This window comes from Dama dama, chromosome 23, assembly GCF_033118175.1.
Source record: "Dama dama isolate Ldn47 chromosome 23, ASM3311817v1, whole genome shotgun sequence".
In the NCBI taxonomy this organism is placed as follows: Eukaryota; Metazoa; Chordata; class Mammalia; order Artiodactyla; family Cervidae; genus Dama; species Dama dama.
Window position 1 is genome coordinate 25,546,894 of NC_083703.1, and position 72,089 is coordinate 25,618,982.

General features: G+C 39.1%; 1 long non-coding RNA gene across 1 annotated transcript; it reads left to right on the forward strand.

Moving 5' to 3' along the window:
* The first annotated feature begins 37,121 nt into the window (after positions 1–37,121).
* On the forward strand, positions 37,122–45,130 carry LOC133045278 (uncharacterized). Its single transcript, XR_009690164.1, has 3 exons — positions 37,122–37,134; positions 40,568–40,663; positions 44,968–45,130. It is a non-coding gene; the product is annotated as an uncharacterized LOC133045278 (long non-coding RNA).
* Positions 45,131–72,089: the final 26,959 nt, after the last annotated feature.

Consider the following 72,089-nt stretch of genomic DNA (forward strand, 5'->3'; position numbering starts at 1 on the left):
ACATTAATTTATCTGGTTAACCACAGCAAATAGTAGAAAATAGTAGAGTCTGAGGTCATTTGCATTGGAGAAAAGTAAGTCAGGATAGGAGACTCAGACTCTTGGGAAGACATGGGTCATCTACAGGGGCTGAGCAACAACTGGTGGGGGGTATTTATTACCCCGACCTATTGGAACTCTGCTTACATTTCAATTTGTACTTGGGTCAATTATGCCTTGTTTGGCATTCCTGTCTTTGGATTCCTGTCCTTCCCACTAGGTTATATCTTCAAGGGAAGAGAGCGTCCCTTTCATATTTGTGGCTTTTCCTTAGAGAGCCTTCCTTGTGTGTAGCAGGCATTCAGTAAATGCCTGCTGAATGACTAAGTCAGTCAGTGGAAGTAAAGGGGATATGCAAAGTGGAATGAAAAGACATTGAAGGAAATTTGTGGTTTTTTTTTTTTTTTTTTTTTTTTACTAAGATTGAACTTCATAACTCTATTTCCATTTGATGCTTCATGTAAACTACCCTTCTTGAGAAGGCTTCTCTATTTTCTGCCCAGTTTTGGGTCTGTCTACCCTTTCTGTGATCTTTATAGCCATTACCTCCAGTACATCTGGGCAGGCTCACCTCCTGTGTGAGACTTGTGATTGTCTCTGCTCTTTCCATCTCACTGAACACCTGGTGTCCCTCTGACGATGCTCGAGTGACCGGGAAGATATCTTCCACTTCACTGTAATGTCTAAGAATTCTGCCTTAGATCCCAAAGAATTTCTCCTATTTTTTTCTAAAAGTTTTATAACTTTACATTTAAGTTTGTGATATATTTTGAGTTAATTTATGTAAATTATAAGACAGATTGAAGTTTATCTTTTATTTATTTTTTTGCCTGTGGATATTCCGTTGATCTAGTACCATTTGTTGAAAAAAGCTCTTTTTCCATTGAATTGTTTTTGTACCTTTGTCAAAGATCCGCTGGGTGTTATTTGTGAGAGTCTATTTCTGGGTTCTCTATTCTGTTCTGTTGATCTATGTGTTGATTCCTTCACCAATATAATAGTTTTGATTACTATACCTGTATAGTACATCCTGAAGTAGGTAGGATGAACACATAGATACCTAAATGAAAAATACAATACCATTCACAATCACTCAAAAAAACCCCCAAAACTTAGGTGTGTAAAACTAATAAAACATGTATGGGACTATATGAAAAAGACTACGTAACACTGATGAAAGAAATCAAAGATGTAAATAAGGAGAGAGAGATACTGTGTTCATGGATTAGAAGACTCAACAAAGTAAAGATGTCAGTTCTTCCCAAATTGATATCAGATTTAATATATATCCTATCAAAATTCCAGTGAGTTTTTGCAAACATACATAAGACTATGCCAAAATTTATATGAAAAGGCAAAGGAGTTCATAGTGAGGCAGGAGGCTGTAAATTCCTCAACTGGAGCCCACCTATTTCTTATCTCAAGAAGTACAAGTAGAAGGGTGACTGTAAATTTCCAACCTGGAGTCCATCTATCTCCTACCTCAGGATTTGATGACATAAATATTAAATATTTTTCTTAGAGTTCTACAGATCCCTAAGTCTCTCTTCATTTTCTCTGTTGTTCAGATTGAATAATCTCTACTGTTCTATCTTCCAATTCACTAATTCTTTCCTCTCTCCTCTCCATTCTGAAATTGAATCCATCCACTGGGCTTTTAATTTCAGTTCTGTGTTTTTCAGTTATAAAATTTCCATTTGGCTTTTCCTTATTATCTTCTAATTCTTCCCAGAGACAATTTTTCTCACTGAACAATTTTTCTGCTTTTAATTTGTTTGAAGTGTGTTCATAATTGGTCTTGGAAGCATTTTCATCATGGCTGCTTTGAAATATTTGTTAGATAGTCCTGAAATTTCTGTCACTTGAGATTAGTGTCCATTGATTTTTTTTAATGAAAATTTGGACATTTTCATATTATATTAGGATAATCTAAGTCTTATGTAAATCTTCTGTTTTAGCTGGCAGTTTCTGACAGTGCTCTGCCAGGGAAAAAAGACCCTATTACTGCCACGGGAATCTGGGTGGTCCAGGGGAGTCTGGGTTGTCCATATTTCCCACTTGATCTCTGTTGACACCAGAGCAGGGACCATCCCTTAGTCTTACCTGAGCAAGGACTGGAGTTCCAGCTCTCTAGAGATACTGCAGTGCAGCTGGCCTCCTTCCCACTGGGCCATAGAGAATTTTTTGACTGTTCACTAAGCCTTCTCTGACATTACCTCAATGGGGTTTTCACATGTTTAAAAAAAATCTTATATTTACATTTAAAAAAAATCTTCCTTATATCTAAGAAATGAATGTGACTAAATTTCTTTAACAAACTATTTAGTTTTCCATTTCTATCAATTCTTTGTTGATTAATTCCTTTATTTTCAGTAAATATCTTCTCCTTGTCTGAGCCTGGCAACTGCAGACATGTTTTTTCCTCATCCATGATATATTTTCTTATATGCAGCTACTATTTTCTCCCATCTTTATTTCTGCTTCTCCTACTGTTTATCACAAGTTACCTTATTCCTTTTGAAGGTATGTTTGCATTGTGTGTGCTTTTTTTGAGCATTTCACTTTTGAAATAAAAGAGTGAAGTTAAAGTGCTGAGAACGCTGGTTCATGCATCCTGAGCTGAGATTTCTCCTGGTGAGTGAGGGGGGTGCATCTCAAGTTGACTGAGGAAGGGTCAATAGGAGAGATGAGACAGGGATCTGATTTTGAAGACTAAAACCCATTTCCTCCGAGGAAAGGAAAGAGTGCAAAACTATTTTGGATCCTATTTCCTTGTCTCAAGCCACTTGGGTGGTATAATGACAATCAGAAACTATAAATAGATAAGCTTTGCTAGAAGCATCTTAAAGCACCAACAGGAAATGACTGACCTTAGTCATGATATTTTAAAAAGTAGCATGTTCCCAATTGATACGTTTATCTCCCATTTCACTTCTGCAAATATTATTCATGGATTTTGTCACCTCTTTGTCAATCTCTGGGATTCTCAGAGGTGTCCTTTTAATTAATGCCCCATCCTTCCAGGCTTCTGGATGGCCAAATAGGATTTGAGTGATTGATTAGCAAGTTCTGCTAATGATTTTGATTAGCTTTATTTGTTTTGCTTGTAATTATCTTTTCTTGGTAATTAGAGTTTGGTCACACTATTTATACTTGATGTAATTTTGGATAAAAAATAACCTAGCTAAACCCAGACATATTTATAATTTCCAAGCAATTATAGAACAATCCATCCAAATTTACAATAGTTGTATCTTCTGAGGGAAATAGTGTTCCCTTGTGTCTTAAAATGTAAAATAATTTTTGCTTATGAAAAATGACTGACAATATGAATTGGTTGTGTTTTTAAAAATGATGTTTCCTGGAACCTCCCTGGCAGAACAGTGGTTAAGATTCTGTACTTCTAATGCAAGGAGTGTGGGTTCAATCCCTGGTGAGGGAACTAAGATTCCACTTGCTGCATAGTAGGGCCAAGAGAAAAATACTTCCTGAAAACTATTTGCTAGATGAAATTAATATTAATCTAGGACATAGTAACCTTTTCTTCAGAGAGGCATTTGAGTGAGTTCGCCTTTTGGGTACATTTGTTAATCTTCTTTTCAGATCCCAATTATGCCGTATCTGGTATCTGGAAAAGAAACAGCACAATGTCCTGTCCACTTGTGTTCACAGACCCCAAGAAAACATTCTGTTTGTGGACTTAGCATTCAGCTAGTGTCTGAGCAGGTCTCCCTTTATCCCCTTAGGGAAAATGAAGTGGTTATCTGGATTTATCCAGGTCAACGGCAGAGCCGGACTGAGCAGGGCTTTAGTTGATTCTTCTCTTAGTCTGCGGGCAGCTGTGTGGCTCCCTAAGCCCTTGCTGAAAAGAGAAGTACCAGGGCACCCGATGGAGTGCACCAGCCCTGATTCCTTCCTGGACTATCAGTAAGGCCAATGGGAAGGGAACATTCCTGCCCTTCTGACAGTGTACATTCCTTCAACCACATTCTTCTGTGAATTTTCTTTTGGAGGCACTAATGATGAGTGTGAACCGCTTCCCATGGCTACTTTAAGGTCATCTTAATTGGCTACTTTTGATTATAAAGCTTTTTGAAGAGACTATATATACTTTGGCACAGACGCATATTAATGATATTTCTTTTGGAATTTGATGAAAGCAGCTTCAACTCCAATTTTTGAATGATTTGATAGTGGTTGCAGAGTAATCTAAAGTAAAGCTCCCAGCATGTCACAATTCCTGCGGTGATCCAAGGGAATGTCGGCATAGAATAACTCCCATGCCTATGCTTTGCTGGCCACCTGGCTGTCGTGAATGGCAGTTCACAAAGCCATGTCAGGGGACTCAAGAGCATTGTTGGCAATGACACTGCCGCCTAAACAATTCAACTCCCTTCCGCTTGGTTTTCCCACAGACACTGCTGACTGTGACTGCTGATAAGCCAAATAAGGCTGGAGGTCAACAATTCCCAGACTGCTCTTAATGATTAAAAGATCAACACATCTTAATGCTCAAGTCCTCTGAACCCAGGGCCAATCAACTGGGTTTCAAAGAGAGTTTTCCCTTCTCTCTCTTTGTTTTTTTTTTTTTTTAATTTTTATGTGGACCATTTTTTAAAGTCTTTATTGAATTTGTTACACTATCATTTCTGTTTTATGTTTTGATTTTTTGGCACAAGGCATGTAGGATCTCAGCTCCCCAACCAGGGATCAAACCGGCACCCCCCTGCGTTGGAAGCCAGAAGTCCTAACCACCTGATGGTCAAGGAATTCCCTCGTTCTCTTTAAATTAGCAAAAACAGACAAAGCAATTGTTAAGGGGAGACAAAGGATTTTCCCTGATACTCTGATTGTAAATTTGGCACTTAAAACATTGAACAGGGAGCAGCTATTAATTACTCTCCAAACTGAAGCTGCTGTCTCTTTGCCACCTTGATCTACACACTTGGTTAATGGAACCCTGACTTGGTCCCACACCATGGAGCAATGGGACTGAATAGCACACTGGAGCCTTGTGTGACATCTGTGAATTAGTAGCTTCTCTTATCCTAAATTAAACTCCTCGACATGTAATTATCCATCCCACACATTCAACCTATCTCCAAGGTAAATGTTTCTGCAAGGCTAGTGGCTGATTGTAGCACAAAACAAGTCCTACTCTCTCCACCAGCTCCCTGTCACCACTGCCAGGCAAATTGTATGTTCTCCTTCTGTTCTTCAGGCTGGGTTGCTGTAACATTTTTAAAAAATTGAAATATAGTTGATTTACAATATTATGTTAATTTCAGATGTGCTGTAACATTTAGGTGATTACAGAAAGAAAAAGTTAGCCTAAGGAATTGTTGTTGGTTCTTCCCCCAACCCCTGCTTTTTTCTTTCTTTTCAGAATTTGAGCAAAAGGTGTCAAATTTGTTAGAAACAATAAAGCTGGATTTCATTAAAAAACTTAGGAAACCACTCAAATCAAAACAGTTTACAGTGCTGCCAAAGGAGTTAACTGGGTGTGTTATTTCTAAAGCATATTACTTACAAGATGATGAGAACTATCCTAAATTTGGCTGCAGTGAGGGATCCGAAGTGTCTGTTCCAATTCTTAGTGAGATGAGGTTTCAGGGAGTCTGCCTGAGTATTCTGAGCATGTAGCAGCTTCAATATTTAGTGTCCTAGAGTTTACACAGCGATAGCAGAAAAGACAACAAAGATAGGCAGTTCACTCTGAAAAAAAAAAGGAATACAGCAAAATGGCCAAAACATAGAAAAAGGGAAGTTCAAAGTAATTAATAGACTTCCATGGTGGCTCAGATGGTAAAGAATCTGTCTGTAATGCAGGAAACCCAGGTTTGATCCCCACGTCCGGAAGATCGTCTGGAGAAGGGAATGACAACCCACTCCAGTTTTCTTGCCTGGAGAATCCCATGGACAGAGGAACTGGTAGGCTACAGTCTATGGAATCATAAAGAATTGGACATGACTGAGTAACTAAGCACGTACAAACTAATTAACAAGCCTACAAATGCAAGTTAAAAATCTATTTTTTTGCCCTATCAAAATTTGCAAAGATATAAGAAATCATAATACTCAGGATTGGTGAAGGATACAGGAATTTTCTCCAGTCAGATAGACTGGGTTTGCTCCCTAGCTCTTCCTCTTACTAATGAAGGGAACTTAGGCTATTTTTGTCATTTATAAAATGTAGATAATATTAGTAACCACCTCACAGAGTTTTTGAGAGAATTAGTGAAATAAAGTATTTAATATATTGTTTGGCATGTGGTAAATGCCCAATTAATATTAGAATAATAATAATTATTATTGGAAACTAAATTCCTGATACACTAAAAGGGGAATGTAAACTGGTAAAACCTTTAAGAATGAACATTTGACATATATGTTAAAACTTTAATGATATATAGTTTTGACTTAACTGTTCCACTTCTATAAATTTGTTCTTGGGAAACAAGGCACAATGATATGTTTATGAGGATATCTTTCATGGTGTTAAAGATGGAAACAATGAAAATAACTAAAAGCACGGAGTAGTTAAAAATTACGGTTTGTCCAAAAACAGCAAATTGAAAAGATACATGCACCCCAATATTCATAGCAGCATTATTTTTATTTTCAGTCTTTAAACTTTTTAGTTTGTGTTGGGATATAGCTGACTAACCATGTTGTGATGGTTTCAGGTGAATAGGGAAGGGACTCAGCCATACATATATGTGTATCCATTCCCACCCAAATACCCTTTCTATCCAGACTGGCACATAACATTGAGTAGAGTTCCATGTACTGTACAGTAGACCCTTGTTGGTTATCCATTTTGAATATAGCAGTGTGTACATGACCTTTCCAAACTCTCTAACTATCCATTCCCCCTGGCAACCATAAGTTCTTTTTCTGAGTCTGTGAGTCTCTTTCTGTTTTGTAAGTAAGTTCATTTGTACCATTTCTTTTTAGATTCTACATATAAGGAATGTCATATGATATTTCTCCTTCTCTGTCTTACTGCACTCAGTATGACCCTCTTTAGGTCCATCCATGTTGCTACAAATAGTTTATTTCATTCTTTTTAATGGCTGAGTAATATTCCATTGTATATAGGTACCACATCATCTTTATCCATTCCTCTGTCGATGGACATTTAAGTTGCTTCCATGTTTTGGCCACTGTAGGTAGTGCCTAACAGCAATATTTATAATTCCCAAGGTATGGAAGCAACCTAAGTGTCCATCAATAGATGAATGGGTACTTGGCATAACCAAGTACCATAAATTGAGTGGATTAAACAACGGAAATTTATTTTCTCTCTGTCCTGGAGGCTAGATGGCCAAGATCAAGGTTTCATTCAGGGCTGGTTTCACTCTGAGGTCTCTCTCTTTGGCATGCAGGTGACTTCTTCTCTTATGTTTTCACATGGTCTTCCCTTTGTAATTGTGTCCAAACTTCCTCTTCTTATAAGGATACCAAGTTGTACCATATTAGAACCCTCTCTAGTGAACTCATTTAATTTAATTATATTTTAAATATCCTGTCTCCAAACATAGCCACATTCTGAGGTACTAGAGAATAGGGTTATGAATAGGGGGGCATAATTCAGCCCAATAATAGAAATTATTTGACACTCACCTGAGATTGCTCTTCTGAGCCATATGATAAAAAAACTAGGTGTCCCTTCCCTTTCCCTTCAATGGAATATTTTCAGCCCCTTTAAAGAGCCCCTTGAGGAAGACTAAAAATGTGTATCTCTCTTTGAAAGTCTGCTCATGGCCGCAGCGTGGACAGTGGTGGAGATTTCATTTTGGGTAAAGGGGACCTTAGATTGGTAGTCCAAACTCACCTCTGGAAAGCAGTGATGTTCAAGGGTTTTCCCGGCACTTTGAGTCTGCTGCAGTGTTTAGTCCCCAGTCCCTATCTCAGCCCAGAACGAAGCGTTCCAGGTAGACCTTCCAGGGAGGACTTCCTGAGGGAGAAAGTGGTGTCCCAGCATCTCACCAGTTTCAGATGCACAGTCTGAAGATTAAATCTTTTTCTAGGTATGTCAGGGGCCACCCAAGGAGAACGAGTCACTGGTGAAGAGCAGTAGTAAAAATGATTCTATAATTCCATCAATCAGAAGCTCCCTTCAAATAAATGAAAAAAAAAAAGAAGCTCCCTTCATTATATAAATCCAACTTACTTTCATTAAAACAGGTTTTAAAGAAGAAAGGATATAGATGATTTTTCTCAACTAGAGAATTCCTACAGTTTAAGATTAAGTTAAGATTAAGCTAGACACATCAAATTCAACCCTGTGTGTGAAAGATTGGGAAACTGGTCCTCCAAGACTCTCAGGATTTGCTTCTGATCACACATCCAACGGGGCTTCCCTGATGGCTCAGATGATTAAGAATCTGCCTGCAATGAAGGAGACCTGGATTTGATCCCTGAATTGGGAAGATCCCCTGGAGAGGGAAATGGCAACTCACTCCAGTATTCTTGCCTGGAGAATCCCATGGACAGAGGAGCCTGGCAGGCTACAGGACATGGTTTTTTTTTTTTTTTTTTAAGAAGAAAGATCTTTTTTTTCCATTTATTTTTATTAGTTGGAGGCTAATTACTTTACAATATTGTAGTGGTTTTTGTCATACATTGACATGAATCAGCCATGGATTTACATGTATTCCCCATCCCGATGCCCCCTCCCACCTCCCTCTCCACCCGATTCCTCTGGGTCTTCCCAGTGCACCAGGTCCGAGCACTTGTCTCATGCATCCAGCCTGGGCTGGTGATCTGTTTCAGTATAGATAATATACATGTTTTTTTTTTCTTTTTTTTTTCCATTTATTTTTATTAGTTGGAGGCTAATTACTTCACAACATTGCAGTGGGTTTTGTCATACATTGATATGAATCAGCCATGGATTTACATGTATTCCCCATCCCGATCCCCCCTCCCACCTCCCTCCCCACCCGATCCCTCTGGGTCTTCCCAGTGCACCAGGCCCGAGCACTTGTCTCATGCCTCCCACCTGGGCTGGTGATCTGTTTCACCATAGATAATATACATGCTGTTCTCTTGAAACATCCCACCCTCGCCTTCTCCCAGAGTCCAAAAGTCTGTTCTGTACATCTGTGTCTCTTTTTCTGTTTTGCATATAGGGTTATCATTACCATCTTTCTAAATTCCATATATATGTGTTAGTATACTGTAATGTTCTTTATCTTTCTGGCTTACTTCACTCTGTATAATGGGCTCCAGTTTCATCCATCTCATTAGAACTGATTCAAATGAATTCTTTTTAATGGCTGAGTAATATTCCATGGTGTATATGTACCACAGCTTCTTTATCCATTCGTCTGCTGATGAGCATCTAGGTTGCTTCCATGTCCTGGCTATTATAAACAGTGCTGCGATGAACATTGGGGTGCACGTGTCTCTTTCAGATCTGGTTTCCTCAGTGTGTATGCCCAGAAGTGGGATTGCTGGGTCATATGGCAGTTCTATTTCCAGTTTTTAAAGAAATCTCCACACTGTTCTCCATAGGGGCTGTACTAGTTTGCATTCCCACCAACAGTGTAAGAGGGTTCCCTTTTCTCCACACCCTCTCCAGCATTTATTGCTTGTAGACTTTTGGATAGCAGCCATCCTGACTGGCATGTAATGGTACCTCGTTGTGGTTTTGATTTGCATTTCTCTGATAATGAGTGATGTTGAGCATCTTTCCATGTGTTTGTTAGACATCTGTATGTCTTCTTTGGAGAAATGTCTGTTTAGTTCTTTGGCCCATTTTTTGATTGGGTCATTTATTTTTCTGGAATTGAGCTGCAGGAGTTGCTTGTATATTTTTGAGATTAATCCTTTGTCTGTTGCTTCATTTGCTATTATTTTCTCCCAATCTGAGGGCTGTCTTTTCACCTTGCTTATAGTTTCCTTTGTAGTGCAAAAGCTTTTAAGTTTCATTAGGTCCCATTTGTTTATTTTTGCTTTTATTTCCAATACATGGTTTTTAAACGTACCCAAAACCTTGATTGCCCATGACCATTATATTGCCTGTGGTCACTTTCAAATAAATTGCTTTGAAATTTTTTCATTTTTGTGTGCTCTCAGTCACTGTAATTTAGAAGTTTCTCAGATTGGTGAGGAAATTTTTAAGATAACTCAGTCCATGTACCAGAGAACAAAACATTACAAAAACTGCCTGCTCGTGAGCTGTGGTTCCTTGGCAAAGAATCCTGGCTGAAAAGAACGGCATTTATAGGGTATGACCTCTGCCTCTTGTCCAGCTCCTTCCACTCTCTGTTGTGGGCTTCCTGGGACTTGGCCCTGCCACCGCGGCCACTGAACCTGAGAAGTGACGTAAGAGCCACTGAAATGTCCACAGAGCAAAGAGTAGATAGGACCCCATCCTGGTCAGCTCAGGATGTGTGCACGTCACAATCCACAGGCAATTCATTAATTTACAGTGAGAAATCACTGTGACAGAGACTTGAAATCCTCAGAATCTGCATGTCATTCTCCGTGTAAACAGACTTACATGAGAAGCCACATAATAATTATAAAATTTTACATGAGTATGGAATTAGAAAGTGGGGAGTTAATAGCATCTGGCTAAAAGAGCTGGAGGTATCCTTTTCCTAAAAGGGATGTTCTTACTAATGGGACTACATTATTTGAAGTCCATTAGCTAATACTCCTTCATCCCTAGATATGCTTGGATAGGCATTCTAGCATCTACCTCAGTGACTCACCTTGTTCTGTGTTTCCTAACTGACCATCTCCTTTTAATGATTGATGCATTCTTTATTTAGACATGTCAATACACTTAATCATATCATGGTGGAATTAGACCTGCTTAGGAGACATTCTGTCTCTTTAAAATGATGGCCATTCATCCATCAAATATTTATGGCGTGTTTCCTATGCACCAGGCTCTGTGACCTGCATTAGGCCTACAGCAGTAAGCGAAACAAACAAGTGATACAGTCTGGTGGGGGAAATAACAATTAAACAAGCAATCACGACCCCATGGACTGTATAGCCTACCAGGCTCCTCCGTCCATGGGATTTTCTAGGCAAGAGTCCTGGCATGTGACTTCTCCAAATGTGTGATAACAGAATGAAAATAGCAAGGAGCCATAAATCACATCACCCCTTGTCTAGGGGGCTTCTGGGAGAAAGTGATGCCAAATTTGAGAACTGAAGGATGGACTTAGAAAAGGCAGAGATATGAGAAAAGTATTATTTTTAAAAAAAACTAATTTTTCTTAGAGTATAGTTGCTTTACAATGTTGTGTTAGTTTCTACTGTATAGCAAAGTGAATCAGCTATATTTATACACACATCCCCTCTTTTTTCGGATTTCCTTCACATTTAGGTCACCACAGAGCACTGAGTAGAATGCCTTGAGCTATACAGTAGGTTCTCATTGGTTATCTATTTTAAACATATCTATAGTATATGTATGTCAACCCCAATTTCCCAATTCATCCCATCCCTTCCTTCCCCTTTGGTGTCCATATGTTTGTTCTCCACATCTGTGTCTCTATTTCTGTTTTGCAAATAAGAACATCTGTACCATTCTTCTAGATTCCACATACATGTGCTAATATATAATATTTGTTTTTCTCTTTCTGACTTATTCACTCTGTATGACAGTCCCTAAGGTCCATCCACATCTCTACAATTTCATTCCTTTTTATGAAAGAGTAATACTCCATTGTATCATGCACCATATCTTCTTTATCCATTCCTCTGTTGCTTCCATGTCCTGACTGTTATAAATAGTGCTGCAATGAACATTGGGGTGCACATGTCTTTTTGAATTATGGATTTCTCTGGGCATATGCCCAGTAGTGAGATTGCTGGGTCATATGGCAGTTCTACGTTTAATTTTTTAAGGAACTGTTCTCCATAGTGGCGGTAACAATTTACATTCCAACCAACAGTGCAAGAGAGTTCTCTGTTCTCCATATCCTCTTCAGCATTTATTGTTTGTAGATTTTTTAATGATGGCCTCTCTGACAGGTGTGAGGTGATACCTCATTGTAGTTTTGGTTTGCATTTCTCTAATAATTAGGGATGTTGAACAACTTTTCATGAGTTTGTTGGCCATCTGTATGTCTTTGGAGAAATGTCTATTTAGGTCTTCAGCCCATTTTTTGATTGAGTTGTTTGCTTTTTTTGATACTGAGCTGCCTGAGAAGAAAGGTATTTTGGTAAAGGGGACTTCCTATGTGAAGGCTTTGAGGAAAGAGAGTACAAGCTACCTGTAAGGCACTGAAATACTATCATTAGGGCTAAGATATAAGATGAAGATGATAATGGCTGGTGGTCTCAGTAGGGAACCTCATGAAGGATCTTAGCAGACCTCTTATGGAGACTGAACTGTATCCTGAAAACAATGGGGAAGAGTCTGGAGGGTTTTAGCAGGAGAATGATGATTAAGTTTGCAGTTCAGAGAGATCACTCTGGCTGTAGCATGGAGAAGGGATTTGCAGGGAGAAAGATTAGAAAGTGTGAAGCCAAAGAGAAGATCATGGCATGACTGCAGGCAAGAATGGGTGGGTTAATAGGTTGAATTATGGTAGTGACAGTGAGAGAATGGAGAAAATCGTGTTTTGAGATGTATTTATGGGGAAGATTGACTTCCCTGGTGTCTCAGTAAAGCATCTGCCTACAATGCGGGAGACCCAGGTTTGATCCCTGGGTCAGGAAGATCCCCTGGAGAAGGAAATAGCAACCCACTCCGGTACTCTTGCCTAGAAAATCCCATGGATGGAGGAGTCTGGTAGGCTGCAGTCCATGGGGTCACAAAGAGTCGGACATGACTGAGTGACTTCACTTTGTCACTTTTTTTGTCTTTTATGGGGAAGATTAGATAAAACTTGATGCCTGAATCAAGTGTGTGGATGATGAATTCAGGGCAGAACATATTGAATCTGAAGTGTTCATGAGTCTGTAAGGTGGTTAGATATGTAAATCTGTAGTCCAGGAGAAATGTCAGAGCTGGAGATAAGATTTTAGAATCATCACACCAGTATGGTCTTTGAAGCTATGAGAAGAGATAAGCTCATTTATGGAAAGTATGGAGAATACAGGAAGAGATGAGCATTAAATTACAGCTGGAAAAAAAATAATAAAGCAGCCTGAAAGTTAGAAGGAGGTAGTTTAGATGAATGGGCAATTTGAACCTTAAATCCTGTCCTGTGTGTCTGCTTTCCAGAACCATTTTTCTATTCTGATTCTCTTAACATGGGTTTCTCCGGAAAATCTTCTAAGGCAACGGTTAATGTTCATGGCTTCATATAGTATGTTCAAACCCAGGGTAGCAAGGATGAAGAAAAAGGAAGAGAAGAAAGAAAAATGAGAATCAAAGCAAAATGATGTCAGTGGGGACCAGGTCATGGAGATTATTAGACGTGTTAAAGAAACTGGACTCTATCCATGTGTGTTAGTTGCTCAGGTGTGTCCGACTCTTTGCGACCCCATGGACTGTAGCCTGCCAGGGTCCTCTGTCCACAGAATCCTCCAGGCCAGCATACTGGAGTATGTTGCCATGCTTTCTACCATTTCACAATAAACATACCTCCCAAATTGATGAGTTCCAGCAACATATCAGATGACCAGTCCAGCCAGGTCTCCAGCAGAGTGAACACAGTAACAGTGGGACTGTGGTGCACACTTGGGAAGGAGATGAAGGAAAAGAGCTGGCAAAGGAAGGAAAAGTGAAGAAATCAATAGATGGTTACTGGAGGTTTGGGGACGTGCCCTTTTGTGCTCATTGCATGACAATGTAGCTTGATAATACTAAACTCCCATTTGAGGAGAACAGATCAGGTTATAAAATTTATAACAGCTTTCTGCACCTTCTGCTATTTGGCCTTTGGGCTCATGTAAAATGTAGTGGTCACAACGCTCTTTGCGCCCATAGGTCAGCAGAAGAATTATCTTCCTGCCTCTGATTATAGCATATTATCATTTAAGAGAGGGCTCTTTTCATCTTTGCATGCTGCTCTCCCATCTGTCCCTTCAGTTTGGACTTTTGCCCGAATTCAAGCTAAAAGTCACAGCTAACCCTCTAATGTAAGATGTCTGCGGTGCTCAGTGTTAACTCGCTGAATTGAAAGGATCAAACAGACTAAACTTTTCTAAACAAGAAAAGCTTCTTAGGCTTCCTGAAAATTTGCATATGTTCATTTCACTGCTTTATAAATTATCATCAGGAAGTTGAATCTCTGTTGTCTATAAACAGTATGATGAAGTGCAATTTTTTACCTCTAACGGATTTGTTTTTAAAGAAAGGAAAGCTTGGATTCAAATATTTCAAAGATGTTTTCTATGGTCCCTTGTTATTTAAAACTTATTCGTTAAACATCTGATGAATAGGTCTATTACATTTTTTCAAGCTGATGAAATGCTCGTTTTGGAAGGATAGAATGAATGATCTCACAGTGACTTCACTGCAATACATCTTTGTCAATGTCCAGTGTTATATGGAATTGAGTCACAATTTGCTCTACAAATTGACAAGCTAGCAGTTAGTATTTTTCATGTATAAGCAGGGTCTGTCTTTGATCTTAATCATATTTTCAGTAGTAGAGGAGATGGAGGTGGTGCAGCATTATTATTTTCCCTGCATAGAAAATTATACCACAAAATAAATCATGTGCAAGGCTATCATAATGGCCACAGTGGTTATGACAGGAAAAAAGAATAGTTATAGCTACCCTTCAGTACACAGTAAAATAGTGAACAATTTGTTAAATATCCCTGGAGTCCATTAAACTGGCATATGATCAGTTTGGTGGCTACCCAGCCTCAGTAGGAACCAATTAGAATTCACCAAAAATGAAAATGGATGAATCTGGAAAATCAGTGTTAGATTTACAAGGGAAAGCAATCACATAACATCATTGAGCTAAGAATAATCTTGGTAGACGTTCTCTGAAGGCTTTTGGTCAGAGAGGATTGTGTAGTGACATGTTCATAGTTCTTTGACTGTTTCTTCTGCAATGTTTTAAGCCATCACTGCAAGGGAATTAAATTGGTCAGATTTAGCCTCCACAACATGAGAGAATCATTCTGCAAATTGCAGCCATTATTAATTTTGTTCCAGAAGCAGCCTTGAATGAAACATTCGTGTGATTTTTCTTTTCTTTTTGCATTTAAACTACAGATAAAGGCTACCGATTGCTCTACATAAATGCTATGAAAATGCTGAAGACTTTACAGCATTCCTTTTAAAGTCAGATATTCAATTGTGAAAGATGTTCGAACAATCTCATGATGGATGTTCATTAGTTCACTGCTCTCAAGACAAGTTACTACTCCACATCTCTGATACTGATCATGTTTTTGCAGTCATGATTGAGCTATTGAAGAAAAAGCACTCTGCAGAGCTCTCTCAACTGTGTCCAAACCAGCACCAACTTGAAATATCATTGGCTTACTCAGCAGCATCAAAACCCACAAAAGCAAATAGGCTAGATCCATCCCAGAGACTTTTCTGCAGCAGTAAATGGATTTGCCCTTTTTAGAGCAGGGAGCACGGTTCCGATACAATTATTCTTATTGGACTAGATGAAGGAATTTACTTCAAATGAGGTTGCTAGTTGTCCTGTGGAAGCTGTGTCAGAATAAATATCCAGCTACTCTTCAGAGGCATAATTTGTTCATTCTCCCATGAAACATGTACTCCTCATGAACTGTAGATAGCTGACTTAGTTTAGATGGCGGAAAAATTCTTTTATTCTATTAACACTTGCATTGCTCAGGTAAGGTACCATTTTAATGAAAACACCTTGACATCCAGTTTTTTTGCAAAGGGGCCATTTTCACATGCCAGATGTCCTGAAGCAATCTCTCTCTGTTACTTGTTCACAATCAATTTTATTAAGGGAAAAATTCCAAGTGACAGATGTCACCAGTGAATGTCCACTTCAGTTTAAGGAAGAAGTGCTTTGAAATGTATCATTGTCAGGTAACTATTTAAATGCAAAGCTTATACTGCTACAATTTGACAAGATGTAAAGCTTTTCAGTTGCAGGAAGACAGACACTGCCAGTTACTCCTGTGACAAAGCACATACTTCATCCTTCTCCGAAATCTGAACCTCCCTGAAAATAAGATAGTGCTGGACATAATGGGCACCTCTGTAATAGGAGATGCTTGACAATGAAAGAGATGATGACTGGGGCCCAGTGCTTTTTATGGGGGTGTTTGATTGACTGAAAGCAAAGATGAGAGTGACTGGTATATGCCATGACCAGTAGGAATAGGCTGGGATATGTTTTCAAGACCTAACAAAACTTCTTATGAAAGTGTGAAAATGTATTATTCTAAAAATATTGCATTCCTACTAGGTATAAAATGTTAGGTTGAAATTCTAAGAGATACAAAATCACTGTGGGGTAACTTGGATTTCTTGGTGTGGCTTGGACTGTGAATGGTGACACCTCAATTTTCTGTCTTTTTTAAAAAATATATTTATTTATATGACTGCACCGAATCCTTGTTGCAGCACACCAGATCTTTAGTTGCAGCATGTGAACTCTTAATTGTGGCATGTGGTATCTATTTCCCTGACCAGATTTCGAAGAACTCAGGCCCTGTGCACTGGGGGTACAGAGACCTAGCCACTGGACCACTAGGGAAATCCTCTTTTCTCTGTCATGAAATTTAAGGACTGCCAACTTTGGGCCTCCAGTTAATAGAAGATTGGTTTACAATGATCTTGAAATAAGAGTGAGAACTATCCCTGAAGCGGAACCCTTTGGGAGAGCTTCTTACATTGGACTGAGAATTAGGCAATAGGAGACCCAGGAATACAGCAAATAAGCTTGAATGTGTTTACATAGGTCATTCCTAACACCAAGACCCCTATGCATGTTTAAAGCAGCCACTGAGTATATTAAGACTTATATCTTATTCCTTCATCCATTGACTCTGGAAGCATCAACACTATTTAACCAAGTCACAGGTAGCCTCCATTTATATATGTCAAGGTGGGACATCCCTCTTCTGTTGGCCCCTTAAATGGAATGCTCCTTGTCCTCTAATATCCTGGACGTGACAGATTCCATGTTCTCACTGTAAAGGTGTCATTTAGAAACTGGACTCTTTATCTATTCATATGTCCTGCCCAACTGACAAAGGAATTCTTATTTTTTCTTTGACAGGGATTACTTTTTTCTCCTTAGACTTTTCTTTTAAATATTTAACATATTAAATCGAGTATTACAGCTGAGCCTGCTCTTTCACTGTTATCAGGGATAATACTGGAGCAGATAGTGTTGGAAATATCCCCTTTTCAAAGAGATGTATTTTTTTTTTTCCAATTTGGCCTCTGATCAAATCAGTGCTTCCAATTTATCATAGCATGTTAGTAACAAAACCAGTCAATTTTTGCCAGGGCCATTCCATCTTCTAGCAAAATCTCCAGGATACAAAGAGTACATTTATCGTGAGGGGATTCTAAAGGTTCACTGTGACATTTCAAGGGAGACTGATTATATGTATTCTTTTCATGGGATGTTGAAAATCTGTTTGTATATCAATTATGCCCAAGAAACTACAGCTCTTGACAGCTTTCCTGCCTCCAAAGTTAGACTATTAGATCCCACAATTAGGGGAAATTTAGCTTGCTATGGACTGAATATTTGTGCCTTCCACCCCCTAAATTCATATATTAAAATCTAACTCCCAAGATGATGGTGTTAAGAGGCAGGACTTTTAGGAGGCACTTAGGTCATGAGGGTGAGATTAGTGCCCTCATAAAAGAGATCCCAGAGAAATTTTTTATAAATTAAAAGATAAGAAAAACAATGAAAGAGATCCCAGAGAGATATCCCTTCCCAGGGGTCACAGCAAAAAGGCACATCTATAAACCAGGAAGTAGGCTGTTAACACACACCAAATCTGCCAGTACTGTAGTCTTGGATTTCCCACCCTCCAGAACCATGAAAAATACCTATTTGTTTATAATTCACCTAGTTTATAGTGTTTTTGTTATAGCAGCCCAAACTAAGATGTAGCTTAAATATGGTTCCTAGTACTTATAAATAAATAGAATTTTTAAGCTTTAAGTATATTTATAACATGCAGATAATTGGGAAAGTAAACACTTTTTACAGTTTTTGTTATGGAAATTTTCAGATACTCAAAAGTAGAAAGTATAGGATAATAAACCCACACGTACCCAACTTTAGCAATTTTCAGCATTTTGCTAATTATGCTTCCTTCCTTCCACCCATTGTTTTTTGTTGCAGGATTTTAAAACAAATCCAAGACATCATGTGATTTCATACCAAAAACTTTCATATGCATTTTTAAGTCTTTCCCCTATGCACCATTTTTAAAAAAGCAACGTAACTACTATGCCATTGTCATAGATACTAAAACCAACAATAATTTCTTTAATTTCACTTAAACCCAAGACAATATTCAGGTTTCCTTGATTGTCTCAAATGTCTTTCTATGGTTGATTTATTTATTTTTAGAATTCATACAAGGGTCATATGCTGCATTTAGTGAACATTAGGTCTTTTAAATCTTATAACCACATACCCCCCCCCCCTTTATTTACACCTTTAGTTTGTTAGAGAAACAGTCATTTATCCTGTAGAAATGTCCCACATTGTGAACTCAATAATGCTGTATCATGTCGTTCTTCTCTCGTCCATATTTTCTGTAACTGAAATTTTGTTGTGGTTGTTCAGTCACCAAGCTGTGTCTGACTCTTCGCAGCCCCATGGACTGCAGTACACCAGGCCTCCCTTCATGGATCTCTCGGCGAAGGGGCTGGCGTAACTTAATGAAGCTATGAGCCATGCCCTATGGGGCCACCCTAGATGGATGGGGTCATAGTGGAGAGTTCTGACAAAACATGATCCACTGGAGGAGGGAATGGCAAACCACCCTAGTACACTTGCCATGAGTACGTCATGAACTATATAAAAAGGCAACTGAAATTTATGTTCAGAAAATTGATCAGATTCAGGGTGAATTTTTTTTAAGTATAAATAGAATTTTTAATAAAAAATGAAGTACATTTTGAACATACCAAAATGGTTAGTTAAAAGAAATATTTATAAAAATAAGTGTAATGTTTGCTGCAAAGAAACTTTTTCTGTGCAAGGAGACAACTCTTGGAAAAGAACTAGATACTGGGAAAGATTGAAGGCAAAAAGAGAAGAGGGCAGCAGAGAATGAGATGGTCAGACAGCATGACCGACTCAGCGGACATGAGTTTGAGCAAACTCTGGGAAATAGTGGAGGACAGAGGAGCCTGGCATGCTGTGGTTCACTGGGTCTCAAAGAATTGGACAAGACTTAGGGACAGAACAACAACTTGTGAGTAACTGGGAAATGTGTTACCCTATCATGATAAAGAGAAAATGAACAGGTTATAGAAAAATAATATTAGAAGGCACAGTGTCCAATAGAAGAATGTGCTATGAATTAGGCAGAATGGCAGGGGAAAAGAGGCAGATACGTTACACAGTGAGACAGGCTGAACTTTTAGACGCAATTCCTTCTCAGGGGCAAGGGGTGCATGGTACTCCGAAAGGCATCATGTCACAAGGTGCTGGTCATCCCAGTTATTTTAGTCTCTCTGAGGCGGGGCGGGGTGGGCAAGTGGTATCTGGTTAATATCTCCATTATAAAATTTGCCATCGACCTTCCTCCAAATGAACACCTTGTTCACTGACGATGGATTTAGTGTCAATAAGTCAGGTACTTGAGACTTCATGACCCAGCCTCTCTTCAATCGAGTCCCTGGTTCCTATGCCACTCCTTATCCCTTGTTTTGACACCAGTTTTATGCTTCAAAAAAGGCACTTTAACAGCCAGCGTTCTTTACCCTCCCTTTCCCCCAAAATGCTTATACAACCGTCTTTATTATTGGCTGGCACTTATCTTTACCCTCCCATCCACTCTGCTCTCCCCAACTCTGCCGCCATCTTTTTTCTTTTTTTTAACCAAACAGATTCGTCTGTGGTGTTTTTTTTAAAAGAGGAAAGTTCACTCAGGACGGTTCAGTAGTCAGCTCTGGAGAAACCGTACAGCTTCATTTCCTGTTTACAAACAGGGCTGCTGGCTACTGATACAGACAAAACCCAACCAGGAGAGAGTGAGGCCTCTCCGTCCCTCCTAGTGTTTCTGCAGCTAGTGTTATTTTTTTAAAATTTTTATTTTATATTAGAATATAGTTGATTGACAATGTTATGTTTCAAGTATACAGCAAAGTGACTTCTTTTTCAGATTTTTTTTTTCCCCATAGAGGTTATTACAGAGTATTGAGTAGAGTCCCCTGTGCTATATAGTAGGTCCTTGTTGATTATCTATTTTACATATAATGTGATGTATATGTTAACCCCAACCTCCTCATTTATCCCTGCCCCCAGCTTTCCCCTTTGGTAACCATAAGTTTGTTTTCTAAGCCTGTGCATCTGTTTCTGTTTTGTATGTAAGTTCATTTCTATCATATTTTAGGTTCCACATATAAGAGATATTATATATTTGTCTTTGTCTGACTTACTTTATTTAGTATGATAATCTTTAGGTCTATCCACATTGCTGCAAATGACATTATTTCATTCTTTTTATATATATGCACCACATTGTCTTTATCCATTCATCTGTCCATGGACATTTAGGCTACTTCCATATCTTGGCCATCAGTGTTTTAGAAATAGATCTTTTAGAAAGTAAGGTCCAGGATGTATTTTAACTTGTACAGTGGCAACTATGGCATCATCTATATGATGGGGCTGCTGGTCCTTCAGTAAGTTCCAGTGGTTTCAGGTAGGCTACTTGGAGTAACTACTGCGGTTTGACAGTGACCTTTGCAACACAGAACTATCTAGAACCTTTCAAGTAGTGAATGCCATTGAATAAAAATTTGAATTTTAAAATTCCCACTGTTCATGTGATACAGAAATAGTAAATAACATATATTCTTATATATCCTACAGAATCCCAGTCTTGGGAGCAAATAATTCCTTTGCATGGGAAGAGTGGGTACAGAAGATATTTAGAGTGGATTCAGAAAATGGACTGGGGTAGTAAGAAAGATTCCTTAGGCAAGAATTCAACTGGACAATATTTATTTTTCAATTTTTCAACTAAATTCTTACATTTCCATGAACCTGTTCCCACCTCTGCATGTGGGGAAATTCTGAAGATAACAGGAACAACTATCATTCTGTGAGTGCTTTACCAGATGCCAATCATGGGAACAGACTTCACATTCCTGAGGCTCCGAGAGATTATATAACTTGTGCAAAATCACACCGAGAGTAACTGTCAAAATTCTTCCGAAACTGAGGTCTCTTAAATGTGACATTGCATTGCTTTTTTGCTGGAAAGGTCTGAGAAAACCCACACCTTCTGCAGTTTCTGCATTGTGGAGATTTGTGCAGTATTCATTAGCAACAGCAAGAACTCTCAAGACAAAAGACTGTATTCTCAGGGCTAAACTTTGGGCAATTGAAGATAATGAGCTAGAACTCTGCAATGACACATTAATGACAAGGCCAGAAAACGACCAAGTCAGTGCTCCCCAGTGAGAAGCACATGATTAAAGAATGAGAATTGAGGATGGAGAGGCAGGAATAGAAAATAAAAGAGGGGCAGTGAAATGTTGACTCTGGCTGTACTGCTCTCGGCCAAAGTCTTCACCAAGAGAGAATTGATGGGTAGATAATCCCATACCCAGGCTGGCCTTGGACTTGGATTATTTGTAACTTGCTGCCTCTATTAGTGATTAAAATCATTAAGTTGAATTATTCTCAACCAAAGCTTGTTTGTTTTTAATACAGTTTCAAATTTGAAGACTCTCTTCTGTTATTTTAAGAGACAGTGTCTGGACCAGGTGGACTGGCCCCATAGATGAAGTCATCCTTAGTTCTGTTCAGTTCAGTCACTCAGTCGTGTCCAACTCTTTGTGACCCCATGGACTGCAGCACACCAAGCCTTCCTGTCTATCACCAGCTCCTGGAGTTTACTCAAACTCATGTCCATTGAGTCAGTGATGCCATCCAACCATCTCATCCTCTGTCATCCCCTTCTCCTCCCACCTTCAATCTTTCCCAGCATCAGGGTCTTTTCCAGTGAGTCAGCTCTTCGCATCAGATGGCCAAAGTGTTGGAGCTTCAGCTTAAGCATCAGTCCTTCCAATGAATATTCAGGGCTGATTTCCTTTAGGATGGACTGGTTGGATCTCCTTGCTGTCCAAGGGACTCTCAAGAGTCTTCTTCAACACCACAGTTCAAAAGCATCAGTTCTTCAGCACTCAACTTTCTTCATAGTCCAACTCTCACATCCATGCATGACTCCTGGAAAAACCATAGCTTTGACTAGATGGACCTTTGTTGGCCAGATAATGTCTCTGCTTTTTAATATGCTGTCTAAGTTGGTCATAACTTTTCTTTCAAAGAACAAGTGTCTTTTTATTTCATGGCTGCAGTCACTATCTGCAGTGATTTTGGAGCCTAAAAAAATTAAGTCTGTCACTGTTTCCACTGTTTCCCCATCTATTTGCCATGAAGTGATGGGACCAGATGCCATGATCTTAGTTTTCCGAATGTTGAGTTTTAAGCCAACTTTTTCACTCTCTTCTTTCACTTTGATCAAGAGGCTCTTTAGTTCTTGTTCGCTTTCTGCCATAAGGGTGGTGTCATCTGCATATCTGAGGTTATTGATATTTCTCCCGGCAATCTTGATTCCAGCTTGTGATTCATCCAGCCCAGCATTTCTCATGATATACTCTGCATATAAGTTAAATAAGCAGAGTGACAGTATACAGCCTTGATGTACTCCTTTCCCAATTTGGAACCAGTCTGTTGTTCCATGTCCAGTTCTAACTGTCCAGTTCCTGACTTGCATACAGATTTCTCAGGAGGCAGGTCAAGTGGTCTGGTATTCCCATCTCTTTCAGAATTTTCCACAGTTTGTTGTGATCCACACAGTCAAAGGCTTTGGCATAGTCAATAAAGCAGAAATAGATGTTTTTCTAGAACTCTCTTGCTTTCTTGATGATCCAGCCTATGTTGGTAAGTTGATCTCTGGTTCCTCTGGCTTTTCTAAATCCAGCTTGAACATCTGGAAGTTCACGATTTACATACTGTTGAAGCCTGGCTTAGAGAATTTTGAGCATTACTTTACTAACCCTATATTAGTGATTCAAATCATTAAGTTGAATTATTCTCAACCAAAGCTTACTTGTTTTTAATACATTTTCAAATTTGAAGACTCTCCTCTGTTATTTTAAGGGGCAGCATCTGGACCAGGTGGACTTGAGCCATAGATGTAGTCATCCTCAGTTCAGTCATCCTCTGGGTGCTATAATAAAGTAGATTGAGAATCACGCTTACAAAATAACTCCCCAAAAGGGATAATGTTGGAAAGAACCCACTGTTTCACCTGCATTAGAGAAATACATATAGACTTACTGGATTGCTTAGTCTTCATTAATATAACCAGTAACCAGTAACCAATATAACCATAAAATATGCAATTTTATAATTATAAAACCATTTTATATTAATAAAATATGTGATTCCTATGAAACTTCCTTGCTTGACTACTGCAAAGATCATCCTACCTACATAACTCCTTCCATTATAAAACCAAGGTTTAATTATACCTGTGATCCATGAAGGTGTTTTCTCTCCAAAAAACCAAATCACTACTGACAAAGCAAAAATTCAACGTTTATTCTGGAGTTATAAAGTAATTCATTTTGAAAAGATCTCCATGAGTAAGCGAAAGCAATGAATTCAAATGAGCTTTCTTTTTGCAGCCACTGAAGGTGAAGTGTTGAGGATGAATCCTTAGCAGTTTGCCCAGTTTTCTATTTGCTTCCACGGGGGAGCTTGGCCATGTGTTGGGTTAGTTAACAACTCGTGTCTAAAGCTCACTAAAAGGAATTTCAGGGGTCATGTAGTTTATTGCCTGTCTGGAAGCAAGACCAGCAGGGAATCCATTTCTCAAGGGAATTTGGCAATGGCATATATTTAAAAAAAGACCAAAGAGATATTTTCTGTGTTTTTTTTTCCCCCCTCTAAGACTATGTCTCTCTGCAGATTCTATACCCTGAATAGTATTCATCCTACTATTTAAAAACCAGTAAAAATTTCTGTGTCATGATTCTAAAAAACTTTTTTTTTACCTTTGTCATCTTTTCCTGTAGGGCTGTCAAAAGTATGCCAATGAGAAGAAAAACAAAATTAAAAGCTGTTCTGAGAAATTAAATTTCTTTTTTCTTAGGAATTTTTTTTCAGGTGGAAGAAAAATTGGGGATTTGAGGTTGCTTTCATTATTGCTCTTCAGAAATCACAAATAGCTTTTACCTTTTTCTCTTTCTTCTTTTTAAGCAGTTCAGACATTTTTATTTTAAACTAACCTTCAGTTTAGAAAAAAGGCAATGTAAAACTTCAGTAGGCCAGAGGAATCTGAATCATGTTTTAGGGCAGTTTTTCCCCAGGAATTTGGAGGACTAGGGTTAGATCTTATATCAGAATTACCAATGGCTTTTTTCAAATTGTGTTTGCTTAATAAGGGCAAGACAGAATTTGAAGGGACTGAAGTTGGTACAGGGAGGGTGGTGGTCCATTTCCTATGGAAATTGGTTATGTTGCATTTTATCAGAATTGTTTAGAGGTTCTCAAATGAATGAACATTTGTCCAGATAACCCCCTCTCTCAGGTGGTGCAGTTGGTGAAGAATCCACCTGCTAATGCAGGAGACATAAGACACACGGGTTCAATCCCTGGGTCAGGAAGATCCCCTGGAGTAGGCAGTGGCAACCCATTCCAGTATTCTTGCCCAGAGAATTCCATGGACAGAGGAGTCTGGCAGGACTACAGTCCGTGGGGTCACAAAGAGCTGGAATCAACTGAGCATGCACTGGCTAGCTGGTGGGTCAGGGGTGGGGAGAGTCTGTTGAGCATCATTGAGTAAATGAGTTTTAAGCATCAAAACTCATTTACTTCCCACCAACAAAGCTGAAAAAGGCTAGGTATTTGTCCCCACCTAGTTGCTTTTGAACTGTGGTGTTGAAGAAGACTCTTGAGAGTTCCTTGGACAGCAAGGAGATCAAACCAGTCAATCCTAAAGGAAATCAATCCTGAATATTCATTGGAAGGACTGATGCTGGAGCTAAAACTCCAATACTTTGGTCACCTGATGCGAAGAGCTAACTCATTAGAAAAGACCCTGATGCTGGGAAAGATCAAAGGCAGGAGGAGAAGGGGACAACAGTGGATGAGATGATTGGATGGCATCACCAACTTGATGGACATGAGTTTGAGTAAGCTCCGAGAGTTGGTGATGGACAGGGAAGCCTGGCCTGCAGCAGTCCATGGGGTCGCAAAGAGTCGGACATGACTGAGTGATTGAACTGAACTGAACTGATCTGTCCCCACCCCACCTCACCAGCAAAGTGTGAGAACAAGCCTCAGCTTAACCAATCACAGGCTCTCATTGAAACTTTGAATGAGGAGCTAGTGACATGGAAGGAGGACAGCTCCAGTTCCCAAGGGCAGAAGAGCCAGTGTCCAGACCTGGGGATAAAGGGCAGCAGCAGTAAAGGAACCCACCCATATCTCTGGTCCTTGTTCCCTTGTCTTGCCGACCAGTTTTGGAAACTATTCAGTATGCTTCCAGTTCTTTTTCTGCTGCAGTCATCCAGAGTGAGTTTCTATCACTGGTGATAAGATCCTCACGGAGAGAGGCTCTTTCTGAGATTTGAACCTGGATGTGTAGAGGTTAACGTGAGCTCCTGTCACGCAGCACAGAAACACTGTCCTGTGTGGGTGGCCTTGCTAAAGCCCAGCCTGCTCTGTCTCACCTGCTTCCGCTCAGGACACTTTTCTTGCCCAAGTCAAAGCCCAAAGGAGAATGATGTAATCACCAACAGCTCAGAGAACAGAGTTAAAGAGCATAGTTCCAAGAAAAAGATTAATGTCACCCTTTCCAGCCCTTTTAACACTAGTTTTAATTCCTGTTCTTTCATGGAGAGCAGCAGTTCTGGAAAGGCACTGGTGTCTTGAGGCTTGATGCTGGGGTTCACTTAGCCAAGCCTTGTTGAAGACAAACTTGCCAGCAGCTGACAGTTACCTTTTCCTTTTTCCTTACCCCTCCTACACTGAATCCATTCAGTGTGCTGAAAAGTACCAACCCAGAGCTAAGGCCGGCTCTTACCTGCTAGATGTTCTGAGACGGAGGCTCTGAAAATGAGAATATAATTTATCAAACAGTGTGTGTTCAGTGATTCAGAAAGATCCATATGTGCTTTTGTTTCAGCTGCTCTAATGAGAATGTGTCAACTTCAGTTAGATTCTTCTATTATCAGGCTTGTTTGTGACTAAAGCAGAGTGGCTGCTCTCCAGGGAGGCATGGTCTTCCTGTTTTGGTGTGCTAGGTTTGCAGAAGATATTCTTCATCACTTGGGACCTATGGCCTAGGCCCGAGCCCCCTCAGGACTGTCAAAAATCGATCTATTCTTTCCATAAGGACTTTGACAACATTCCAGCATCATTATCCACCTCTAGTACTTAGCAAGCAAAATAAAAGATCTAAGGCAAGAACTTCAAGAGTGACCAGTTTAGAGGGTTGCAGGGTGGGCCGGAGCCAGAGGCTGATGCAGAACAAGAGGTCACATTGTTTAACATATCACAAGGAGATGACATTCCTTTCCAGTCTCTGCTGAAATGAAGGTCAAGTCTTCCTGTTTGGAGACAACTGGTGTCTGCAGGGGACAGAATATTTTGCAGTCAGAAAAATGTGCTGTCCAGCAAATAGATGCTGAAATACATGGATGGCCATGGATTAGTATAAATGTGCCACTGAAGGAAAATGATCCCCACCCAGTTCTAGCAAAACCTTGAGCTTTTGTATAGAAAGAGAAACCCTGGGCATGAAAATGGGAATTTAGTGTGAAGCAAATAATCTTTTTCTCTTCCAGCTCAATATTCCATATGTCTTAAGGGTGAAGCAGGCATAAGAAACTTCATGGCCAGAGAGACTAGGGTTTTTTCCATAGCAGTCAAACATTCTCTGTGTGGGGGCAGGTCTAATGGCTTATTTGTGCAGATGGTCAAGTAAGAGTAGGGGTATAGAGAAAACAGAAGGCAAGGGAATCAGGCAGAGCGCCTTTGAATGTATTTCTATGTCATCACTCTTGGGGTTTCTGAAACCAAGATTCCTTACCTTTTACTTTGGGTTGAGGTTTTCATTCTGATCCCTTCACAGGCAGTTTGCATTAGAAAAATGTGAAATTCATGGATGAAAATTCACAAATTTGCTTTGTTTCACAATTTGGTGGATGTTTCTGAATCATATCACCAGCTTCTTGGGAAACTTAACAATTGTCAGCCCTCATGAAGATATTGCAAGTGACAGCCAAAACTGTGAGTCCCTCGGGGAAAAAATAATCTCAATGATTCTAGTAAAATCTGTAATTTACCTCCTTTGTTCCTCTACTTTGAATGATATCTGTATTTTTATTGACTGCTTCCTAGTGTTGGCTGTTTAATAATATCCTGAGGGAGTCTTGAGATGGTTGACAGTTCTAGCAGATGACTAGAATTTTGACAGTATTTCTCTCACTCACCTTTTTATGTTCCAATAATAATAATACTTTTTTGAGTGCCTAATAAGTGTTAAGCACTATGTAAGTTTTGTAACAAGCCTACTTAATGTTGGTGCTATGGCTCATTTTTTTAAACTTTTTATTTGGCATTGGGGTATAGCCAATTAACAATGTTGAGGTAGTTTCAGGTGAGCAGCAAAGGGACTCAGCCATACATATACATGTTTTCATCTCCCCCAGGGGCTTCCTGGATGGCTCAGACGTAAAGAATCTGCCTGCAATGCAGGAGATGCTGATACCATCCCTGGGTCCGGAAGATTCCCTGGAGGAGGAAATGACAACCCACTCCAGTGTTCTTGCCTGGAAAATCCCATGGACAGAGGAGCCTAGCAGGCTACAGTCCATAGGGTCGCAAAGAGTCAGACATGACAGAGCACGCATGTCGTATCATGTCATTCTCCCCCAGACCTCCCTCCTATCCAGGCTGCCACGGTGCTATAGCTCATTTGAAGGACTGAGACTTCCCTGGTGATCCAGTGATTAAGATTTTTGCCTTCCAGTGTGAAGGGTGCAAATTTGATCCCTGGTTAGGGATCTAAGATTCCACATGTCTTGGGACCAAAAGTCAAAATATAAAATAGAGGCAATATTGTAAAAAATTCAATGAAGACTTTAAAAATGGTCCAATTGAAAAAAAAATCTTAAAAAAAAAAGGATTGCACAACTATAGCACAAAAATTATCTAAGTGATTTCTGCACACTAGCTGTTTTCTTATTTGCTATGGTTCTGTTTTTCTTGTGGGTTTTCTGGTGGGTTTTTTGTTTTGTTTTGTTTTGTTTGCATGTATTCAGGGAGAGTCTTGCTGGCTTTGTGGATTGATGAATGCACAATCCTGATATTTTGCTTTTTCAACCTCTTCCTGCCATGTCAGGAGCACCTCATTCGATTTTGTAATTGTTTCTGATCCTTTTCAAGTTAAAGCTGCTTAACTCGCCCTTCAGCGGGGTATCAAAGTTGGCTGCTGGCGGCTGATAGGTATTATCAGAGGCTGCAGATCAGAAAGTGCTTCATCAAATCAATGCGCTGTGGCTCTGGACGGGCAAGCACATGGGTATTTCCTTCTATCACGGTGATGGAACATTAGTAAGAATTAACTAATTTGCTGTCTGAGTGGGAGTCTTTGATTTGAGGCCTTAGAAAACTATGCTAATACTGCCTTTCATCTATTTGAAATCTTGTATTGAAATTTCCCCAAAACTCTAAAAGAGTTGAGCATACGATGTTAGACATTTTCTAAATGCTGAGTGAGTTGAGTCAGAATACACAGTATGTTAATTTGATTTCTTTAATATTTACTAACATGCTGTCCAATAAATACACATATGACATGTAGGAACAACACATTTAAAAATATGGATACAAAATGAGAAACTTGGGAAACAACTATAAGATTTTTTTTAATAAGATTTCCCCAAAATGATTATAAAATTTCCCCAAGTAAATTCTCTGGGACACAAGTGGGTCCCTGAAAAAAAAAAAAAACAAAGAAAGTTAAATTGTTCAATAAATTTGGAAGACAGTGCATACTTTGTTTCTTACTTGGAGATAGGCGATGCATATTAGCATGTAGTGGAATCTATAGCCCTCTGCAGCAGGAGATCTGGGTTTTCCTCAAGGCCATTCTTTCTCAAATGTACTTGACCCTTGAAGATTTTATTGGGTAATACCTTTTAACATCTCACAAAAACCACTATTTGGGAAATGCAGACAGTGAAAATGGAAAGAAAGACAAGCTTCAGCTTTCAGATGTGGATTCTTCTACTAGAGAAATTTTGAGAATGCCATTCTCTGCAGTCAGGATTAATGAGGTTCAAGCCTATGAAAGAAATTCGGGGGCAGTGTGGAAGAAGTCTGTACTGATATGCACCCATCTAACAGCCTGGTATATAGTTTGGCCAGACCCATGCCTCCCCCTTGGTGACACTCTCTGTAGGTGGAGAAAAGATCCTGTGTTCACTCCCCTCCCTCAACCAAATGCAAAAGAGGGGAATAGAGACTTGTGAAAACTGAATTGTTATTGTTGTTTAGTCACTAAGTCGTGTCCAACTCTGTGTCCCCATGGACTGTAGCCCTCCAGGCTTCTCCATCCATGGGATTTCTCAGGTAAGACTACTGCAGTGGGTTGCCATTTCCTTCTCCAGGGGATCCTCCTGACCCAGGGATTGAATCTGTGTCTCCTGCATTGGCAGGTGGACTCTTTACCACTAAACCACAAGGAAGTTACTTACCCTCTTATTTATATTTATAAGAATTTTGATGTAGCAGAATTTTTTCCCAAAGTAAATCACATTTTTGTTGTTCAGTCAGTCATGTCTGACTCTTTGTGACCCCATGAATTGCAGCACATCAGGCTTCCCTGTCCTTCACCATCTCCCAGAGTTTGCTCATACTCATGTCCATTGAGTCAATGATGCGATCCAACCATCTCATCCTCTGTTGCTCCCTTCTTCTCTTGCCATTAATCTTTCCCAGCATTGGGCTCTTTTCCAGTGAGTTGGCTCTTCACATCAGGTGCCCAAAGTACTAAAGCTTCAGCTTCAGCACCAGTCCTTCCAATAAGTATTCAGAGTTGATTTCCTTTAGGATTGACTGGTTTGATCTCCTTGCTGTCCAAGGGACTCTCAAGAGTCTTCTCCGGCTCTCAGTGTCATATCTTTTTGCCTTTTCATGCTGTTCATGGTGTTCTCAAGGCAAGAATACTGAAGTGGTTTGCCAGTCCTTTCTCCAAGTAAATCACATACATACATTTTTTTCCTTAATGGGAAAATACTACTTTTGAGTATTCTGTTGTTAATGCAAGTCCGAATGCCCAATGCACAGGGAAGCCAAACAAACTGAAATGTCAAGAGGTGGGAGCAGCAAAAGGTTTACTGCTTGGCCATGCAAGGAAATAGGGTGGCTCATGACCTAAAAAGCCTGGAGCTCCCAGGAAGAGTTTGGGCAGCACTTTTAAAGACAGCTGGGTGAGGGAGGAGGGTCACAGCATCTGGGATCAGCCTGTGTGCTGTTCTCTGATGGTGACTGAACGAAGTGGTGTCACATGGTTATTACCTTTATCAGTCCTTGGACTACAGGAGGCCTGGGGCTATGTGCTTAGGGTGGTCAAGTAACTAAGATCTTCAATTTAGAGGGAGATGGGGGTTTTGCATCTGCAAAACAACTCAGGAAATTTTGCATTGGATACTATTTTCCAGGTACTTCAGAGAGGAGCTAAAGCAGAGGATGTGGGGGAAGGCCCCTCAGGGTCCTGCTCAGTTACATTATAGTCCATCAGTTTCCACAGGCCGATTTCTTTAGACCTATAGAACAAGAGAGGAATTTATGTGTCACAATCTATTGCCTTATATTTGTTTTGAATGTGATATTGCATTTCATGCCCTATATGCTTTCCCCACCCCCTGTGATTATGTCATTCGTAGGGACTATTCCAGTTAGATCGTGGTCCTTTAACGCTGGCTAAGCCAAGCTGGAAGCAAGCTGTGGGTGTCAGTTTTTATTAGCACTTTTGTTTAGATAACAGGCTTCCAAAAGGAAAAGGTGACAGGGCAGAGTTGAGGAAAGCTCAACTGTATGTCAGTAGATCAACATCTTGAGTTTTCAAAGCGGTTGTCTGTCTTTCAGCTGTCTTAGAGGAGGGAAATGGATCAGGATTTCATAATCTTGAATTCTTGGTCCATGGCCCCTCGCCAGCTTCCTCCCAGGACCCTGCCCAGCTTTTAGTCTTACCAGAAGGCTTGTGATGCGCTCCCTCTGAAGGGACTTTTTAATCTGGAAGAGGACACTGTCCCCCTTGTTGAGAGGGAGTCGGGAAGGATATTCCTGGGCCTCTTGGAATCTCATTCAGCCCAATGTACTTGGAAATGAACTCGCTTGTCAGAGAACAATTGACAAAAGAAAGAAAAATCTCGATTAAATTTTGAGTCTAAAAAAAGCTGCTCTTAATCACTTCTTAAAATAGCAGTACTCTTTCATCACTAAGCCCACAAAAATGTGCAGGCCTGAAATTTGGTCAGCCTTGTTTCAAAGATATGCTTATAATGTCTGTGCAGCCATTCACCACCTAAAATAAAACAAATCAAACACACACACACACACACACACACACACACACACAACAATTAACTAGAAAAAAAAAAAGATGTTTCTTCATAAGCCCCTTCCTACAATTCCTGGTATTGTTCAGGAATAATACTAGCTTTCTTTCCAGTGGAAATATTTTACTAAGAATTTTTTAGCATTCAGGCAAATCTCCAGACCAGAGATAGTCTAGGACTGTGGTATCATGTCTGTGCCCTCCAGTGAACAGTCTTCTGAGATACCCGTTGTAATTTTATTTATTTTTGGCTGTGCTGGGTCTTTGTTGCTGCTGGGGCTACTCTCTAGTTGCAGTGCACAGGCTTCTCACTGTGGTGGTTTCTCTTGTTGTGGAGCATGGGCTGTAGGGCGCAGGCTTAATAGTTGTGTGTGATAATGGTCTTTGTTGCTCTGAGGCATGTGAGATCTTCCCGGATCAGAGATCACACCTGTGTCCCCTGCATTGGCAGGCAGATTCTTTACCACTGAGCCACCAGGGAAGCCCTGATGTACCCATTAAATAGTTCTATCAGTGGGGATTGTCAAGGGCGACCCAAGCTTGAGATGCTTCTACTGTGATTTCTCTGTGGCCAAATTAATCTGCCAGCTCAAGGGCATCCAGCCTGTGTCGAAGGGAGAGACTAGAGGGAGAGACCATTCAGTAGCATTCTTTGTGGTCAGAATTTCCTTATCAAGGGTAAAATATGATATAGAAATCTGCCAAAGTTAAGGTTACTGGAACTTGGAATTACCAAAGAACATAGATAAACAGATCCATACATAGATGGGGCTTCCCAGGTGGCTCAGTGGTAAAGAATGCTAAGGGAGATGAACTCAAACCAGGAACCTAGAGAAACAGAGCTGTCCTGGGACAGAGGTTTTGTTTTAAAGAAATCGTCATGGCTCAAGCAAGGGTAGCAGTGATGGTTGGGGCCCAGTGGCAGTGGTGGTGTTTCCTACGAGTCAGGGACGAGCTCTGTCATAACCACAAGTTTCTACCCGCTTAGATGGTGGGAAAGCACTGTTTTAGATGCGATGACTTTGGTAATGGCCTCCCAATCTCCATGATGCTCTTTCTTCTTATCCCTGTGCTTCACTTTCTCCCTTTGCCCCATAGATCCCTTAAGGTAAAATATCTGGAGGGCATATCTAGTATTATTTTATTTTTAATAATATTTTTGTGTATGACCATTCCTTTGATATTTCTATATCATATTTTACCCTTGATAAGAAAATTCTGACCACAAAGAATGCTACTGAATGGTTTCATTCATTTTTGGGGGAGATAGCGTGTGTGGGATTTAAGTGCAAACCTGATGGCCAAGGATTGAAGGTGACCCCACAACTTCCTTGCTGGGTACACTGGACAAGTTGTTAACTCTCTGTGCCTCAATTTCTTCATCTGCAGAAGAGAGAGAATAATAGCTCTTTTCACAGGTCGTGATGAGAATTAATATTTTTAAAGTGTTTAAGACAGACCCTGGCACATAGTAAACATTGCATAAATATTTTCCTATTAATTAAGATACTCTGCACATGTTTCTATATTTCTTTATCTGGAAAGGGAGGGTGTTGGGGATTAACATTGTTAAGCATCTACTACGTGTCAGAAACTGAGCTAAAGGTATTTGGATTGCTTTACTTAATCCGCATGATAACCTACAATTCATATATTACTCTTCCTTTACAGATAAGAAATTAAGGTTTGCAAAGCTTAAATTGGTCACCATCATGTAGCTAGTGAGAGGTGAGCTGGCATGAATACCTTGGTCAAACCCAAGACGACCTGGCATGAATACCTTGTCCCATTTTTATTTGTTCCCTTTCATCTCATTCCCAGTTCTTTTTTATGATACCCCCTTGAGATGATTTTCCATTTTCCAGTGAAGAAAACCTGATGTACTCAGAATGTCCAAACCAGAATTTCTAACTCCCATGAGAACTGCCTTGAAAACTATTAGCTACATTTTTTTTCTGCTACAACATAAAACAAAGAGTAATGGCATGAAAAATATGACTTGACAAGATCATTTATATTATAATTTTCCCCATATTATGAACTTTATCCCTAAAACAATACCCTTTATGGCAAAATTTAGCTTACTTTTGTTCTATTGTCAACTGCAAAAATTACATTTTAGTTTTTTGGGTTTCTTTGTGTTCAGAGAGCTTGTGAGCAAATATTTCTACACAAAAGAAAACCCCAAACTGAGAATATTAATTCATAGTAAGTCAAATCTGATGCTAAGATAGTTTGATCTGAGATTACCATTGACTACAAATTGCCATCTGTGCTTATTTGTTAAAGATGTCAAGTGTAATTAATTCAGTGGACCCACTATTTGACAACCTCTGTTAACAGGATTTGCAGAATACATACTGGTATGTTAATTTTCAAATTAGAGCTGCTAAGTGTTTGTTGGTTTTGCAAAAATAGCTGCTTCCCTCCTCTGACCAAACTTCGAAAGGCCCATAAGGGGAAAAGAAGTGATCTTTTATTAAAGATGTTCTATACGCTGTGCTGAGTACTTTGACCCACGTAACCCTAATTCATCCTCCATACTTTCCTGTAAGGGGGCAGTTATTAGCTTCTTCAGTGAAAAAAAGATCCCAGAAAGCTTTTCTTTCAGACCCCATGAGATGGGATAACTCTGACTTGAGCCTTTATGTTCAAGACTCATCATTAACATGTAGGGACTTCCCTGCTGGTCCAGTGGTTAAGACTCATGTTTCAGGGGGTACAGGTTTGATCTCTGGTCGCACAAGAAGGATCCTGCATGCTGTGCAGGCAGCCAAAAATAAATAAATAAATAGAAGTAAAAGACTCATTATTAACATGTATTTGCAAACCTGATATTCCTTTGCATGTTCTAGGGGGAAATAGAGGACAGAAAGAGGGAATCACCTTGTCACTCATGTGTTTCCCAGCACCTTCAATGGTCAAAACCCTTAAGTCCTCAAGAGACTCATGTCCTTGGACAAAGGCTTAAAGGAAGAAAGCCGGCAGACTGATCTTGTTCATATTTCGGTCAGGGAGGAATACTGTCTTGGGTAGAGGCAACAGAAAGTGGAAAGGAAAAGAGAGACTGGTGCACCACTATTTGTGAACAGGATTAGAAACAGAACACTGACAGTAGAAGGCAAAACCCGGGCTCAATCAGAATACTGAAAGAAAGCCTTGATCCCTAACCTGTTCCTATTCCCCTAAACTTCCGCCCAAGGCCTACCTCATTTTGCATATTTCCCAGCACCCCACCATTAGTCCTGTGGCCAGAGCCCCTACACTAGTTTGTAGAAGCCCCCCTGAGTGTCCTGGGTTAGAGAGGGTCTCCCCATTGTCAGGCCTCAGAAGGTAGAAGGGACAGTTGAAGAGGAAGTCCAAGTCCCACTGCAGTAGGGAAATAAAGTGCTTTTCTGATACCTCAACTTTAAACGGAATTTATTTCCCATGGTATAATTGTAAGAAATGGTGTATAGACTCTGAAGTATTATTGGAGTTAAGCTCCAGCAACAATTTGCAAGAAATGGTTTTGTTTTGTTTTTATGAACTGGCCTGGGAACCTAACAACTGCAAACAACATAATTTTCTAAGAAAGTGTCTTCCTAATTTCCTAACTATTTTTAAAAAATTAAAAATATATCATAAGTTGGGTCTAGCTTAAAGTTAATGAACTATGGGAAGGACAATCAAAAGAATCTTAAAAATTTCCCCAAATAGGGGAAATAGGAATGTAACAATCAGAAATGGTTCACAAAAGGAGATGCTAAAATTGGGGCAAAATGGAAGAAAAAAAACTTAATGTACTTTGAAATGATTAAGTAATTTACAAAACACATTAATCTTCAAATTTCTGACATTATGAAATCAACCCTGAATATTCATTGGAAGGACTGATGCTGAAGCTGAAGCTCCAATACTCTGGCCACCTGATGCGAAGAGCTGACTCATTAGAAAAGACCCTGACACTGGGAAAGATTGAAGGCAGGAGGAGGTGACGACAGAGGATGAGATGATTGGATGGCATCACCGACTCAATGACAGGAGTTTGAGCAAACTCTGGGAGATAGTGACGTACAGGCAAGCCTGGAAGTACATGGAAGTCCATGAGGTCCCAAAGAGTCAGACTCGACTGAGAGACTGAACAATTAGCATTTATCTCAGATAACATACATCTACCATGAGATAAAATACACATCAAATATATGAATCCTTTATTCATTTACCAATTTACTTTTATTTAAAATTTTGTGTATTTATACTAGACACATGTGCAAATGTGTACTATAGTTTTTTCAGAAACAAATTTGTAGTATTAAATTTGCATCAAAGTTCTTAAATCATGCCTCTTACTTTTTATAATCTTTCCACATCCCCATTATCCCCATTTTACTTTTGTAATTTTCAGGATTGTCTGAACTTTTGCTAAGTGAGGGTTTTCTTCTATATTTTTTTTCTGGTTTCTGCATTTTACTCGACCTTAAATTTATGTACAGTCATAAGCTAAAAGAAAAAAAAAATCCTTGCTTACTTTCTAGGCAAGGTATGGTAACTGAGGAAATACTTGCTGTTCCTTTAATATTTTTCTACATAATTAGATCTATTTTAGCAGTCTGAGCTATTGCAGCTATTATGAACTGAACAATGGAGGAAGGCCAATTATTCCAAAGCTGCATTTAACTGTGGTTCACCTTATACAGCTATTGCTCTTCAAAATCAACTACAATCCAACATGCATTTTCTGAAGAATTCAAAAGGCAGGCAGATCAACACCATGAAACAGCGTCATTTTAAAGTGTAGCATTAGACATTAAGACTCTTGGACCATCTGTGCTGTCATTCTGCTTCTTAGAGTTCCTGGCCAGTGGTACTGTTAACTACATTTTAAAAATGCAGATTGATGGTTAGGAACTATATCAAAGAATTTTTGTTCATAAAAATCTTCTATATGAGAGGCATGTTCTCATATATCCTGTGTATTCAATATAGATGAGTCCTCCCAAAATTAGCCTCAAAATTGGCTTGAGCAAACAGCTGTAAGAATTAGGGGAAGTGCATATGCCAAGATGAAAATCCAAATGAAAGGTACCAGTTGAAAGAGACTGGAAAATTGGGTAATAAAATTCAGTTTAAAAATAGCAAGTGGGTAACATAGACTGCTGATATGGCTTCTGTGTGTCCAGGATTGATGCCACTGAAGCAAACCTGATACCCAGGAGCTCCTAAGCTAACTGATTGACTTCTCTTTGCCGGAAGAAAAATGGCAGCTTGAGTGATGTTTGTCTTCAGCACCTCCTTACTTTATGTGACTCCCATCATTGCTCATCTCAACATCTTATTTCAGTTTCCTGAGTGCTTGGGATCCCTCCACTTCTTCCATCCTCTGTGGTAAGTATCCCAGCTCCTTGATCTTTCTTACCCATCAAAGCGTATCTGAAATGCATTCAGTTCCCTTAGGGCACATCTCCCACTGAGGTAGTAGCACAGCATGACTTGGGAATCAGACAAGCCTTCCAAATTCTGGCTTGGATACTTACTAACTGTGAGACCTTGAGTGATATATATAACCTTTTTGAGCATCATGTTCAAAAGTAAAATGAGCGTAATAGTAGGAGGAGCTAACAAGATTGTTTTATTACAATACATAATATATTTGAAGTGCTTGGTATTATATCTGAAAAACAGAAAAGGTCTAGTAAATAAAAGATACTGTAAATGATTTGATAACATACAGTAAAAAGAACCCAGACTCTTACATTAGTGAAAAATCTAGCAAAAAACATACAAGTACTCTATAAGAAAAATTACAAAACTTTATTGGGAGAAAGGAAGGAAGAGCTAACTAAATGGAGTGATATGCCATCTACTTGGATTGAAAGAGTTGACATAGTAAGGATTTAAATTTTTCCCAAATCAGTCTCAATATTCAATGAAATCCCAATTAAAACCCCAAGAGACTGATTTTCATTTTAGCCAGCTGATATTAAACTTTTAAAGAAATAAAAAATCCCCAAGAATACTCAAGGCACACTGAAAGAAGAGTTATGAGGAAAGAGGATTTCTTCTGCCAAATATCTGGCATGACTGTGTGGAATTGTTGCAGATAAAGAGACTCCTGAAAAAGAATAAGGATACCCCAAACAGACTCAGGCATAAACTGATATGATTTGTGACAAAGGAGGTAGTCCAGAACAATTGGGGAAATGATGGTCTTCTTGTTAAATAATGCTGGTATATGGAGAAGGCAATGGCACCCCACTCCAGTACTCTTGCCTGGAAAATCCCATGGACAGAGGAGCCTGGTGGGCTGCAGTTCATGGGGTCACGAAGAGTCGGACACGACTGAGCGACTTCACTTTCACTTTTCACTTTCATGCATTGGAGAAGGAAATGGCAGCCCACTCCAGTGTTCTTGCCTGGAGAATCCCAGGGACTGCGGAGCCTGGTGGGCTGCCGTCTAAGGGGTCGCACAGAGTCGGACACGACTGAAGCGACTTAGCAGCAGCAGCAGTCTTCACACTGAGAGAGCACTACTTGAGAGAGCAATTGAAAAGTTTCCAAAATTTTGATTCAGTCTGAAGAAAGGAAGCTGGAACTGTCTGTTCTTGGTGCCTTGCAGAGAGACTCGCAGCAACTCTCCGTTAACAGCTTTCACGTGGCTTGGATGTACAACATATCCAAGGTGGCCACACCTGTGGTAGAGCTTGGTAAAAGACTGAAGATACATTGGTGCTTTGATGAAAAGGTCAGTTGGCTGGTCCTCTCTCGAAAAGCTTCTTTAGCCCCCAAAGCCAACTTTGTAACATATTTAAAACTGCTATTTTCACTTATTTCTGGAATGTAAAAAAAAAATGTATAAAATGAATTAGCATATGCTTCCTGAATAAAAAGGAGCCAAAGTTGATCAACAACAACAACAAAAAATAATGCTGGTATAACAGTATCTAAATGTGAAAAGAAGGCTTCTATGATGGCTCAGCGGGTAAAGAATCTGCCTGCAATGCAGGAGACACAGGAGATGTGGGTTCAGTCCCTGGGTCGGGAAGATCTCCTAGAAGAAGAAATGGCAACCACTCCAGTATTCTTGCCTGGAGAATCTCATGGACAGAAGAGCCTAGCTGGCAGGCAGGGGTCACAAAGAGTCAGACACGGCTGAGTGCCTGAGCACAGCACAGACATGAAAAGAATCAAACTGGACCCCTTCCTCACACCACACACAAAAATCAGCTTCGTGTGGGTTATAAACTTAAGTGTGAGAACAAACATTTAAAAGTGCTTAATCAAATTCATGAAAAGGCACCACAAATAGTGTGAAATTACAAGCCACAGAAGGAAATGACATCTGCAACATATAATCAACATAGATTTGTATCCACAAATCAGTTAGAAAAAGGCAGACAACCCAATGAAAAAAATTAGCAAAAGTCTTGAATAAGCACTTCACAAAGAAAGGAAATCTAAACAAAGAATAAGAATATGCCAAGATGCTCAAGTTCATTAATAATTGGAAAGTACAAGCCGAGATCCTAGGGCACACACAGGAGGAGCAAAATTAAAACTCTGATAATAACAAATGTTGGCTGGGATGTGGAGAGCTCTCATACACTGTTGGTAGGAGTAGAAATTAGTACAATTACTTTGGAAAACAGTTTACCCTTTCCGGCAAAATTGGAGCTACACATACTTCGCAATATAGCACTCATACTCCTGGATATACCCCTAGAGAAATGCACACAACTGTGTCTCAGGAGATGTATAAGAGTGTTCCAAGCAGAATTTTGATAATGATCTTCAACTGTAAATGAACCAAATGTCCATTAACAGTAAAATGGCCATAAACATTAAGTGAATGACTGAATTGTGGTTCACCCATTAGCACATTGCAATTCTACAGCAATGTAAAAGGAGAAAATAGAGGGTTTCTGGCGGGGAGGAAGAATCTTATAAACACAATACTGATCAAAAGAGCAAGGCACGTAAGAATGCATACAGTTTATTTTTAATTGATATAAAATTGAAAAACAAGAGAAAGCACATTTCATAGGGAATAAAACTATAAGGAAGCTAGGAGAGTTGGGACAGGACCTCCCACCAGAATAATCAGGGCAGTGGTCGCCTCTTTGAATAGGAAGTGTCACACTGCGGACTTCAGAGGAGCAACCAATATTTCATTTTAAATCTTGGACATTGGTTACAAGCATATTTACTACATAATTATACATTACAATGTATGTTTGTGTCCTTTTTCATTCTTCTTTGTGTGTGTAATATGTCAAAATAAAAAAGAAATTAAAAAAAAATATGCCCACCAGAGAGAGAATCATGGTGGTACCATTTTAGAATTAAAATTAAGTGCTGTTATTATCCAGCCTCTGTGCTTTGAACATAAAACCAATGTCATGCTGACATATTGAGCAACTTTACAAGTGTCATTGACAAACTATATTTAATGTTAAATAGCAAGATAACTTATATAAATTAAGCACTTACTAGGTCCCAGGCAATGTGCTAAGGGTCCAACACACATGAGCTTATTTAATCCTCGCCATAATGCTGGGAGGTAAGTGTTATGATTGTTTTACAAATGAAGGTAATGTATGTTTGTCAGAAAAGTGTGTAAAGTCACTCAGATTGAGGAAATGGCAGAGGTAGACTCCAACCCAGGGCAGTCTGACGGTCCAGCTGGCTTGCTGAGCCCATTGTCCTGTTTTCCTCCTTTGTGAACATTTAGACTTGGTCATTAATAACAAAATCTTGAACATAACCATATGATTGCTATACAGAGATGGTTCCAACAGCCTGGCATTCATTCATCCCATAGACATCTACACGCCAAGCTCCATGTTGGACTTTGTGGCTACAAAGAGGGAAATGACACCAGCCCTGCCCTCGGAGCTCCTGATCTGGGAAGAGTCTAGTAAGTAAACAAATAAACAAACCCAGTAGTCTATGGGTTTCTAAAGTGTAGTGAGGACACTCAAGGCTGGAAGAAGGAAACAGATAAAGGTAAGTTCAGTTCAGCTAAGTCGCTCAGTCATGTCTGACTCTTTGTGACCCCATGAATCTGATACAGCACGCCAGGCCTCCCTGTCCATCACCAACTCCTGGAGTTTACTCAAACTCATGCCCATCGAGTCAGTGATGCCACCCAGCCATCTCATCCTCTGTCGTCCCCTTCTCCTCCTGCCCCCAACCCCTCCCAGCATCAGGGTCTTTTCCAGTGAGTCCGTTCTTCACATGAGGTGGCCAAAGTATTGGAGTTTCAGCTTCAGCATCAGTCCTTCCAATGAACACCCAGGACTTAGAGAAGACGCTTTAAACCATATCCTTTTAACCAACCAACCAACCAACCTTTATTACCTATCCTTCTTTATTACCTACTTCTATACTTGTCTCCAGTTACTTTGGAGCTAACTTTATCCCATAACTTGCTTTTTAACTGGACTCCAAGTTTTTCCATTCTTTGTTTTAGAAGGTGTGATTTTTTTGGTTCCTCTTCTTTCTACCCTCACGCCCTACCCAGCCCTCCCCCCGGCCAAGCTCGAATACCTCTACTCCCCTCCTGCTCCCTCTCCTCTGCTTCCCCCTCGTTCAGCTTAAGCCATACCTTGTCCCTTAATGCCTGGATCAAGTACACCTTTCTCTGTAAATCTCATGCTACCCCTCCCCCCTACTCTGGAAGTGAGTGCTATCTTTCTGACATCCTTCTACTTTTTTTTTTCCTCATTTATTTTTATTAGTTGGAGACTAATTACTTTACAATATGGTAGTGGTTTTTGCCATACATTGACATGAATCAGCCATGGATTTACATGTATTCCACATCCTGATCCCCACTCCCGCCTCCCTCCCCATCCCATCCCTCTGGGTTTTCCCAGTGCACCAGCCCTGAGTACTTGTCTCATGCGTCCAACCTGGACTAGTGGTCTGTTTCACCCTTGATAGTATACTTGTTTCAATGCTGTTCTCTCAGAACATCCCACCCTCGCCTTCTCCCACAGAGTCCAAAAGTCTGTTCTGTACATCTGTGTCTCTTTTTCTGTTTTGCATATAGGGTTATCGTTACCATCTTTTAAATTCCATATATATGCGTTAGTATACTGTATTGGTCTTTATCTTTCTGGCTTACTTCACTCTGTATAATGGGCTCCAGTTTCATCCATCTCATTAGAACTGATTCAAATGAATTCTTTTTAATGGCTGAGTAATATTCCATGGTGTATATGTACCACAGCTTCCTTATCCATTCGTCTGCTGATGGGCATCTAGGTTGCTTCCATGTCCTGGCTATTATAAACAGTGCTGCGATGAACATTGGGGTGCACGTGTCTCTTTCAGATCTAGTTTCCTCGGTGTGTATGCCAAGGAGTGGTATTGCTGGGTCATATGGCAGTTCTATTTCCAGTTTTTTAAGGAATCTCCACACTGTTCTCCATAGTGGCTATACTAGTTTGCATTCCCACCAACAGTGTAAGAGGGTTCCCTTTTCTCCACACCCTCTCCAGCACTTATTGCTTGTAGACTTTTGGATAGCAGCCATCCTGATTGGCATGTAATGGTACCTCGTTGTGGTTTTGATTTGCATTTCTCTGATAATGAGTGATGTTGAGCATCTTTCCATGTGTTTGTTAGCCATCTGTATGTCTTCTTTGGAGAAATGTCTGTTTAGTTCTTTGGCCCATTTTTTGATTGGGTCATTTATTTTTCTGGAATTGAGCTGCAGGAGTTGCTTGTATATTTTTGAGATTAATCCTTTGTCTGTTGCTTCGTTTGCTATTATTTTCTCCCATTCTGAGGGCTGTCTTTTCACCTTGCTTATAGTTTCCTTTGTGGTGCAAAAGCCTTTAAGTTTAATTAGGTCCCATTTGTTTATTTTTGCTTTTATTTCCAATATCCTGGGAGGTGGGTCATAGAGAATCCTGCTGTGATTTATGTCGGAGAGCGTTTTGCCTATGTTCTCCTCTAGGAGTTTTATAGTTTCTGGTCTTACATTTAGATCTTTAATCCATTTTGAGTTTATTTTTGTGTATGGTGTTAGAAGGTGTTCTGGTTTCATTCTTTTACAAGTGGTTGACCAGTTTTCTCAGCACCACTTGTTAAAGAGGTTGTCTTTTTTCCACCTTCCACTTTTTATGTATGTTATTTTTATAGCCTTATCACATAGTTACTCTTGTATCATAATTATTTATGTGCATGTTTTGTCCCGCCTGCTAGAGTGCAAGTTCCTTTAGCCCAGAGACCATGATTAATTTCTCTTTGTGTTCATCTGCTTTGCTAGATAGAAATGGACACATAACCAGAGCTTAGAGGTATTTTGGCAGCAACATGACTGAACTTTTTGGTAGTTGAATGGGTCTTCTGGAGCAAAGGCATCATAAATACTGTAATAACAACTTATAGTATGTTAACATTTTAAGACATTTTTAGATGGGACAAATGGAATCTACAAAGAGGGATGGTATTCATAGGTGAAAGACTATTGAAATTATTTATGAAAATACTTTCTCCTTTTGCAAGAAACGTCATTTATGAAGTAACAGCCAAGTTTTCACAAGTATAGACTATGGAAAGGATGGCTAATCACCATTGATCTATGTTACCCTGCTCATGAATTCAACCATTAGCAGCAATAATTATGGAATTTAGAACATAGTATATGTAAAATACCACATTACTTTATATTTGTGATTGTTTTATTTTTGCTTGTGATATGGGATAAGATCACTGAAATCCTTCTAATATTCTGCATTGGAAATTGCTTCTATTTCTGTTTCTTAAGTCGATTTCGTCTCATTTCTTTATTACAGCTTTTTCTGTATTTTTCTCTATTGGAAAAGTTTTCCAGCTGCTAGACCTACAGGGTAGGTAGAAAATTTGATGAGAATTTATGAAAGCTTGATGACCTTTAGAGATCTTGCCTTGAAATTTCCTTTTGTTTTTTTAATGTTTGATGTTAAATGGTTCTGAGGGAGCTGCACTGTGTAGCTACCCAAAAAGTTCAATGTAACACACTCAAGTTAACTGTTTCAGAGGTGTACATCTAAAAGAGAATGATTGATAGAAAAGATGCAACTTTTAATGAAGGCCAATAGGAAGATAGCTGCAATTCCAAATTTCTCATTTCCCTTATGGTGTCCAGGGACACCTCACACCTTCTCCCTGGAACCGTTTGAATTCCTCCTGTGGTTGAAACTCTGATCTCCCTAGCCTCAGCCTCATACATGGCTGTCGCCCTCATGAAACCATAGACCAAAACTGGATACTGTCTCTTGGTTGGGCTCTTCCAGAGATCCCTTGGGATACTTTATCAGTGGGTCTTTAAGGAAGTACAGGGAGAGAGGTAGGTATAGACAGCCGTCCTAGGTCTGGGCCTCATGGCAAATTGGAGCATTTTCCGTATATAAAATCATTCTGGTGGCTCACCCAGAAGAAGCTCATCAACTGCTTTTTGCAGTGGCTTCCAACCACTTTTGATCCTTCAGTGGTCAAAAAAATAGAGCATGTCCCCAATATATATATTTTTAATGTATGCAAAAATAGAAATGAAGAAGCAATGAGATAAATAAGTGCAAATAAGAGTTCTACTATTTTCTTCTAATGTCACAATGGATCATCTTGCAGACCCCACCTTGGGCATCACTGCTTGCATGGTGATCCACTGTTCCATGGTAAAGTGTGTCTCAGCAGTCTCTTCTGCTGCTCCTGGGCTAAGAGCTAATGTCTCTCCATGTCATGGTTCCTCCTACCATGGCTTTGTGTCTCTCCACTTTTTGCTTTGCCTCTTGTAGTGCTGATTCACTCTGGATGCATCATACAAACTCCATTAAGAAATGGATCCAGGGAACTTTCCTGGCAGTCCAGTGGTTAAGACTTCACCTTTCAATGCAGGGGGCCCAGGTTTGATCCTTGGTTGGGGAGCTAAGATCCCACATGTCTTGCAACCAAAAAAGAAAAAAAACCAAACAAACAAAAACCATAAGACAGAAGCAGTATTGTAACAAATTCAATAAAAGCTTTAAAAAAAAAGAAACAAGTTCACTACTCTGTGTGGAACTCTTCTCTGGACAGAGCTTTCTGGCCAGGCCCCAAGAGGACCGCTGACCAGCTTAGATAGCTTTGTGGAATTGGGAGTTTGGCCATGGTGAAGCCATCTACAGCCTGGGTTATGGATCTATGATTATTAATCCTGATGCAATTCTTCCTTTCTTGTTTGGTCCACAGCTTCAAACAACCCCCAGCCCATCAACTGCAGAGCCACAATTTGTGTATGAAGCCCACTAAGGGGAGGCCCCCCTACTTCTGTCTCCCGATGTCCCCAGTAAAGAAACACTCATTCAATCCACTTTTTGTTAATACAAGTCCCTTCCCCTGGGAAGGAAATACAAGTTTTCAGGATAATCTGGCACATCTCAGGGTGAGTCCTCTTGGCATATTTAACCCTTCTCCAGGAGGTATAAGGGTGAACCTTTGCCTACCTTTCCCTCCTCGTTGAGAATTTTAGATCTAGAACCACCTGATGGAAAGAATTTTTCTGGGTCTTCTTTCTTCCCAGAGCCTATGGATATTTGTCCAGACTGCATCCATGGCACAGGGCTCAAGGTGTATACATGTGCTGTGTGTCCTGGAGAAGATGAGACTGCTTCCAGCTCTACTCCGTCTGTGTGATGCAGGGAGCATGGGGCTAAGAGCCTGGGCTCTGCAGCTGGCCTGCCGGGATCCATGGTCCAGGGTCAGCCACATGTTCGTGCCGTGATGTTAACATTTCACTTATCTCTTTGTGCCTTGGTTTCCTTCTCTGTGAAATGGCAATGACGATAGAACTTGTCTCATAGGATTATTGTGAATTAAAGTACAAATGCTGAGACTTCCCGGGTGGTCCAGCAGTGAAGATTCTGCCCTTCCAATGTAGGGGGTGCAAATTCTACCTCTGGTTGGGTAACTAAGATCCCATGTGTCCCATGGCCAAAAAATAAAAGCCCAAATAAAAAAAAAAAAAGCCCAAATTAAAAAAAAAAACAAACCTCTATGACTGTGGTGATAGTTGCACAACTGTCTAAATATACCAAAAATCACTGAATTATGCAAGTAAAGCAAGTAAATTGTATGGTATTTAAATTATAACTCAATAAAAAATTTTAAAACAGATGCAAATGCTTATTACAGTTAGCATTCAATAAATTCCTAAGAGGAATAATCGCTTTTGTATGTTTTTTTTCCAGTCAAGGAGGGTTTATTAGACTTCTTGCTGAAACCACCAAAGATGGACAAAGTGGATGGATGCACTTAGTTACCTGTAAAATGCAGGAACAGCAAGCTGGGGTGGGCCCTGTTCACTGCTCTGTCCTCAGTACCAAACCTCATCCCTGGTACAATGTAGACACTCAATAAATATTTGTTATTGGTCTAGAAAATGTTAGAAGATACAGTTACATAAAAGTAAGTATTCCTTAATGGATTTTAGTAAATTTTTCTCTGCTGAAAGAAAATGCAGTGATGCTAATAGACTCTGGGAATGTGCAGTGAGGATCATTTCCATTTATTGACTGCCTCCCTCTCCCCCAGCCAGATATATTACATAATACACATAAAATCCTCAGAGGTAGATATTAGTAATCACATTTTGCCAATGGGAAACTGAACTTCACATAGTTTGTGACCTTCATGAGGGTGACAGGGTTCTAGGTGACAGAAAGGGGATGTGAACCCAGGCTACACAGATGGCTCTGAAGTCAGAGACTTTTCTGTTTATTTATTTCCCAGTGGTAAAGACAGCTTAGACGAAGAACTGCTCTCTAGTGCCTCAAGCATCCAGAACTTTGAGATGAAGAGCCAGTCACTCTGGGATGTAGGGGCCTCATGCTTCCTAGGTGTGCACCCACCATCATTGAGTTCCTAAACTGGTCATCAGAAACTGGTGTTTATCCAATCAGAACTAAGAGGCAGACAAATTGCTACATTAAATTCAATTGCTTGATGAACTTTTCACCATAGGCTTGTCTTGTCTGATATTTCTTCTCTTAAAAAATGCAGAATTTAGTTGATACATTACACAAGAATGATCAAAACTCAAGAGATGTAAAATATATATTGGGGAGCAAGGAGAAAACTGCAGAGAGTGTAGAATGGGGTGGTTAATTTCAGGCTTTCATTAGCATCTGCAAAAAAAGGTTAAAGCCTACTTACCTTCAAACCAAAGGGGAGTTTGCAGGAAGCATTATTTAATGTTTTTAAAAAATAGGGTTTTAAATTATTAAGATAAATGCTAAAAATAGCTAAGCAATAAACCCCTTTTAAATATTTTACCAAAGTATATTGCTCACATGCCTTATATTCAGACTGTGTCCTGATTTGAATATTTCATGTTTCTACAGTTTACTTTGTAGATCACTAATCAAAATTAAATAGTGTCTATGCCTAATTACAATGATCATTTTTCACACACTGCAAAAAGAATGGAAATCTTGGAAATAAATGCTTTTGCTCGGAATGAATTCTCTCTGAAATAATACACTGATGAGTGATTTGTTGAGATAATATGATATAAGTGGTTGCCACTGGAATTAATTAGGCTTCCCTGATAGTTCAGTTGGTAAAGAATCCGCCTGCAATATGAGAGACCTGGATTCAATCCCTGGGCTGGGACGATCCCCTGGAGAAGGGAATGGCTACCCACTACAGTATTCTGGCCTAGAGAATTCCATGGACTGTATAGCTCATGGGGTCGCAAAGAGTCAGACACGACTGAGCAAATTTCACTTCACTGGAATTAATGGGATGAAATGAAACTGGAAAATTTGGGATGAATATCCAGAAAATTCATCCCAAATTTTCCAGTTTCATATAGTTGCTCCAGTATTCTTGCCTGGAAAATCCCATGGAGGAAGAGCCTGGTAGGCTACAGTCCATGGGGTCACAAAGAGTTGGACACGACTGAGCGACTTTTCACCATTCACCATCCAGAAAATAGAAGGTTAGAAGGTTATAAACTTTTATTAGACTGTGTGAACTTCTTCTTGGGGAATAGGTAAAAGTCCTGGGCATTTATATTAAGCTTCAACACCAAAAGAGACTATTCAGCAGGAAAGATTTAAGTCTTTCTAAATACCATTCAAGAGTATTATGAGTACTTCTAATGTCCCTTAGATCCTAAGCAGGTAAGACTTTGATATCTCTGATAAAAAACATTGAATTTTAATGCACCACAAGTAATTATTCTCCTAAGTAATTTCCTTTAGAAGTATAAATTGTCTGGCTCTATCTACTTCTAGGGAAGTGGGAAGTATTAGTCGCTCAGTCACATCTGACTCTTTGCAACCCCGTGGACTGTAGCCTGCTAGGCTCCTCTGTCCACGGGATTCTTCAGGCAAGAATACTGGAGTGGGTTGCCATTTCCTTCTCCAGAGGGTCTTACCAACCCAGGGATCAAACTTGGATCTCCTGCACTGCAGGCAGATTCTTTACCACTTGAGCCACCAGGGAAGAATATTTTTTTCTTGAGAAACTATGATCTGATCTTGTGGGGCTATAGAGCTGAAGGCAGGAACTTGACCTCTCTGGGTGAATTTGCTCAAGGATCTCTTGAGAATCCTTAAGTCACAGAAACACAAACACCTCCAACCTGGATTCAGTGCAGTCTTATTCAACTCATAGGCCATCTCTCTGGACTTCTTTAAGTTCCCAGTGGCCCTAATGAGCAATCAAGATTGAGAACCACTGCCAGGAGAAGAAGAAGTGAAGTCGCTCAGTCATGTCCAATTTTTTGCGACCCTATGAACTATAGCCTGCCAGGCTCTTCTGTCCATGGGATTTTTCCAGGCAAGAATACTGGAGTGGGTTGCCATTTCCTTCTCCTGTTTCTTGCCTGCAGTACAAACCTGGGTCTACTCTCCTGGTTCTCTCGAGCCTTGGATTACTGCTTCTGCACTTTTGCCTGAACTCAAGGAAAATGATGTCTACGATACCTCTACCAAGGTTCTTAACTGTGATGGTTAATTTTATGTGTCAATATGACTGAACCATGGGTGCCCAGGTTAGTCATTGTTTGTGGGTGTGTCTTTGAGGGTATTTCTGGATGAGCTTAACGTTTGAATCAGTGGGCTCACTACAGTGGACCGCCCTCCCCAAGTGGTTAGGGATCATCCAATCTGTTGAGAACAAAAGGCAGAGGAAGGAGAAATTTGTTGCTCCCTCATATTTTCCCCCGGCCTCACTGATTGAGCTGGGACATGACATTTCATCTCCTGCTCTCAGACTAGGATTAATAGCATTGACTCACCTGATTCTAGGGCCTTTGGATTTGGACTGAATTATACCTCTGGCTTTCTTGGATCGCCAGCTTGCAGTCATCAGACAAGTGGAATTTATTAGCCTAAATAATTGCATGAGCCAATTCCTCTATCTATCTATCTATCTATCTGCTATTGGTCTGTATCTCTGGACAACCCTCACTAATAACATTAACACTTTTTAATTCATGGACTCCTTGGAGAATCCAGTAAGCAATAAACCTTCTCCCAAGAAAACACACTTTATCTTAGAGGCAACTGAAACATGTTTTAGAACCCCAGAACCCCACCTCTAAAAACCTAGATTAAAGCCCCTCTCTTATCTAGATAATGCTTGAAACCAGATGCCCCTATTCTTATCTATCTGGAGTTGTTGCCTCTGAAGCCTGTGCCTGAGCCAGGCGGGGACTAGGAAATTGTCCTGTCCTTTCCCAAAGAAGCAAGAGACACCTCTAGTAAAGCCCAATGCTGAACTCTGCTGGTGGGGCTGTTCAAAAATTATTTAGAACCCTAGAGGTACACACACAAGAATATAATTCAAAACCTGGGCAGAGGTCCAGCAATGCAAATCTGTAAAAGTTACATACAAATACCCTGGGATGATTTGCTTTGCTTCAGTCCAGTATTAACAGCAGAGCAGATGGGATTGGCTTGAGTGGTCTCGGCCCTGCAGCTGAGAGTGGATAGACACTATAGAGACCACTGTACGAACAGTCACGACATCAACACTTGTTCTTTCTGGTTGTCCTGCAGCAGCTCTGGGGCCTGCCACATCAACTGCAGGACCACCCACCATGTACTCTTGGGGTTCATGACCACATCTCTAAAGCAGTGGTCATCATTTATCAGGAAGCTCAACATCTGCACATATTTTCAAACATCTTTTCATTGTTTCATGTTTCAACCATTTCATTATTAAATGGTTAAATTTTCATCTAAAATTTGAGAAACTACATAATTTGCATATATGGATTTGTCTCGTAAACAATTAGAACACAGTTTAGTATTGAGCAAGACATTTGAAACTGGATTGTTTTGCTCTATAAATTGCTTAATACAGAAATGTGGTTTGAATCATAGCTCCTCCAAGTATTATCTAAATTTTTTTTTCCCCCACTGAAAGGGGGAAAGAGAAAGAAGCAATGTCATCTTTAGTCCAAGTAAGGAAATGCTCAGCAATCCATTTATTTGAAGCATTTTGTTTCGTTTGTATTTTTGGTCTACCTTTCTACTTGGCAACATTCAAAGTTAGAAAATCCAGGTGAAATAAATGATAATCTAAAAAAAATACTGTCTCGAAAAGATAAAATTTGTTTAGATCATGAACTATAGTAGATTGTGTAAAGCAGGTAAATATCAACACTTTCCAAAAGGCAATAAGGTTACTTTATGGGTGATTCTGCAAAACCTGTAAGTAACAGATAATTACTATTTTAAACCGTTGTGAAGTATTAAAAAAGAAAAGTTCTCTCATTTACTCTGTATACCTAGCATAATTCTGCTGTAAAAATTGGACAGGCATAGTGAATGGAGCAGGACACTATGATCCTTTTGCTCCCCCATGTCCTCAGCCTGCCTTTTGTGGAAAAACTTTAGTTGAAGAATAAGTTTAATCAGAGCAGTGAGAAAATGCAGAAACAGTCCAACAAGACTAATATTAGTTTATAGTTATTAAGCATAGTCAGGGACCTTTTGGAGCAGGCAATGGCAACCCACTCCAGGACTCTTCCCTGCAATCCCATGGACAGAGGAGCCATGCAGTCCATGGGGTCGCTGCGAGTCAGATGCAACTGAGCGACTTCACTTTCACTTTTCACTTTCATGCTTTGGAGAGGGAAATGGCAACCCACTCCAGTGTTCTTGCCTGGAGAATCCCAGGGACAGGGGAGCCTGGTGGGCTGCTGTCTGTGGGGTCGCACAGAGTCGGACACGACTGAAGCGACTTAGCAGCAGCAGCAGCAGCAGCAAGGACCTTTAGTTCCTCCTCAAGGGTTTCTACAACATTCTGAGCCATATCCTATGAGCTGTCTTGTAGATACTGAAACCCCCACCAGGTGGAAGAGGTTAACTACGTGATGACCAGACTGTAGCCATGACATAAGCTGCCACAATTCTGAGACCTGGCCTCAAAGAAATGGGAACAAACTGACTCTGGAACCGAAGATTAACTACCTAATCCAATCAAGATGACACTGACCAGACTATTGCAGCACCAATTTCATGACTGCCAGAGCCGACTGTGCTATTTCTGCATGTAGCCCCATCCCTACCCCCTCCATAAAAGCTCTTGCTCACTGATTGTCAGTGTGGAGGAGTTGGCCTTTGTCAGGAGTCCCCTGCCCCCAGGCTGTTGTCCTCTGAGATAAAGCAAACTTTCCTTTCCACCAGCTCGCCTCTTCTTTGGCTTTAGAGTGGCGAGCAGCTGGGCCCCACTCTCGGTTTTTGGCTCCTTCTGTGGGACTCCTATGCTCTCGCGATACCTGGCTTCTGGGGTTTCCCTCGCGTAGAGCCGCCAGGACGACGCTCCGGGATGGCTGTGAGGAACTGCTGCTCGAGGCTACCTGGCCTTGAGAGGAAGATTTTAGTGGGGACCGGGACGGTGGGGGGTGCGTCGGGATTCTAGCAGCTGCTGAAACCATTGTTTCGGGGAATCCTCCCTGTTTCTCCTCTGCCCGGCACTGGCTGTCAACGTACGCTTTTCCTCGGTGGAACGGAAACGTGCGCCTGGACGAATTGAAGAGCTCCAAGACCTGGTAAGTCCAGGTGGGCACCCAGGCTAACTTCTCGTTTGAGCGCAAAGTGCCATTTGGGCATTTTGCCAATTGGTTCTGACGTGCCTGACATTGAGGACCATTTGTGTTGGGGGCGTCTTTGTTTGGGACTCTGTATCGGTCATTATCTTGTTGGATTTGTGATGATTCTGTCTTCTGGTGTGTGGGTATATATTCCATTTGTGTGATTGGTATTATCTTTTATAAATTAATTTTTATTGGCGTACAGTCGCTTTACAATGTTGTGTAAGTTTCTGCCATACAGCAAAGTGAATCAGCTGTACATTTTGGATTTCTTTCCCACTGAGGTCACCACAGAGCATTGAGTATCTTGTGCTGTAGGTTCTCATTAGTTATCTATATTATACATAGTATCAATAGTGTATATGTATCAATTCCAATCTCCCAATTCCTCCCACCCCACCCCCGCTTTCCCCCCCTTGGTGTACAAATATTCGTTCTCTACCTCCGTGTGTCTATTTCTGCTTCTCTAATAAGATCATGTGTACTGTTTTTCTATGCATTAAAATATGACATTACTTTTTCTCTCTCCCCCCCCAAAACAATGCTTTATTAATTCATTTTCTCTAAAGGTAAGGATTTTTTACTATAATTTTGGTAACCTACTTCTTGATCACCTCTCCATATGAAAATTATTTTCTAATTACTTTTTTTTAACTGGAGGATTATTGCTTTATAATGTTGTGTTGGTTTCTGCTGTACAACAAATCAATCATAACTATATACATCTCCTCCCTCTTGAGCCTGCCTTCCATCCCCCCATCCAACACCTCTCAGTTGTCACAGAGTGCCAGGCTGAGCTCCTTGTGTTCTACAGCGGCTTCCCACCAGCTATCTATTTATATGTGGTCATGTATATGTGTCAGTGCCGCAATTTCTGCTCGTCCCACCTGCTGTGGCCCCAAGTCCCTTCTCTATGTCTGTGTCTCCATTCCTTTCCTCCAAATAGGTTCATCAGTACCATCTTTCTAGATTCCATATACATGTATTAATATACAATATTTGTTTTTCTCTTTCTGACTTACTTCACTGTATGACACTCTCTAGGTCCACATGTAATTGATATCTTTATTGTCTTTTGTAAAATGGGAAATTCAGATTCAATTCATTAGAAAAATTTTAGCTATGTGATTATGACTGAAAAAAAAAGAAAGGTAATTTTAAAAAACTTTTTACTTTGTACTGAGGTATAGTTGATTAACAATGTTGTAACAGTTTCAGGTGAACAATGAAGGGACTCAGCCATACATATACATGTATTTATTCTCCCCCAAAGTCTTGTCCCATCCAGGCTGCCACATAACATTGAGCAGAGTTCCCTGTGCTGTACAGTAGGTCCTTGTTGGTTATCTATTTAAAATATAGCAGTGAAAGATAGTTTTTTTAAACATTATATGACAATGGTTTTCATTAGACTGCAGGAAAAAAATGGTTAAGATGAAACTTTTGAAATTTCAAAACTAGTTCTTTTTGCATATGCAGTTAGAGGAAGCTAGTTTGATAAAATACTGTTTTAAGAATGCTGAGGATGAGAGAACAAAAATATGCCTAGGAGAAAGTTTGAAGTTAACTCTTATCATGTCCTTGAAATACAAACACAGCCCACTTTGCCTGAGACTTCAGCCTTGGGTTAATTAGTAGAATTTCAAAAGATGTTTGGGTTTATTAAACACGCATCTTGTACCATTAGAGGTTATGGAATATGTGCTTAAGTTTTCCAATCAGTAAATGCTGTTATAACAGTTTAGTTACTTATTTCCTGGTTTTGTGAAGGCTTTTAAGGGTTAAAAATTGTAATCTGTAATTAAAGTTACTAAAAATGATAAGGGAAACATTCCAGTGTGTAAAGAAGTAGGGCATGTGTTGTCGGCGAGAGAAGGTATAAAGAATGGAGATATTTTTGTTGAGGAAAAATGATGATAATAATTTTGTCCTGGAGCTGGTTATTTCTAGGTTGGGGAAAATAAGGGACAAATTATATGGATACAAAAAATAATAAAACATTTGGGGAAAAAGGGAACTTTGAGAAAAGAATTTTGTACGCTGTCAGGAGTGATTAAGATTAGGTTGGATTTAATTTGGTAAATGAATCATGTTATTAACAGTAAGCTGATTGAAAACTGGAATTTGGTTTTCTTTCTCTCTGTTAAGAGAACAAAACTTTCCTGAGAACAAAACTTTCCTGAAATAAAGAGCTGCTTTTGATAACAGATTGTAAGTTTCTTTCTCTAGCTAACTTTGACTATTCCAAATGGCCCTTAGGTGTCTCAAAAGAAATATTTTTATGGTTTAAAATTTTTATTTAATGTTTTTACTGTGATAATACGTACATACAATTTACTATTTTAACCATTTTCAAATGTACAGTTCAGTGGCTTTAGGCACATTTACATTGTTGTGCAGCTGTCACCACAACCTATCCATCTCCAAAACACTTTTGTCAGCCCAAAGTGAGACTCTCACCCATTAAACAATAACCTTCCATTCCCTCCCCCTAGCCTGTGACACCCACCATTCTATTTTCCATCTCAGAAGAAATATTAAAGTAACTAGAATTATTTGTTATGTTAAACTATATAGAAAATATTTGATAACTTTCAGATCATACTGCTGAAGTGGGTAAGAAATTTAAAGAATGCTAATAGAAATCTATTGTTTTGCTTCAAGTCATATTTTTGACCCCAGGGTTCAGGATTGATGTGTATCACTGCTGGTTTTACGTTTACTGCTAAAAGTGTATGTACAATGCTTGTGTAACAGTTGGGTATAAGTGATAAAATGTATCCTATAAAATGTTTCCACCTAAGCATACCTCTGTATTTGTTTGCTGTGTCTTAGTTTTAATTTTCCCCCAATGTGGATGACTAGGCCAATATATAAGCAAAAAATAAGCCTAGCACTGAGGGACATGAATGGATCTAGAAAAGGCAACTGAACCACTCTGAGAATGCTGGGAAAATACAATGATTATTAGTTCTCTCTATGAAAAGATCTGCCATTAAAAGGGGGAAATTATGCAAGAAATTTTCACATATTGTGTTATGAGGAAGTCATTCTGGCTTATTCATGATTTAATTTGAACTTTAGGTTAACCAAAAACATCCTGTTTATGGCCTAAAAAACATGCATTGTGCACGTGTGCTCAGCCACTCAGTTGTGTCTGACTCTGTGGCCCCATGTACTACAGCCTGCCAGGCTGCCCATGGAATTTCCCAGATAACAGTACTGGAGTGGGTTGCCATTTCCTGCTCCAGGGGATCTTCCTTACTCAGGGATCAAACTTGCATCTCCTGCATCTCGTGCATTGACAGGCGGGTTCTTTACCACTGAACCACCTGGGAAGCCCTCAACATACATTGTACATCTGCTTTAACCATTAAGGTTAAAAAACCCTAACATGTTTAAAGCATAATACAAAGATGCATTTGATTATTATCTTCATTGTAATGTCTCTGTTGTCCAATTGCTAAGTTGTGTCTGACTCTTTGCAACCCTATGGACTTCAGTATACCAGGCTCTTTTGTCCTTCCCTGTGTCCTGGAGTTTGCTCAGCTTCATGTCCATTGAGTCGGTGATGCCATCCGGCCATCTCCTCCTCCGCTGCCCCCTTCTCCAGTTGCCTTCAATCTTTCCCAGCATCAGGGTCTTTTCAAATGAGTCACCTTTGGCATCAGGTGGTTAAAGTTTTGGAGCGTCAGCATCAGTCCTTCCAATGAATATTCAGGATTGATTACCTTCAGGATTGACTGGTTTGATCTCTTTGCAAATCCTGATTTTCATACTGATCCTGTATAGTATGTCCAGGTACTATGACAAAGTACCTGGTAAAAGAGAGAGGTAATATTTTCAAAATACAAAATACTGATGCTAAGCTTGGAACTTGAGATTATTTCCAATTCTGTATCCATTCCCCAAATTAGGCAGGAATATACCCCACTTCACCAGGAAGTTGCTAGAGTGATTGTCACCCCATTCCCTCCAAGAGCTGGAAATAAGTTGAACAGAAATGGAACTAAAACAGGGTTCCTCTGCCACGTTTATGATTACCCTCTCTATCCAAAACTTTGTTCCCTTTCTTTTTCTGTACCTGTCCTTCCTCAAGACTGAGAAGTACAGAAGAAAAGAGGGGTCTAAAACGAAGCAGAACTCTATAGTCCTCTATGTCCTCAGCCTACCTTTTGTCTGTGGAAAAACTTTAGCCACAGAATAAGTTTAATCAAAGCAGTGGAAATGCAGAAACAGAGGAAAACAGTCCCAAAAGACTAAATACTACTTTAGTCATTAAGCATAGTCAAGGACCTCGAGTCCATCTCCAAGGGCTGCAGATAATATTCTGTGCCACATCCTTTGAACTGTCTTATAGAGACTAAAACCCCCACCAGGTGGAAGAAGTTAACTACGTGATGACCAGACTGCAGCCATGACATAAGCTGCCATGATTTCCAGAGTTAATTTCAAAGAAAGGGAACAAACTTACCCTGGGACTGCAGATTAACTGTACTTAAAACAATCAAGATGACACTGATCAGAGGGTAGCTCAGCTGGCAAAGAATCCACCTGCAATGCAGGAGACTCCAGTTCAATTTCTGGATCAGGAAGATCCCCTGGAGAAGGAATAGGCTACCCACTCCAGTATTCTTGGGTTTTCCTGGTGGCTCAGATGGTAAAGAATCTGCCTGCCATGTGAAAGACCTGGGTTCGATCCTTGAGTTGGGAAGATCCCCTGGAGGAGGGCATGGCAACCCACTCCAGTATTCTTGCCTGGAGAATCCCCACAGACAGAGGAGCCTGGCAGGCTATGGTCCGTGGGGTCGCAGAGTCAGACACGACTGAGCAACTAAACACAAAACAAGATTACACTGATCAGACCACTGTAGAACCAATTTCAAGATGACTATCAAGAGCTGACTGTGCTGTTTCTGCTTGTAGCCCCCTCTCTTCACCTATAAAAGCTCTTGCTCACTGATCTTCAGTGGGAGGAAGTCAACCTTTGGACAGGAGCTCATCTCTACCCCCCTTCCTTGGGCAACTGTCCACCAAACTTTCCTTTCCACCCAGCTTGCCTTTTTGTTGGCTTTCAAATGACAAGTATCTGGACCCCAATTTGCAGTAAAAATAGCACTCAGATAAAGGGAAAGTGAAAGTCAGTTGTGTCTGACTCTTTGTGACCCCATGAATTCTCCAAGCCAGAATACTGGAGTGGGTAGCCTTTCCCTTCTCCAGGGGATCTTCCCAACCCAGGAATTGAACTGGGGTCTCCTGCATTGCAGGCAGATTCTTTACCAACTGAGCTATCAGGGAACCCCCAAATAAAGGGAAATTATAGTACAATTTGAATATATAGATGCAAGTACATAAATAAAATATTGAGAAATCAGATCTAATGATATTTGAGAAATAGTTGATGCCCAAGTAGATTTCATCTCACGAATAGAGAGGTGGTTAACATCAGGGTACCTATTAGAGTAATTCACAATGTTAACAAATGAAAGAGAAACCAAATTCAATGCTCAATCATGATAATGATTATTAAAAACACTTGTTAGGAAAAGAATAGAAAGGGACTTTCTTATGTCCCTCAAATAAACCTGATGATGAAACATTAAAAGCTATTTCCACTGTAATTGGCAAAATGACAAAGATAGCTACTGTGACTATTACTATTCAACATTTTATGGAAGTTCTAATTATTGAAATAAATCAAGAAAAAATCAAGTAATGATCCAGAAAACTATTAGGACTTATATGAGAATTAACGAGTGAAGTTGGAAACAACATGCAGAATTGATAGCATCTACCATTACCACTTAGAAAATGTAGTAACTAATACAGTGCCATTTATAATTTGCAACTCATTTATAAGATACCTAATATGAAATGTCAGAATTATATAGATAAACAGACAAAAATTTATAAGATATAAATCAAGACATATACATATCTCCTGGATGGGAATATCCAACATTATAAAGACATCAAATCTACCTACCACAAATTTATTGATTAATTAAATATAACATCAATCAAAATTCCATAAGAATTTCTGTTAGAAATCTGAAGCTTATTCTAAATATCACATGAAATAGAAAAGGCACGAGAACAACAAAGACGTTTATAAAATAGAGGAACAAGGAAAGGGATGGAAAAAAATACCATAAAGCTATAATAAATTAAACAGTGAGACAGTGGCACGGATATAGATATAGCAATCAGTGAAACACGGGAGTCCCAAGACAGACTCCTGGAAACATGAAACTTTCATTTTGATACAGGTAGCATTTCAAATATGAGATAAAGAGTGGACAATTTAATAAACCATTACTGGATAATTTCCCACACTTTTGGAAAAACATAAAGCTAGATTCATTATGAAGCCTATAAATTTACAAGTGATGCATTTAAGGACAAAAAAAAATCTTGGAAGGTTAATTGTCATTCTCTATAAAAATAAGAAAAAATAATCAAAATTATTAAATTATTAGAAGGAAATACAGAAAAGTATTTGTATAATATTGAGTTGAGGTTGACCTTCCTAAACAAGACAAGAATTTGAGAAACCCAAAGTTAAGTATGCAGGAGACCCCCAGTTTGATTCCTGGGTCGGGAAGATCCCCTGCAGAAGGGATAGGCTACCCACTCAAGTATTCTGGCCTGGAGAATTCCATCAATTGTACAGTTCATGGGGTCACAAAGAGTCGGACACGACTGAGTGACTTTCACTTTCACTTTCAAAGTTAAATCAGGCAATCTCCTTTTTAAAAATGAATATAAAAAAGACCATATAAGTAAAATTAAAATATGAGCAACAAAGTTGAGGAAATATTTACAATATGTTTTAAGACAAAGGTCACTATTCGGAATATGTAAAGAGAAAATAAAAATCAATAAGAAAAAAATAAAAATATTAATATTTAAAAGATAAGAATAAACAATTCATGGAAGTGGAGATAAAAAGGAACCAATGAAAAGATTCTCAGTGTTACAGGTAATCAAATACGGATTAAAATCTTAAAATATATTTTAACCATCTAACTGACAAAATTAGAAAAATACTTACTTTCACTATTTGCTGAGAAATGTGTGTAAACACGCATTTCTATTAACTGTAGGTGAACCTATCTTGATGCACATTCAAGAAATCAAGCTGCTACTCTATATAAATGAAAGAAAGTTTCCATCATTTGGTTCAGGCATTCTATTTTGGGGATTCAATTCTTTAGAAGTATTTAGATTTAAAAATAGAAATATACGTAAAATGACATCCCAGTATTGTTTCTTGGCAGGAAAAACTGGGAACAATCTAAATCTCCAGCAAAACATAGCATTTCTGCTACTATTGAATGCTATATAGCCTTTAAAAATAACAATAATAGAAAACCATCATCACAAAACAGAGTTAGTATGACCTCATTTACAAATCTTTTACCACCTAAACACGTGTGTGGATGTGTGATTGTGTGTAAATTCATAAGAAAGGGTTAGGAAGGACCCACCAAATACTGACAACCAAGGTTAAGTCATGAGTAGAAGAGACGGAAGAGGAAAATTTTTATTTTCTCCACTTATTTCTATTTTATTTCAGTTTTTAATAATAATTGAATAATAAAATATAAAAACAAGAATGTAATGTGAGTAATTTTAATCATATTATATAGCACAATGACTTGAATTTCCACCTCCCACCAATTTCTGTTTGAGCCAGTAGATACTGTTGACTACCTGGCAGGTGAACCAAAGTGTCCACTCCTCCTCTACATGACAAACTCATTCAGGTGAGCCTCAAGGCACGAGATTAGATCCACAGATCCAAAAGGCAAGACACCAACTCAGAGAAGATATCCACAGGGCATATACTTGACCAAAGATTTATTGATTTTACCCAGGGATTGAACCCACATCTCTTGCATCTTCTGCATTGGCAGGCAATGCACTTTACCACTAGTGCCACCTGGGAAGATAAAGATTTATATCCAGAATCAATTAAGAAGTTAAATGGAAAACTTCTATAAATCAATAAGATAAAAGATACCAAATTAAAAATAAATGGCAGAAGCATACTGGCTTCTTAAGAAATGATAAAATAAGGATCTCAAAAAAAAAAAACTACTCCTTCATAAAGGCAGTTAGAATACTGACCAAAAATATCATCAAAATTAAACTTTTTCGGAACTCTGGAAAATAACCAAAAGTTTACAACAATCCAAGGAACATCAAATTGAGAAAAACAGCTGACTCTCGGTAAGAGCATTGAGTTTGGTGGCATTGTAACCTGCTCTGTACCCTTCTGCTTAGCTCCAAAGTAGCCTTGAAAACTTAAGGCCCTGTAACCATGGTAACTGTGAAAACCAGCAGCCTAGCAGCCACTGGAGGCCGCAGACAAGTTTGGAGCTGTCCCAAAAGCTCTCTCCCCAGAGAATCGTTTCTGTTTGATCTGTCTGGCTGCTCCAGCCCCATTCTCGAGGTTTGTCTCTATTTGACTGGACTCAGAACTTGCTCTACATGGACAGCCTGTCACCAGTGTGTTTGTCAAAAACGATCAGAGGAAATCATTTAACACCAGAGCTGTCTGAAATGGGAATACAAGCTAAATGGGAATACAAGGTGGGATATGCAAGAGGCTGACCAAAAGACTCCAAAAAAAAAAAAAAAAAAAAGCATGGGAAAGAGATATCCACAGAGCACCAAGAAAAACTTTTACTTATTTCTGGCAATCTAGAAGGCCACACAGTGCAGGTCTGTGCTCAGGGGAAAGAGCAGAGAAGGCCCTAATCTCTCATCTCTGCCTACTTTGAGACTGTGCAAGAGGGAGTTAAGATTAAAGCAGAGTATATTATAAACTGCTGGAGTATTGAAGATAGGCTACTGTGTACTTGGACCCTGTGGCAAAGCTTGAGAGGCTTATTGGCATTTACAAAAATCTCTGTCCAATCATTAACAAGCTCAGCAGAGACTTCAATGGAGAACTTTACAAATTGGATCATCCTTCACCCCAATGGGATTGTCATCATTGCTACTGGTTATAGTTGCGGCTCTTGTGTTTTATTTGCTTAGCAGCTTTCCTGGACTAATTCTATAAAGCCTGTATTCCTTGTTGCAGGTACAAAAGAAGAACGTTAAACGTTCCAATCAAAAGGCTTGGATTTAAAAAATATGCTTCAAGGAGGTTATATTATATGACAGATGCAAGGCAGACATGAACAAAATGGAAGTACAATTATATGCATAAAATATTGAGAATTTTTTTTCAGAACTTGAAGAGATTTTCAGAATCATCTATCCAAGCCCTCATTTTCCATATGAAGGAAAGTGCAGGAGAGAAATGGAGCCATTATTTGATTACTATATAGGATATTTTAATTTGTAAATAGTCCAAGTGTTCATTCTTTTCTTTTCTCCTCTACTATGTCTAGCAAGGTATATCCCAGCCCCAAAATATAATATTATGAATCAATATTGCTTTATGATTTTACTTTTTGCACTTAAACTTTAGTGTAAATCCTAACACAGACTGTTAATTAATGCTTTTCTTCATTATCACCATTTTTCAACTAAATTGTTATTTCTATTCTGACTATAAATACTACAATATTCTTCCATCTGTTTTCTTTAATCTCTATTTTTTTCATAAATGTTTATTCCTGATTCAGAATCTATTTCAATTTTTATTGTTTTATAATATGTTACAATAAATGGTTAAGTAAGTCCTTTCAATCTTTTTTTTCAAACATATCTTGACTCATCTCAAGTTGCTGTTTAAGTAAAATTTTAACATTTTTTTTCTAAATAAATTTCATTTGGAATTATGGCTGGGATTATATTAAGTTTATAGAGTCCTTCCATGGGGTGTCTGAGTCACAGGAAGGTAAAAAGGATGCTCATATACAGAGAAAGTCTGGAGTGGGATTCAGAGGGCAGATAGGGTGAAGAGGGAAACATGCAGAGCTGTTGCTAGGTATTGTGTGTCAAAGCCTGAGTAGGACCTGGAGGGCATCCACAAAGCAGGGACAGCCTAGTCAGGGGATCAGCAGAGCATGGTTTACATCTGCAGTACCCTTGCCAAGGATGCATAAGTTGAACTCAATTTTAAGGAAATGTGAGACAAGTCCAAATTGAACATTCTACAAAACAACTGACCTATAGTCTTTTAAAGTATCAAGGTCATGAAAGTCAAAGGAAGAACTATTAAAGACGGAAGGAGGCATAACTAAAGGCCATGCATGATTCAGAACTGGATGTTTTTGCTATGACAGATTACTTAAGGGTTGCTCCTAATGCAGGAGGCCTGGGTTTGATCCCGGGTCAGGGAACTAGATCCCATAAGTGAGTGAAAGTGAAAGTCGCTCCGTCATGTATGACTCTTTGAGATCCCATGGACTATGCAGTAGTCCATGGAATTCTCCAGGCCAGAATACTGTAGTAGTCTATCCCTTCTCCGGGGGATCTTCCTGACCCAAGAATTGAACCAGGGTCTCCTGCATTGCAGGCAGATTCTTTACCAACTGAGCTATCAGGGAAGCCAGATCCCACATGCCCCAACTAAAGATTACTAAGGTAATTGATGAAGCTTGATTATGGGGATTAATGATTAGGAGACAATAATACATCAATAATATGTCAATAATTTTCTGATTTTTAAGGCTGTATCGACATCATGTAGAACATGTTTGTTCATGCGAAAAACACTAAAGTTTTAGATGATAGGAAAATGAAAAAGTAATTTACTCTCAAATAAATCAGAAAAAAGTGGGCCTTTGTATTGCACTCACCTTTTCTGTAACTATGTGATTGCTTCAAAAATAATTTTTTGAACAGGAAGCAATTTGTGCTGAAAATAAATGTATAGAGAGAATTGAATGATTCCAGGATTGAATCTTTCCATTCAGGAACATCTAATGTATTTCCATTAATTCAAAAATTTTAAATACACTCCAGAAAAGTGTTGTTACTTTTGTATGTCTTGAATATTTCATCTTAAGCACTTTATAATTTTTCGCTATTGTGAATGGAATATTTTTCTATTTCAATTCTTCTTCTTCCTCTTCTCCTCCTCCTTCTTTTCTGATTCTTTTGAGATTTATGTGTTTAATTTATGTCTTTGGCATTCTGACCTTTTGGCATAACTAACATTCTGACCTTTTATTAGTTTTATTATATTTTTAGTTGTTTCCCTTAATTTTTTTAGAACTAAATTATATAGCTGCAAATTATTTTCATTTCATCCCTTCAATTTGTGAATCTGTACCTTATTTCTTCACTGATCTTTTTGTTAATAATTCCAGAATGATGCACATAGTCTTTAAAACTGATATTCTTGTTTTAATCCTAACTTCTGTGGGAATGCCACTAATATTTTATATTAGCTACGATATTTGTTTTTAATAGATACTCTTTATCATAATAAGAGAATATACTTTTATTCCTTAGTTTGGTAATATTTTTCCCTAAGGATTGGATATTGAATTTTATCAAGTATCCTTATGGCAATTATGAAAATATTCATGATTTTTCTCAATTAACTTGAGTTATGAATTAGGCAAACAGATTTCCTAAAGTTGATCCATTCATAAATTCTCAGAAGTAATTTGTTTGGAATTAATATAACATTGGATTTAATGTTATAACGTTCCAGAGAGGATTTTTACAATTATATTTATGAATGATACTGGTCTTTATTTACTCATGTTTATTATGCTATTCTTGTTAGCTTTTTTTTTCTGCTTTTAACTTTATAGCAATGTAAACCTATAAAACTGACTGGGAAATATTCCAATTTTTCTATCTTCTGTAATTGCACAAATAATATAGGGACTTGATTAAACCTTCAATAAATAGAGAGAACTTGTCCTTAAACCATATGGGTCTATTGCCTTTTCTTTTCCTCATTACAGTATTATTATTTTTAACCTTTTAAGTTTTTTTCCTGGATAATAAACTATGCAGATTTGATATGCTCTTGAGTCAATTTTGGTGTTCTGTGTTTTTCCATAGAATCATCTCCTTACTACATGTTCTAGCTTCTTTTGTTCCATTGATGTCTTTTGTTGTATTGCTTCCCTTGATCCCTCTCTCAGATGATTTGAAAGTTAGATGTCCAATTGTTATTCTACTATGCTTACTCTTACTTTTAAAATATATTTGAACTTAAATTTCCCTGTCATTCTCAAGAACAAAGTAATATCTATGTATTCTCACTCTATGGCCCTCTCTTTCCCCCAAAAATGTTAGCTTATTTTATATCCCTCTTTCTCCAACCCTCTCCTATATTTTGTTCAAGTAGCTCCAGGTAGTTTAAAAATACTATACAATTTTATATTAAAAATGCTTATAATTGCTTTACCGGTCAGGAAGCAACAGTTAAAACTGGACATGGAACAACAGACTGGTTCCAAATAGGGAAAGGAGTCCATCAAGGCTATATATTGTCACCCTGCTTATTTAACTTATAAGCAGAGTACATCATGAAAAACACTGGGCTGATTGAAGCACAAGCTGGAATCAAGATTGCTGGGAGAAATATCAATAACCTCAGATATGCAGATGACACCACCCTTATGGCAGAAGCGAAGAAGAACTAAAAAGCCTCTTGATGAAAGTGAAAGAAGAGAGTGAAAAAGTTGGCTTAAAACTCAACATTCAGAAAATGAAGATATGGCATCTGGTCCCATCACTTCATGGCAAATAGATGCAGAAACAATGGAAACAGTGACAGACTATTTTTGGGGGCTCCAGAATCACTGCAGATGGTGATTGCAGCCATGAAATTAAAAGATGCTTGCTCCTTGGAAGAAAAGTTATGACCAACCTAGACAGCATATTAAAAAGCAGAGACATTACTTTGCTAACAAAGGTCCATCTAGTCAAGGTTATGGTTTTCCCAGTAGTATGTATAGATATGAGAGTTGGACTATAAAGAAAGCTGAGTGCTGAAGAATTGATGCTTTTGAACTGTGGTGTTGGAGAAGACTCTTGAGAGTCCCTTGGACTGCAAGGAGATCCAACCAGTCCATCCTAAAGGAAATCAGTCCTGAATATTCATTGGAAGGACTGATGTTGAAGCTGAAACTCCAATACTTTGGCTACCTGATGGGAAGAACTGACTCACTAGAAAAGACCCTGATGCTGGGAAAGATTGAGGGCAGGAGGAGAAGAGGACGACAGAGGATGAGATGGTTGGATGGCATCACTGACTCAATGGACATGAGTTTGAGTAGGTTCCGGGAGTTGGTGATGGACAGGGAAGCCTGGCGTGCTGCAGTCCATGTAGGTGCAAAGAGTCGGACATGACTGAGCAACTAAACTGAACTGAACTGAATTTTTTATTTCTTTTTAATCATCAAGTAATCCAGGGCTATATTCTGATTCTAAAAATTCAATCAATCATTCTATTTATTGGGTTGGCCAAAAGGTTTCTTTGGGTTTTTCATCAACAACTTACAGAAAAACATGAATGAACTTTTTGGCCAACCCAATAAAAATGAAGTCTTCCTTTATCACCACTGTCAATGCTAGTACTTTCCAAAGAAGTTATTGCTATTATGAATCTAGTGTATATTCTTTCAAAAAGTATATGGTGATGCATGGCATATATACTCAAATCATGTATTATACATGCAATATTTGGAATATGTATGTTTAGTGTGTTTAATATAGCACAAGCATCATGTAACCTCCTTATTTTCTTGGAACTGTTTTCATGTTCATAGGTAGAGATGCACTTCATTCTTTTAAACTGATGCATCTCATAGTAGATATGTGCCCTAATTTATTCACCCATTCCCCTATGATTAGACATGTAGTTTTGGAGTTGTTACAAACAATGTTGAAGTGAACATTCTTTACTTGCCTCTTTTTGAACAGGTACAAGTGTAACTCTAGGATTTTCTATCTATTCAGGAAAGAGAGAAAAGGAGAGGTTTTTTGAATATGAAAGGATTTAAATAGAAGTAAGTTGTCTATAAAATAATTGTAAGTGCTGGAGGTATGGAAGTCAGGGTATTTCACTGAAACTTTGACTTGAGTGTTGACCACTCTTGATGCAATCCCAGGATTCAGTGATTGCTGCAGCCACAGCTCCAAGAGCTGCCACCATCACCTCCACCTCCACCCATGGAGCTGGTGACTAGACTATGGATTATGACATCTGGCCACTCCAAGCCCCCACCCTTCAGAGCTTGCTTGTCTGTCCACATTGTTACAGAAAGATGGTATAACTCTTTCAAAAAAAGCTCATATAAATGTGTTTAATTAAGGCAGAACCAAATTTACATCCAGAATCCTAGCAGCAAAAGTCTGAAGAATGTAGTTTTTAGCTTTCTCAGCTCAGTCAGTCATGTTCGCTCAATTGTGTCTGACTCTTTGCAGCCCCATGGAAATGGCAACCCACTCCAGTATTCTTGCCTGGAGAATCCCATGGATGGAGAAGCCTGGTATGCTACGGTCCACGGGGTCGCAAAGAGTCGGACACGACTGAGCGATTTCACTTTTTTTCTTTCTTTATTTCTTTCTTTGCAGCCCCATGGACTACAGCCCACCAGGCTCCTCTGTCCATGGGTTTTCCCAGGCAAGGACACTGGAGTGGGTGCCATTTCCTCCTCCAGGGGATCTTCCTGACACAGGGATCGAAGCTGCATCTCTTGTGCCTCCTGCACTGCAGGTGGATTCTTTACCACTGCAGCATATCACCAAATAGAAAAATTGTATGACATCCGAGTTGAGAGTCAAACCATTTTGTCACAGTCTACATTTTTGCCTGCTCAATAACCATAAACAAAGTTTTATGCACACGGAGTCTTCCAAATAGCTGCAAGGGCAACAACTTACTCCCATTATGCAACCATCCCCCATGCAAATAAAACATAGCATTTTCTTAAAGAAAAGACCCAAACTCCCATTAAACATTGCATTGATCCTTGAAGATCTTCATTCCTTTCTAATTCAGCCACAAACCTATCTTGGTAACCAATAACCTCAAAACTAAATTATCATTAACTACCACCTCATAGAAATAAAAGTGAAGAGAAAATAAATAGAAAATTGGTCAATTACATACAAATATATATAGAAAACAAAGCAAGGAATAAAAATATGTAGAACTATTATGGTCTTCAGTTCTGCAATAAGTCAGAAGAATACAGTTGGTATTTACAACTTCCTTTGCCCACTACCAATTTTCTGTATCAGTTTGCCCTCAGCCAGCAATTCTGTGGTCAGAGTTCTATATCTGGTGGGGTGATCCAAACCTTCCTTCCCTAAGTGCCTGAGTTCTTTCTGGTTTTACATGTATTGTGTTGCTGTGGTCTTCCGTTAATCTTTACTATTGGATACAGAAATTCTAGGAGACACCCTAGGGGATTCTCAGGGTTATAAATATTCCTTCATGCCCTTGATATATATCAGTAACTCTATTTCTGCTTGATAATGAAGGTCAGTTACTCAAGATAGAGCAGTGAATCTCTTCTTTGTCTATTATTCAGTTTAGTTAAATCACTGGTCATAGGTGGAAAGAGTCCTCCACTGGGAAATAAGACATGTAAGTCTGAAGAGTTCAAAATCATGGTAATGGGAAGCAAAAATTTTACAAGTGAGTAATTAGGCATTATAGTGAAAGGAACCACTGGCATTTTATCTTCTCAATTCCCAGACTCTCTTATTTTATTGGCAGGAGAATCAGCACTTGATTAAATGTATAATGTCCATATTAGAGGATATTTAATATTTATTCTGATTACAAAAGTAATTTATGGTCATTAAAAATGTTATCATTCAAAAACATATAGAAGGTGAGATTCTCCCTTATTCTTTCTCCCGTCTCCCAGTGATTACCATTGGCATCATTTGTATTATAAACACACACACAAATATACATGAGCTATACTATAATTTATTACTAAATTAATAAGTATTTTTACTACAGGAATATGAATATACACTTCTACATTTAAAACATTTTAAAAATATTTATTCATTTATCCTTGACAGATCATCTTATTCCTTTGAGCAGTGGTATAATATTCCATGGCTGGTTACATTGTAATTTATTTATTCAATGTAATACGAATAGACATTTAGTAGCTTATAAGTTTTGCTTTTTTTTATCGTCTGTGTGCACATATGGAAGATAATCTTAAAAAGTAGAAATTTTACCTTTTCTCTTCATCAAAGTTAGCAAAATATGGAGGCCACCTAACCTTATGATTTCACCAGTCAATTTGGAAAGTTAGACTTACTTTTGGGTGTTAATTCAGAATCATTTCAGAGAAAAATGAGCTCCTTTATTTTTTTTTGGAGAGGAGAGCACTGGAGGGTATGTGACTGCTAAGTACAGTTTGTGTGTAATTATTCCTTAAATAAATGTGTGACATAAGATGCTTTGTAAAGAATATATGTATCTATAAGGTAGGTTAAAAATAACCTTTATTGGGACTTCCATGGTAGTCCAGTGGTTAAGGCTTTGCCTTCCAATACACGGGCTGCGGGTTCAATTCCTGTTTGGGAAGCTAATATTCCACATGCCTTGTGGTCACAAAATGAAAAGAAAAAAAACAGAGACACTATTGTAACAAATTCAATAAAGACTTTAAAAATGGCCCACATGAAAAAAGTTCTTTAAAAATAAACTTCATTTGTGTCTTCAAGGAAAATAAAAACAATCTATATAATGATATTTTAACTGAACACAAACACAAATACACACACACCCCAGAAGCGGCAACTGCTTAGGTTAGACAGGTTTTCATACTCCATTTGTAATAACTTTAAATTTTTAAGTCACTGAACCATTGTATCATCAATTTTCATTTCTTTTTATTTTCCTGTGAGGTAGACTGGTTCCAAGTTGACTAAGTCACACATTTAAAATAATTAAAAGTTTTACATTGTAGAAGAAAAATATACTCTCTCCTCCACCTTGGCGTGTGTCCTTTTCTCCACTCATTTATCACCATAATACTGAAAAATAGTAAGCCAGAGCAGCATTTCATGTTAACCTTCTTGCCTCAGATATTTAAGATGAAACATGAGTTTATACAAGCTCCAAGACATTGAAACGACTAAATGTTTTTGAAATGACATTTACAGATAGTGTTTGTGCTTTTGTATAATACTTTTTTAAAAGAGTATTCATGCTAGAAACATACCTATACATAAATGAAAAACCAAGGTGAATAAATATGTACTGCAAAGGCAAATGTATCTCAACTGAAGACAGAAGGCATTGCCCACTGGTCTTTTTCTTTTTTGGCCAACTCACTCAATCTGTAGGATCTTAGTTCCCAGACTAGGGGATCCAATCCAGGCCCCCCACAGTGGAAGCTCAAGAGTTCTAACTACTGGACTGCCAGGGAATTCTCCATGCCCACTGGTCTTTTTTCTATTATTTTTTCTTTTCTGTCTTTATTTTTACTGCACTGGCTCTTTGTTGCTTCCTGTGGGCTTTCTGTAGTTGCAGTGAGCAGGGGCTAGTCTTCATTGCAGCGCACGGGCTTCCCATTGCAGTGGCTTCTCCTGTTGCAAAGCACAGGCCGTAGGAGCCCTGGCTTCGGTAGTTGTAGCACAGAGCCTCAGTAGTTTGGCTCATCAGCTTAGTTGCTCTGTAGCATGTGGAACCTTCCTGTGCCAGGGATTGACACTGTGTCCCCTGCCTTGGCAGGCAGAGTCTTGTCCACTGTGCCACCAGGGAAGGCCTGCCTACTGGTCTTCATGACATAGCGCCAGCCTGTGAATTCTCTTCTCTTGCCATCTCCTCCTGCTACAGCCCTCCACTTCCTGTCTCCATAAATTGCTCTTGTAGATGCACTGCACTCATGTTTATTTCTCTAATTTTAGGTGATGGAGACACCAGAATGTCTATGCAAAAGAATTCAGTTCAGCTCAGTTCAGTCACTCAGTCGTGTCCAACTCTCTGCGACCCCATGAACCGCAGCACGCCAGGTCTCCCTGTCCATCACCAGCTGCCGGAATTTACCCAAACCCATGTCCATTGAGTCAGTGATGCCATCCAAAGAATTAAGTGGTAGCAATTTCATAGGGAAAGGAACTTGAAGGTGGAATTACATTGCTCTTTACATAAAATTGAGAACATATTGATTCTAGTAAAGAATGTCCTTCCTCCCCCACAACCCAGAAATACCATTGCTTTTAGAGTGGAAAAGGAAGAGAATCTACTCTGATTCTGTTACTTTATACATGAGACTGAGGCCCATGAGCCGAAGCTAACCACCTAGCTGATGGTAGACCTAGTCTCCCTTCTCACTCCAGGCCTGATATCTGGGAAGCATATTCAAAATGATAAGTAATTACCACAAGCTTGAAATTGGGTTTTTTAATTTGTTTTACATCTATACTGAAACATTGCAATTCCTTGTCTTTAGTTATTAGTGAATTCAGGAATTCATTTTAAATGAAAAATAATCAAGTCATCCAGCAAAGGCTTAATTTAGTAAGAGGTGCGAGAAAGTATAGTAAAGGGACACAAGCTGGGTCTTTTATATTGTAACAAACTTGCTAGCATTAAATATAGTCGTTTTTGCTGACTTTGGAAATGGTTTAGGGGAAAAAAATGAATTTGAACCCTGTCACGAGTTAGATATGGGGCAAACGGTCTTCTTTCACCACAGGTGGTGGATGACTAGGTCTAGAACTTTACCTTTTCACATTCAGATCACAGCTGTGCATTCAGGGAGGGAGGGTAATGGATGAGATTTGTTGATCTGCTTATCTGACCGCCTTTAGAAATAAGATAAATTCTCATTAGCCTGGGGTGACTCAGGTGTGACTGCCTACCTGAAAGAGGATAAATTATAGTACCTTACCAGTGCTTTTACATTCCAGTGATTTTGTGAGTCTAAGCTAAATTAGCTCAGATTTCTGAGCATTATAAATATAGTGGAATATCACTATAACATTTTTTGAGGGTTCGTGTTAACATTATTTTATAAACTTAAAATTGGAACACGTGGTCTAGCAATAGATATTTTCTAATCTCTAAAATGAGCAACAGGAAACCACACTTAGACACTGAAGGCACTGCCTTTATAGAGAAGAATAAATTTATACTGGAATTGTCCCAGAAAAGTCTAAGATCTATGACCACTATACTTATAAATGAGAATAATTTATCAGGTGGATATTTCAGTAACTATGCCTTTTTGGATATACCTTAACAAATTCTGATCTAGGGCACAGAATGTCCTAGTGAGTTTCTAGTGAAGTTCAAATCCAAGAAGTTGAATTCTTACTGAATAATTTAGACTTCTCTTCTTTAAGGCACTCTGGTCTTACTTTTCTCCCATTTTCCTCAGTATTCATGCCTTACAAAGACTCTTTGTAAGGCTACTCAGAAACACATTATCTCACTTAAAATGAGGAAGCCAATGAGAAGGAGTTAGCTCTCAATGAGGAGTTTTCAGTGTTGTAATTCATGGGAAATTCCTTCTTCTACAAATCATAAAGAATTTCCAGCATGTTTAGCCACAGTTAATCCTATTCCTTTGGGTGCAGTATGGTGCTATATTTCAGAACGTTTTAAGAGCATTACCTAGTTAGGCAATAAACATGCTTTTAAGGGCTTATTGGTAGCAAGCTGACTCAAAGCAAAAATAATACTATTTCCAGTCGCCATGTCCTCATTCATTCTTTCTAAAGACCCTTGTAGGCTTTTCAAGGTCTCTTGCCCCCTGTGACAGTTTGATTTTGTAAGAGAACAGTCTTAGAATTCAGTTTGTTGTACAATCTTAAAACAGAGCAAAACAGAAAAAAGGAAAATCTCCATATTTGTTTGAAATTTCATGAGGTGAAGACTTCCTGTCACGAGACCAAGTCCATTCTCTTCTTACTGTTAGAGGGCAAACTGTAGTCACCTGTGATCTGTGACTGGAACCCACCCATGCCACAGAAATCACTTTTGGACAAAACCATTTTCATTGGGGTTGTGGAGCTGGAAAAGAGGAAAAGCAAAGGAAAGAAGGGACTGAGAGGAGATGAACCCCTTTAAAGCCAAAGGTGGGCAAAGGAAGGCAGGACCAGAGCTGAACAAGGGGTTCTGAGAATAGGGCTATGGGAACTTCTAGTGATTCCCCATTACATCCAGAATCTGAGGAAGAGGGACACTTGAAATACTTATTCTTGGAAACTTCGATGTTTTTTTTCTGAAGTTCTTGGTCATTAAGAATAGGAATTAAGGGGTATACACCAGAGATCCTGACCATGAAGACACTGTAAGATTCCCTGAACTCATACAACTGCCCAACATTATAGTTGTTGTGTGTTT